This window comes from Zea mays, chromosome 1 (genome assembly GCF_902167145.1).
Source record: "Zea mays cultivar B73 chromosome 1, Zm-B73-REFERENCE-NAM-5.0, whole genome shotgun sequence".
In the NCBI taxonomy this organism is placed as follows: domain Eukaryota; kingdom Viridiplantae; phylum Streptophyta; class Magnoliopsida; order Poales; family Poaceae; genus Zea; species Zea mays.
Window position 1 is genome coordinate 44,866,655 of NC_050096.1, and position 70,360 is coordinate 44,937,014.

General features: G+C 47.0%; 4 protein-coding genes, 1 non-coding gene and 1 pseudogene across 14 annotated transcripts; 4 read left to right on the forward strand and 2 right to left on the reverse strand.

Moving 5' to 3' along the window:
- Positions 1–16,415: 16,415 nt before the first annotated feature.
- On the reverse strand, positions 16,416–16,955 carry LOC109940973 (piriformospora indica-insensitive protein 2). The gene is made up of 2 exons (XM_020541387.1): positions 16,587–16,955; positions 16,416–16,439 (listed from the first exon to the last, which is right to left on the reverse strand). Exons 1-2 carry the CDS (start codon positions 16,953–16,955, stop codon positions 16,416–16,418), a joined length of 393 nt encoding a protein of 130 aa, XP_020396976.1.
- Positions 16,956–17,833: 878 nt separating this feature from the next.
- LOC100274183 (E3 ubiquitin-protein ligase - ATP-dependent DNA helicase pseudogene) lies at positions 17,834–22,258 on the forward strand (annotated as a pseudogene). The gene is made up of 7 exons (NR_158633.1): positions 17,834–18,411; positions 18,498–18,564; positions 18,653–20,152; positions 20,297–20,374; positions 20,552–20,668; positions 21,004–21,752; positions 21,873–22,258. The product of NR_158633.1 is annotated as an E3 ubiquitin-protein ligase - ATP-dependent DNA helicase pseudogene (transcript).
- On the forward strand, positions 21,949–24,765 carry LOC100303814 (uncharacterized). Of its 2 annotated transcripts, NR_158632.1 has the most exons (6): positions 21,949–22,053; positions 22,539–22,681; positions 23,499–23,926; positions 24,000–24,255; positions 24,341–24,413; positions 24,511–24,765. NR_158632.1 is itself a non-coding variant. In NM_001365839.1 (4 exons), the coding sequence occupies exons 2-3, from the start codon at positions 22,596–22,598 to the stop codon at positions 23,920–23,922; spliced, it is 510 nt and encodes a 169-aa protein (NP_001352768.1). In that variant the 5' UTR covers positions 21,949–22,053; positions 22,539–22,595; the 3' UTR covers positions 23,923–23,926; positions 24,000–24,441. The 2 variants fall into 2 exon arrangements, 1 of the variants encoding a protein (NP_001352768.1); NM_001365839.1 differs by lacking the exon at positions 24,511–24,765 and having other exon boundaries at positions 24,000–24,441.
- Positions 24,766–26,615: 1,850 nt separating this feature from the next.
- LOC100384354 (uncharacterized) lies at positions 26,616–37,360 on the forward strand. Of its 8 annotated transcripts, none has more exons than XM_023300244.2 (10): positions 26,616–26,937; positions 27,871–30,228; positions 30,589–30,718; positions 30,800–30,885; positions 31,019–31,263; positions 31,689–31,775; positions 31,866–31,965; positions 32,140–32,690; positions 36,895–36,929; positions 37,015–37,360. In XM_023300244.2, the coding sequence occupies exons 1-10, from the start codon at positions 26,833–26,835 to the stop codon at positions 37,017–37,019; spliced, it is 3,702 nt and encodes a 1,233-aa protein (XP_023156012.1). In that variant the 5' UTR covers positions 26,616–26,832; the 3' UTR covers positions 37,020–37,360. The 8 variants fall into 8 exon arrangements, 7 of the variants coding, with proteins under 7 accessions (XP_023156012.1, XP_023156011.1, XP_023156007.1 ...); XM_023300243.2 differs by having other exon boundaries at positions 26,622–26,937; positions 27,871–30,234; XR_004849999.1 differs by having other exon boundaries at positions 26,634–26,937; positions 35,614–36,929; positions 37,015–37,342.
- Positions 33,606–33,744, forward strand: LOC111590717 (small nucleolar RNA Z247). The gene has a single exon (XR_004855758.1). It is a non-coding gene; the product is annotated as a small nucleolar RNA Z247 (small nucleolar RNA).
- Positions 37,361–42,510: 5,150 nt separating the features above from the next.
- LOC100192350 (asparagine synthetase 3) lies at positions 42,511–45,952 on the reverse strand. The gene is made up of 10 exons (NM_001137542.1): positions 45,869–45,952; positions 45,261–45,399; positions 45,050–45,148; positions 44,730–44,871; positions 44,337–44,527; positions 44,041–44,202; positions 43,837–43,917; positions 43,382–43,738; positions 43,183–43,263; positions 42,511–43,070 (listed from the first exon to the last, which is right to left on the reverse strand). The coding sequence occupies exons 1-10, from the start codon at positions 45,946–45,948 to the stop codon at positions 42,636–42,638; spliced, it is 1,767 nt and encodes a 588-aa protein (NP_001131014.1). The 5' UTR covers positions 45,949–45,952; the 3' UTR covers positions 42,511–42,635.
- Between the last annotated feature and the right edge of the window lie 24,408 nt (positions 45,953–70,360).

Here is a 70,360-nt window from a genome sequence, read left to right on the forward strand (position 1 = left end):
TCACCAAATCAGGATGAAAGAGTCCAACCAGCTCGCGACTTCTTTCATCACACCTTTTGGCATGTACTGCTATGTTACCATGCCATTTGGTTTGAGGAATGCGGGTGCGACGTACCAAAGGTGCATGAACCACGTGTTCGGCGAGCACATTGGTCGAACGGTTGAGGCTTATGTCGATGACATCATAGTCAAGACAAGGAAAGCCTCCGACCTCCTCTCCGACCTTGAAACGACATTCTGGTGTCTCAAGGCAAAAGGCGTAAAACTCAATCCCGAGAAGTGTGTCTTCGGAGTCCCCCGAGGCATGCTCTTGGGGTTCAACGTCTTCGAACGGGGCATTGAGGCCAACCCGGAGAAAATTGCGGCCATCACCAACATGGGGCCCATCAAGGACTTGAAAGGCGTACAGAGGGTCATGGGATGCCTTGCGGCTCTGAGCCGTTTCATCTCGCGCCTCGGCGAAAGAGGCCTACCTCTGTACCGCCTCTTAAGAAAGGCCGAGTGCTTCACTTGGACCCTTGAGGCCGAGGAAGCCCTCGGGAACCTAAAGGCACTCCTCACGAACGCGCCCATCTTGGTGCCCCTCGCTGCCTGAGAAGCCCTCTTGATCTACGTCGTCGCTACCACTCAGGTGGTCAGCGCCGCGATCGTGGTTGAGAGACAAGAAGAGGGGCATGCATTGCCCGTCCAGAGGCCAGTCTACTTCGTCAGTGAGGTACTGTCCGAGACCAAGATCCGCTACCCACAAATTCAGAAGCTGCTGTACGCGGTGATTCTGACGCGGCGGAAGTTGCGACACTACTTCGAGTCTCATCCGGTGACTGTGGTGTCATCCTTCCCCTTGGGGGAGATCATCCAGTGCCGAAAGGCCTCGGGTAGGATTGCAAAGTGGGCGGTGGAGATCATGGGCAAAACAATCTCGTTCGCCCCTCGGAAGGCCATCAAGTCCCAAGTCTTGGCGGATTTTGTGGCTGAATGGGTCGACACCCAGCTTCCAGCAGCTCCGATCCAACCAGAACTCTGGACCATGTTTTTTGACGGGTCGTTGATGAAAACAGGGGCAGGCGCGGGCCTGCTCTTCATCTCGCCCCTCGGGAAGCACCTCCGCTACGTGTTGCGCCTCCATTTCCAGGCGTCCAACAACGTGGCTGAGTACGAGGCTCTGGTCAACGGGTTGCGCATCGCCATCGAGCTAGGGGTCCGACACCTCGACGCTCGCGGTGACTCGTAGCTTGTCATCGACCAAGTCATGAAGAACTCCCACTGTCGCGACCCGAAGATGGAAGCCTACTGCGATGAGGTTCGGCGCCTGGAAGACAAGTTCTACGGGCTCGAGCTCAACCACATCGCCCGACGATACAACGAGACTGCGGACGAGCTGGCTAAGATAGCCTCGGGGCGGACAACCGTCCCTCCCGACGTCTTCTCTCGAGACCTACATCAACCCTCAGTCAAGACCGACGACACGCCCGAGCCCGAGAAGGCCTCGGCCCAGCCCGAGGCACCCTCGGCTCAGCCCGAGGCACCCTCGGCCCCTGAGGGTGAGGCACTATGCGTCGGGGAAGAGCGGAATGGGGTCCCGCCTAATCGAGACTGGCAGACCCCGTACCTGCAATATCTCCACCGAGGAGAGCTGCCCCTCGACTGAGCCGAAGCTCGGCGACTGGCGCGGCGCACCAAGTCGTTCGTCTTGCTGGGGGACGGGAAGGAGCTCTACCACCGCAGCCCCTCAGGCATCCTCCAGCGATGCATATCCATCGCCGAAGGTCAGGAGTTATTACAAGAGATACACTCGGGGGCTTGCGGTCATCACGTAGCGCCTCGAGCCCTTGTTGGAAACACTTTCCGACAAGGTTTCTTCTGGCCGACCGAGGTGGCCGACGCCACTAGAATTGTCCGCACCTGCCAAGGGTGTCAATTCTACGCAAGGCAGACCCACTTGCCCGCTCAGGCTCTGCAAACAATACCCATCACCTGGCCGTTTGTTGTGTGGGGTCTGGACCTCGTCGGTCCCTTGCAGAAGGCACCCGAGGGCTACACGCACCTGCTGGTCGCCATCGACAAATTCTCCAAGTGTATCGAGGTCCGACCCCTAAACAGCATCAGGTCCGAACAGGCGGTGGCATTCTTCACCAACATCATCCATCGCTTTGGGGTCCCGAACTCCATCATCACCGACAACGCCACCCAGTTCACCGACAGAAAGTTCCTAGACTTCTGCGAGGATCACCACATCCGGGTGGACTGGGCCGCCGTGGCTCACCCCATGACGAATGGGCAGGTAGAGCGTGCCAACGGCATGATTCTGCAAGGACTCAAGCCAAGGATCTAAAACGACCTCAACAAGTTCGGCAGGCGATGGATGAAGGAACTCCCCTTGGTGGTCTGGAGTCTAAGGACAACGCCGAGCCGAGCCACGGGCTTCACACCGTTCTTTCTAGTCTATGGGGCCGAGGCCATCTTGCCCACAGACTTAGAATACGGTTCCCCAAGGACGAGGGCGTACGACGACCAAAGCAATCGGACCAATCGAGAAGACTCACTGGACCAGCTGGAAGAGGCTCGGGACATGGCCTTACCACACTCGGCGTGGTATCAGCAGTCCCTGCGACGCTACCACGCCCGAGGGGTTCGGTCCCGAGACCTCCAGGTGGGCGACTTGGTGCTTCGGCTGCGACAAAACGCCAGAGGGCGGCACAAGCTCACGCCTCCCGGGGAAGGGACGTTTGTCATCGCCAAGGTTCTGAAGCCCGGGACATACAAGCTGGCCAACAGTCAAGGCGAGGTCTACAGCAACGCTTGGAACATCCGACAGCTACATCGCTTCTACCCTTAAGATGCTTTCAAGTTGTTCGTACACCTCGTTCACATACAAAGTCTAACCATCAAGGAAGGGTCAGCCTTGCCTCGGCAAAGCCCGACCCTCCCTCGGGGGCTAGAAGGGGGGAACCCCCTCTGCGTCAAAATTTTCCTCGGAAAATGTCTTTCTGCTAGAACGTCTTTCGTGCTTTTCGACTACTTCGAAAGTGGGATCCTGAAAACGACAGAGTACACGTAAGCAGCCAAGGCCGACCGAGCCGAGGGACTCCTACGCCTTCGGGATACGGATACCTCACTCATCACCTTCTGCGATAAGTAACTCATGCTCGGATAAGCGATTCCGCGGACCGAACAAGTCTTAACGCTCGAAAACTCTTCTGCCGAAACGATTTTTCGTGCCTTCTCGACTATATCGAAAGCAGAATCCTACGGACGAGTAAGAGTACACATAAGCGGCAAGGCCGACCGAGCCGAGGGACTCCTACGCCTCCGGGATACGGATACCTCACTCATCACCTTCCGTGAAAAGTAACTCTCGCTCGGACAAACAATTTTGTTACCGACAAATAAGTCCAGATATTCGAAACAAGAGGAAAAGAAACGTAGCTTTACAACGCGACGATAATATGTTTGGGCCTCGGCGGCCGAAAAAAACATATGCATACTACAGGCGAACCAATCCTGCAGGCTCAGACGTCGATGGAGGGGGGAGCAACAGCACCCTCGCGCGTCAACTCCACCTTCGGCGAAGTCCGACCGAGCCTCGGACGGCAACACGGGCGAAGGATCTCCGCCCCGAAGGACGACGTCAGCGCCACGCTCGGGCTATCGCCGCTAGGGTCTCCTCCAGGAATCCGGCCCGAGCAGACGGCTCGGCCGGCTACCCCGAAGCCTCAGCCAGCTGTCCCCCGAGGACATCAGCCCGGCTCATGGCCTCGGCAACTCGACTCCGGCGCTGGTCCCGCCAGTGGACGGCCCGGCCAGGCTCCGGCCGACGAAGTCTTCTTTTCGAGCCAACTCTGCCTCTGTCCACACTGACACCGCTGCCTCCAGCTCTGGCTCGTCGAAGAGCGGCCGAGGGTTCCTTTAACTAAGCAAGAGAAGCCTCGGGCGGCAAGGCCGACCGAGCCGAGGGACTCCTACGCCTCTGGGATACGGATACCTCACTCGTCACCTTCGCACGAGGCAACTCACACTTGGTTAAGCGGTTCAGTTAGCCGACAGGCGAGTCCTAGTGCTCGAAATGAGGAAAAAACACGGCTCCGTGCCAAAAAATACATACATGTTCAGGCCCTGACAGCCACAATGAACAGACATCGGCGCTCAAGGTGCCATTACAAACGGAACTCTGGTTCCACCCCCGCAGGTATGAACAACCTCCACACCGGAGAGCCTGCGGGGCGACAAGCTCCGGGTGACTCGCCAGCAACCTCTGCCGCAGCAGCGATGATCCCAGGACGGACGCTGCAGCTAGAAGGCTCTCGTTCGCGTCCCCACTCAAGGGACGCAAACCAGACATTAAAGCCAAAGAGCCGGAGGTCGGTCCGTGGGTAGCGCTGACGGGCTTGTTGGTGGAGAAGCTTTCTCCAGCTGCCACCATGTCAGCACCGACGGCGACGTCCACCTGTCCACCAGCGCCGCACCAGCGAGCGCCGGCCGCCCCAAAGCGCACCGGCAGGTCCTCACTCCCGTCCTCGCCACGAAAGCGAGGACAGAGGATGGAATGTTGCATCCTAGCTGGGCAGCAACAGTTTGCCTTCCCCGACATGGCTGGAGGACGCCTCCTCCGCAGAGCTGGAGGATGGTTTCCACCCCAGAAGCTGGAAGAAGAGGTGGCTAGCCGACTCGTGCGGGAGGTAGAGCTTCGACTCAACTCGCTCTCCGCCCCAGCAAGGATGACGAAGATACTTGAAGTTGAGGGCAGGGCAGAGGCCGCAGCCCGGCTTGCTTCTCCCCACCCTCAAACTGGTGGTCACCGTCTCGGGTGACCACCGGCGAGGGGATGCAGCCGGGCTGCCTGATGAAAATCCTTGAAGCCGAGCGATGGCTGAAAGGTACCAACTTCCGCGAAGTTGCATTCCTCCAACGACAACAAGACGAAAACGACACGAGTGCTCCCCATCCTGGGGCTCGGAAGGTGGAAGGACGCGATGCATGAAGGGAGTGCGAGGACATGGTTGCCTTCCAAGGGGGTCACCCTCCTTTTAAAGGCAACTCTCCCCACTTGCGTCCTCAGCTGTCGCGGACCGAGTCTTCTCCAACACGCTCCAAGGTCCTCCCCCTACGACACGGGGGCTGGGCCCCACGCGTCATGCAGGCTGGCCCAAGGCGGAAGAAGCCAAACCGCTGCGCGCGGTGCGCGTAACTGCCCAGCGGTTACAAGCGCTTCTCCACTTTCGCCCAGACCAGCGGGTGAAAGGGCGGACCGCCATGCAGGCGGCATGCAACCGCACCAAAGGGGCGCACCCTTTCGACTTTGACGCGTCCAGCGTGGAGGCCCAGGCCCGCACGTCATGTAACCGGCGCGCCGGTTACTACGTGCGAGAAACTACACCGCCACTCGCGCCAGTACCGCGCCTTCTCGACTGTGGAACCGGTGCCGCGACTCGAGGCGACCCTGCGCATGACCCGACAGTGCCAACCGAGCACATCGGTCACGGGTCGGTCAGCCGCGGGAGAAGGCGCGACGGTCGATACGGCCAGAAATGGGTCGGCAGTAATGGCGGTGGCAGGCGGGCGGAAGCAGCAGTCACGTCGTCAGCAAGCTCATGCCCCCTCTTGGGACAACGAGAGAACCCTCTCCCACGGCGTGAAGACGGCGCGTCCGTGTTCCGTTCCTCGAACGGCTCGCGCACGCACAACGGCTGCCCCGCGAACCACTCGTCCCATCGCATTAACTCTGCGGCAGGACAGGCGGCACCTTTGGCAGGCGAAGCAGGCGACGCTTCACCTCCGCCATGATGACCGCGTCAAAAAAGGTGCGCCACGTCATTCGATTTCGTATCCTCTTCCACTTCCTCTTTCTCTCTCTTGCCACAGGGACCGGGAAAGGGGATACTCCGAAAGGGATCCTTCTCCGCGAAGGAAGCGGGCCCCGAGCCCCCATACTGATCAGAGGTTCGAAGGCTGGCCCCTCGGAAGGGTTCAACAGCCGCCTCAAAGCACTCGGGCTCCGCGCCCACTACTGGTCAGAGGTTCGAAGGCTGGCCCCTCGGAAGGGTTCAACGGCCGCCTTAGGCCACTCGGGCTCCGCGCCCACTATTGATCAGGGGTTCGTAGGCTGGCCCCCGAAGGGTTCTGACAGCCGCCTCAGAGCACGCAGAGCGAGGGATGACCCTGGGTATGTTCGATACATAACCGAGGCTCGGGCTACGCTCCTGAGGTACCCTAGGACATTTCCGAGACCGACGGGAACGATTTTGTAACGGAATCCCACCAGAGGGAGCATCGAGCCCTCGGACCCCGTCAAAAGGGGACCGGGTCTGGCAAATCACCCGCAGGTACTTTTGGAGCGCGCCTCCGGGCCACTAGCCGACCCCTAACGAATGGGGCACGGGCGTCCACTCGGATTACCCGTTAACAACTCATTGGAGACACCATGTTCGGCGCCCTCCGAGGTCAACATGGCGCTTCCCCCTCCTCCTTGCGGAAAGGCGACGCAGGGGCGTATGTAAAAAGCCGAGTCTGTCCTTGACCGTCCTCTCGCTCTGTGCGGAGGCTCGGGGGCTGCTCTCGCAAACCCGGCTCCGGCTGAACCGTTGACAGCGTCAACATACCAGCCCGAGAACTTGGGACTCGACTGTGCACCCGGGCTACGGCCAGTTCGCATGAGGGAACAACCAGACCGGCCGAAGCATCACGAAACGCGCTAAGACCTCGAAGGAGTCAAATCACTCCTCCGAGGCCTCGGGGGCTACACCCGGCGGGTGCGCTCGCGCGCACCCACCAGAACGAAATGCAACCGAGAAAGGTCGGTCCCCTTGCAAAAAAGTGCGACAAAAGCCTCCCAGCGAGTATCAACACTCCCTTCGAGGCTCGGGGGCTACTGTCGGGAACCATAATTAGGGGTACCCCCAAGACTCCTAATCTCAGCTGGTAACCCCCATCAGCAAAAAGCTGCAAAGGCCTGATGGGTGCGATTAAGTCAAGGCTCAGTCCACTCAAGGGACACGATCTTGCCTCGCCCGAGCCCAGCCTCGGGCAAGGGCAGCCGACCCCAGAGGATTCACGTCTCGTCTGAGGGCCTCCTCAAGCAACGGACACACCTTCGGCTCGCCCGAGGCCCAGTCTTCGCCGAGAAGCAACCTTGGCCAGATCGCCACGCCGACCGACCATATCGCGGGAGCATTTAATGCAAGGATGGCCTGACACCTTATCCTGACGCGTGCTCTTCAGTCGACAGAGCCGAAGTGACTGCAGTCACTTCACCGCTCCACTGACCGACCTGACAAGAAGACAACGCCGCCTGCGTCGCTCCGACTGTTGTGCCACTCGACATAGTGAGGCTAACAACAGCCAAGTCCAGCCTCGGGCGCCATAAGAAGCTCCGCCTCGCCCGACCCCAGGGCTCGGCCCCCGTCTCGGCCTCGGACGATGGACTCCGCCTCGCCCGACCCTAGGGCTCGGACTCAGCCTCGGCTCCGGAAGACGACGAACTCCGCCTTGTCTGACCCTAGGGCTCGGACTCAGCCTCGGCTCCGGAAGACGACGAACTCCGCCTCGCCCGACCCCAGGGCTCGGACTCAGCCTCGGCTCCAGAAGACGACGAACTCCGCCTCGCCCGACCCCAGGGCTCGGACTCAGCCTCGGCTCCGGAAGACGACGAACTCCGCCTCGCCCGACCCAGGGCTCGGACTCGACCTCGACCTCGGAAGACAGACTCGACCTCGACCTCGGAGGAGCCTCCGCCTCGCCCGACCCAGGGCTCGGACCGACCACGTCACAGGGGGGGCCATCATTACCCTACCCCTAGCTAGCTCAGGCTACGGGGAACGAGACCGGCGTCCCATCTGGCTCACCCCGGTAAACTATTAATGATGGCGCCCCGCGTGCTCCATGACGACAGCGGCTCTCAGCCCCTTACGGAAGCAAGGAGACGTCAGCAAGGACTCGACAGCCCCGACAGCTGTCCTTCCGCAAGGCTCCAGCGCTCCTCCGACGGCCACAACATCACATGAACAGGGTGCCAAAACCTCTCCGGCTGCCACGACGGCATGTACTTAGGGCTCTAGCTCCTCTTTGCTAGACACGTTAGCACACTGCTACATCCCCCATTGTACACCTGGGCCCTCTCCTTACGCCTATAAAAGGAAGGTCCAGGGCTCTCGTACGAGAAGGTTGGCCACGCGGGAGAACGGGCCGGCGCGTAAGGCTCTCGCTCTCTCCCACGCGGACGCTTGTAACCCCCTACTGCAAGCGCACCCGACCTGGGCACAGGACAACACGAAGGTCGCGGGTTTCCCCTTTTGTCTGTCTCCTTTTCCCCCTTCGTGCTCCGTCTCGCGCCGACCCATCTGGGCTGGGACACGCAGCGACAATTTACTCGTCGGTCCAGGGACCCCCCGGGGTCGAAACGCCTACAGTAAGAGTTTGACCAGTTCTATCTAAGTTACATCCTACATTCAACATTCCTCTGGTACCACTTCTGTCACACCCAGATTTAAGGGAAAACCCGGGTGCATCTCAAAGGAGTGCTAGGATCAAGTCTCACACATATGATGACTCATGGTACAGAAATCAATGTCACATCTTTATTGTATAAGGGTTTTGTACAAAATAGCCAAATAAATACATCATATGACGACAACGATCTTCCACAACGCCATAGTTGACTAGGGGACGATGGCCTAGACCTCTCCGAAAACTCATCATATCATCCTTCATGATCCTCCAGCGGTACCTGTTCTTGACTTGGTGTGAGTTTAGCAAGAGTGATCTCACATACGTTCATCGCTCAACAAGTTGTGGAGAATAATATTCATGAGCTCACTTACGGTGGGGGCTCATGTGAAGTGTAAGGCTTACCAAGAAGAATGGTTGAGGCTGAGCATTGATTTTAAAGTTGGTCAAAAATTAATTAGTAATTACTAAGTATAAGTTGTGGAGGACATATATCCCCTGGGTCCACTGGAAGGCGAAGGTCCTCGTGTGGGGCCTCGGGCCAGTTACCCCGCAAGGCCATCCCTTCGTGGGTCAGGCAAGAGCTATTGGCAGAATGGGTCGACCTGAGAAGGCGACGGACTCGAGCCCAGGCAGTCCGTAAAATCGTGCGCTATCCAAAGAAACCGTCCGACTTTCCCGCGCATGGCGCCCTCAAATGTCGGGGCGGATTAGGGATGAGTCAGCAAGATTTTCGGGAGATCAGTTCAGTCGGTTCACTATTATTTAGGAGACATGTGATCATCATGTACGTATGGAATACCCCACGGTCATGTATATAAGGCCTAGGGGGAACCCCATCATTTTCATCCCCATCTACTTATCTCATTAGCTTTTCTCCATTCAGGAGATACCACTTGTAACCCACCACATACAGATCCACCCCAGGAAGTAGGGTATTATACCTCTCCAAGCGGGCCGAACCTACAGAAAATCGTCTGTCTCTCTCTCGTGCGTCCATCACGAACCATTGAGTTACAATCAACAACACCGTGCTACCCAAAAGCACCGCAAGGGTAACCCTGGGTGTGCGGTCGGACTCTAAACACCGACAGCTGGCGCGCCAGGTAGGGGGTGTGTCATTGATCCAAGCTAGCTCAATGGCCATTACCTCCAAGTGCAAGATCGCCCATCGCCCCGGGACTATGTTCTGCTTTGGAACCATCTCGTCCATAGCGGATGAAGAGGGAACTCTGCACCGTGTGGCAAATCCACCGGAGAAGAAGCTTTCCTCGGAAATCCCGAGGGGAGCTAGAGCAGAACAGCGGGTGGTGCCCCCACCTGCACCTCGAGGGAAGATGGCCCCTTACAAACCGAAGGTCGGGAGCTCGCTTGCCCGAAGAACTCCGTTGTCCACCTCGCCCACAAAGGAGTGGACACGGATCACTTGAAAGAAGGAAGCAAACGTCCCGAGTCAGGGGACAAGAACATGGCAAGCCATCTTCTCGATGCCTTCACCTTCAAAGGAGGACGAAAGGAAGAGCGCCATCGCACCGGCTCCTTTCTACCCCGACGTCCTCTTCATCGGGGGGACATTGGAGTCAGCACCCATCTCCGACGATGAGCCTACCATGCAAGGGGAAGAACCTCTCCAGCGTGAAGTGCGACGATGGAGGAACAGACGCCGGAACATACGGCGACATCACGAAGCGAGGGAACGGGATCCAGCGTAGCCCATGTCCTGCAACGAAGCTTTAGAAGTGGGAGAAACTCCCGACGAAGGAGTACACCGAGAAAGGCGAAACTCTCGTTGCCGTGATCGCCTACAAGCTCAGGAACAAGAATAAGAGCAAGCTGAGCAAGGTGTAAGGCTGCACCGAGAGAACCCTCTCTTCGCTCGGAACTTGTACCCTGACTTTGCTCGTGCAATGAACACGCCGAGTTAAGTCGGAGGGGTACTGGCCCAGATAGCTGACGGCCTCCCGCGAACTCCAGACGCGGAAGGCTACCCGCGGCTGCTTACTCAAGTAGCTAATCACCTTCTACCCATCGCTCATCCTCCGAATGACCTACGTCATGCCATCAACAGCCAGCGGGACGCGCAGAGCTCCATCAACGCTTCGTGCGACCGACGACACGAAAATGAGATAAGGCGCCAGGAGGAGTATGACCGGGATCATGGCGTCCCGACACGAAGTCGCACCACCCGTGCTGAGTCGGCTGCAGCCTCAACTAGTGGCCCGTTCCGGGGATGGTTGAGATGACCCACTACCAACTCCCCTCCCTGGGACCAACCTCACGAACGTCGACAGGAAGACACGTGCGGAGTCTCCACACTTACTCCGTGTCTCCGGGCCATTCAGTGGCCCCCAACTTCAAGGTCTCAAACGTCGACAAGTATGAGCCTAAGCAAGACCCGGGCGGCTGGTTGGTCGTCTACACGACTGTCGCCCGGGCCACCGGGGCGACGGAGGACGTGATGACATCATACTTGCCCATTGTCCTGGGGCAAGACGCACTTTAGTGGCTCCGACATCTACCCCGACACTACATCGACTAGATACCAACCCAATTAAATAATTGATTACAATTAATAATAAATTCCCACAATGCAATGCAAAATGACAGATTAAATTTAATTCCATAAATTAATCATGCGAGTGTCCTGAGTCGCTCTTGACCGCGAGCACGGCTGATATATTAGTTTTATAGTCTACAGAGGTTTTACCCTTTACCCACAAGTCGTGTTACCCGTTTGCCGAGGGATCAAGACTTCCTATTCATCTCTACCCAGGAGACAAGGCAGGGACCTACCATGAGGCATTTATAAAATTCCACTAGCTTCAGAAAACCCACTATGGTTTCTACGAGAACGGGCGATATAGGAATCCTTCGTCCGAAAAGCCATCGTAGTATGATCGTCCGAGAACCTCTCTATACCGGTAGCTCCTCACACCGCGGTTGCCCCTTTCGGGTAAGGCAGTCCTCCACTAGGTTTCCTAATTAGTCAGCCAAGGGCATCCCATTCGACCCTTGTGGTAGCACTGTTTTCTCAGGTTAAGCTCCATGTTCCAGTTAACACAATAATCTTGTCATGAACAATAAATAATCCAACAATAATGATAAAGCATGATCATAATTCATATACAACATTAATCCCAAAAATAGGTAGAGCAATAGCAAGACTACACAATAGTTCATTTGTTTGCAAGGTGTAGGATAGACAAAACTAGGGTAACCTATTAGGTCCCACCAAGTTAGCCTAAGCATGTCACGGTGATTATCGAGAACATTATAAGATAAAGAATAGTGATCGAGGGTACAACTTGCTTTTTTGTGCAACTCTAGATACTTCTCCAACCGCTTCAGGTTCCTCAGACCTGGCTTCTATTCGTAGCAATACATACAAATAAACAATTAATGTCTATGATAACATTACACCAAAACATGACAACAAACAATGTATGAATATTCTATACTTCGCTACGAGATCGTAAATTCGAGAACCACTAAATTTATAGTTAAAACCAGAAAGTTATGATTTTTCTGAAATCATTGGAATTATTTTATACACAAAATAATGTTTAGATTTTATTTTAACATACATTCATGCGCTGTGGATGGCGGCTACTATTCCTAAAGAGTCCAGTGTCTAAACACTAAAATTTAGGGCATGTATTTAATTTCCTTTGACTCATTTTGGATGACGGGTTATTTCCCCGGAAACCCGAGGACTCACACGAAAAATTCCTTGTCCGAAAGGGTATCCACTAATGTGAGTTGTTGGATCAACTTCCGGTGGGCCATATTAGAAATTGTCCATACCCAACCGACACGCAAGTTGAGCCGCACGATAAGAGATCTATGGCCAAGATTTTAACCAACTTCGATCTAATCCTCCCCTACTTTTCGGATCCAACGGACGTGGTTCTCCAAGCTGAATCGTTACATCCCCTCTAATCTCCACCGTCCATCACCAGATCGACGGTCAACAGAACATCTCCTTCAACTCCCTCTTCCCCCACACTCCACACATGGTGGAGCAGGGGTGCCCATGGCGGCACCATCGCCAGCGTGGAGCCCATCTATTCTCCCAAAGCACTATTCTTGAATCTATTCGGTGCCAAAGAAGAGCATAAGAAGGCGAAAACCATGGCACACTTCTTATTAGTGGATGAGGCTACGGCGCCACCCGGCCACAGCGAGGCGTGGGTTTGCTGCTGTCTGCGAACTCTGGTGAGGAATCCCAGTGTGTCTGCTCCAAATTCGAGAGTAGCAAGGCCACAAGCATGTTGCAGACGCCACTGCGATCCTCCAAGACATCTTGTCGAGCTCTAGACGATAGCGTGACTAACTCCAGGCGACAGTGCGCGCGGGGTGAAGCTGACCCGTGGGTCCCACACATCGACGCATGGGTGGGCATACGTGAGGTCACCGGCCAACCGGGCCCACATGTCAGTAGGACAATGGTTCGCGTGGGTGTGAAGTTGGGCTAGCTGTGTAGGGAGAACTAGGCCGGCGTGGGCTTCCTGGGCCGAGGTAAGTCTCTTCTCTTCTCTTTTTCTTTTATTATTTCTATTTTGAATTTCTAAATTTAAATTGCATTCTAGATCTGAGTTTAACTTTCAAGTCAAATTAGATGCACATTCAAAAAGTCTGGCATGATGCATAGTTCAATTTTATTTATTTTATTTATTATATTATTTTATTCATTAACTAAATGCTTTTCAATATGAAACTCATATACACAAACTATACTATTATAGAAAACAATTTCTAACATGTCATCTTACAATTTTAATGGATATTTATAAATATTAAATCACCCTTGTATAAAGATCTTTTATTTGGTCTCTACTAAGAGAAGGTTCCCCACCCACAAAATCTATTTAAGAATAGTTTACCAATTAAACATATGAGGATCTTTCTATTTTATCCTATGTCTTCTCAAATTCTAGTTTCAAAGTTTAATGCTAACTTCTAAACTATCAAAATTTTAATATCACTACATATTTGCTTTAGGAAAATATATTTCATAAAGAAAGGAATTCTATTTAAAAGATATTTTATCTTAAGTTTAGTTTTAGGGAGTTATGTAAATAAAAAAAAATATGATTTTGAGTTTTACAAAAGTAGAGTTTTAAAAAGAAAATGAGTTAGAAAGTAGCACAAAGAATATGCTAGAGATAGACTAATACAAAGTACAACACTTGCCTTCCCTCTCCCCCACTCGTGTGCATGGCGGCTACAGGAGCACGCCAAGCTATACAGCGCACACCGCTATCCTACACGCTAAACGACGGTAGCCTTTTCTTTCCCCACGTTCTCGTCATGTCCACTTACAACTGTGCATGTCTCGTGTTTTATGCCCATAATTAATTGCTAGCAGAGTAAAAAATGATAATGGATGAAAAGTATGGATATAAAATGATATTTTATAGTTGTAGTGGGATATAAGGGAAGAATTTAGAGGGAACTGTTGCAGAAGATGAAAAAGTAGGGGTATAATCTTAATGACGTGATACAAAAGTGAGATATAGGGGTAGGGTTAGCAACGGACCAAATTTGGGTCGGATATCGCAAATATCCGCCCACAACCATATCTGTTATTGCAACCAATATTCGCTCGTAATTATACCCACAGGTAGAAATTTATATCCATGCCCGTGCCCCATCAGATTTCGAATGGATTTCAGATATCCGTCGTATATGACAGACATAGCCCCTGTTTGTTTCGGCTTTTCGTAGCTTCTGGCCACCAAAAGCTACTGCGGACTGCCAACACTCAGCTTTTCAGTCAGATTCTATAAAATTCGTTTGGGTAAAAACCATTCAAAATCAACATAAACATATAATTGGTTGAGTCGTCGCAATAGTAGTAACCCATCACTTTATAGATCCTGAGCCCCATGGACAACTTTATCTTCCTCCACACGTAATCCTAATGATACTCAGATTCTCTACACAGCCAGATTCTCCCCATAGCTAGATTCTCGGAAAAGCTGGTTAGAGAAAAGCTGAACCAAACTGGCCCATAATCATTTTCAACAATTCAATAGCATAATTAATCAAATTTCTTTCCAATTCACCATCATACACAATTAAAAACTTAACTAGTTAGTTGCCCGTGTGTTGCGACGGTACACGAACACCACTGATAAAAACATTAGTAGTAATTAATTTTGGATCACTTCATGAGATGTGCTCTCCCGACATGAGGAAAAGGAGGAAAGACCCATTCATTTTTTATTCATCAATTAGAAAAAAGTAGAAGAAGCAACTAAACACCATACATGTTCATATATCAAACCCATATATTGTCTAATAGCTACACCTGTGGTCAACAAGATGTTATTAATCAATTACGAGACTTCCTATGGATACGTGATGTGTCAATACTAATACGCCATTCTTTTTCCTAAAAACAATGATATATGGATATGCTATTTTGTAAACATTAGTAAAGATTTGTAAATAGTTTATATTGGCTAATTATTGATAATAGTTGTCTTCGGATATTCTGCATCGTGCTCCTGACACAGTAGTCGATGGCCTGCTACAGGGGTAGGCCCTTGTACTCCATGACAGTGGCCATGTCCCACTTGAGCATGCACGACACAACGCACACGTCGCATGTGTATGTGCCGAACCTGATCAACGGTGAATCCCCAATGCGCCCAAGCATCTTGCTCATCAACCGTCTATGGACATGGTCGTCGTACACCCCAACGTCTCCGATGCATACACACTGATGGGCAACCCGTTCATCACCATGGCCGCCTTGTGTACGTTGCCGCTGTCCACGCTGTTCGCGCTACACTTGTCCATTCGCGCTGCACTTGTCCATCCTCATCGGTGGGATGAGGTAGTCGAACTGCGCGAGCGCGAAAAGTAGGAAAAAAGAACAACCATGGTTAGTTCACTGTTGAATCGATTCTTCTTTTTTTGGTAAGCATACAACTGAGATAAGAAATAAAAATATTGATGTATGAGACGGGTGAACAAGAAGAAACCATGATGATGTCGCCTGCTGGCCTCCTTAGCGAGCTTGAGCATGCTGAAGGTAGTCGAACTGCACGAGGGCAAACAGAAGGAAAAAAGAACCATGGTTAGTTCTTTGTTGGATCGATTCTTCATTTTTTGGTAAACATACAACTAAGATAAGAAATAAATGGAATAATGTATGAGACGGGTGAACAAGAACGAACCATGATTTAATAAAATAGTTAGTTGTCACTGTGTTACTACGTTTCTATATTCACAATATTTATAATATCTATCCTTTATAGAACATACACAAATATGAGCTCTTATAGTTTCAGGATCACTCAAGTCTCCCAAGTGTACACCGGAGAAGTTTGAGAAAAGTCCCGATGATGAAGGTGGAAAGAGCTCATAGATTATGCGGTACATTGACATTGGTGGGACAAACTCCATCAACGTAATCAAGCTTCCTGAAGCACAAGAAGAAAAGGAAAATTAAGTTAGTGTAGCTTTATTTTTCAATTTGTACAACCACAACCATCTTAAAAAGCCTTTCTCAATAAAACTGTGGGTGGTACCGTCTTACCAGCAATGGCGCCAAATGTAACCAGCAAGAACACATAAAGTAATGATATGTGAAGGAAGTAGCAATAGATAATATATATTTGGAAACAGCTCAGCCCCATTTGCCTAGAATGCTTCTTCTCCTTGTTCGGCAGCCTAGGATTGGAAAAGGTTGTTTGAGAAAAATATGAGTTACATGCTTACAACTTCAGACATGTGATAGCCAAACCTGAATCAACCAAAAGCATGTATGAACAAATGCAAAGAACCATCTTGATAGCGAACTTACAAACACAAAGAATAATCAACCAAAGGCATGTCTTACTGCTGCTTTATAAACTTTCTTAAATTACAGTCTTGCTACCAAAATAAGAACCATACACTGTATACAACAGGAAGCTCTAGTAAATGGCAGAATAGTAGTAGTAGTCAAAACTGACCGATTGCGCTCATTCAAACACTACTCTGGATACCTGCAGAGTAAAACAGACACTGCTAGTATAGTAGTAGCTGTCATTCTTCCCTAACCTCATAGTCAAGCCTCTCTCTGTAGATTATTCACATAACATAATATTTATCACTCAACTGGTAATCATCGGTGTGTATAACACAATATTTACCAAAATAAGAACCAACGTCGCCGGTATGGGTCCGATGAGGCCGGGATTGGACTTGAGCACGATCTGCTCGAGCGAGGACGACGACGTGAACAACACGGGCGGCAGCTCGACGGGGGCTTGGGTGGCGCCGAAGCAGCAGAAGATGGAGAGCGTCCGGAGGTGCGGCAGGCCACGCAGCGAGGTGGGGTCGAGCCTGGCCTCGGGCCTGAAGGGCGGGGTGGCGACGTCGGGGCCCAGGTGGAGGCGGGTGGCGCGGAGCACGCGCGCGTCGTCGGACACGAGCTCGCACTGCAGGCCCGACCATGATGTATTGGTGCAGGGCCATGGGTGGAGCTGCGACCACGCCGGGTCGCCGAGGAGTTCTGCCATCACCCGAAAGATGGCTACCAGCTCTGCCCCTGGCAGCTCCGGCGTCGGTGCGTCCCCTTCGGGGATTGCGGGTGACGGGGATCGCAGCTGGGAGGGTGAGGAGGGCGCGATGGGGAGCGGAGCAGAGGTAGCTGGGAGGGTGAGGAGGGTGCCATGGGGAGCGAAGCAGAGGGGGAGGATGTTGGGGTGTGTGGGGGGCAAAACCGTGCACCGTGAATGCCTATACTGTAGTCTTAAGTAGTAGTAGAGATAAAAAATTTATTATGTCGTGTGTACTATAGCTAGGGGCACTAGGGCTTGGAGGGGGCAGCCGCCAGCGCTGTGCTGTGACCTATGAGACTTGGAATGAGGCACAAGGCACAGTGCAGGAAGCCAACAAGGCTAGAAGGTGGTGACAATGTTGGGGAATTAGTAGCATTAGACGTAGGGTTTGCTCTTTGATGTGTAATATGGGCTAGGCAAAAAAAACTCTAGGTCGATTTTGGATATCCAACGGATAACCCGCGGGTGGAAGGTAATATCCTAATCCGTGCCCGCTCGACTTCAGACGGATACGAGTTTGACACATGGGTCAAAAATGTATCCATACCCAGCTCCTTCGAATCGAATATCCGAATCCACAGATTAAATTGCCGTCCTTATAATATAGAGGTAGAAATTTAGAGAAAACCATTGCATATCTCTACTACACCTTAAGGGTACAGCGAGGGCGTCCACAGCATCACCGTGCCCCCGCCGTCCCGTGTGCGTCTTCCTCCACGCATCACACATGCCACACGCGCGCCAGCAATCGCCCCCGGTATCTCGCCCGCGCCCCACCAACTCTGCCCTTGAACCCGCCTGCCACCAATCTCGTCGCCGGGTATCCCGCCCGCCACCAAACCGCGCCCCCTGTCCTCGCCCTCGACGGCGCTGCCCTTTGTGATGGTGCCCTTCCTTCCCCAGCTCCCCCAAATGCTGCCAAGTCCCCCACCAACGCCGCCCTTCCTTCCCCGGCAGCCCGCCCCCACTAGCTCCGCGCTCCGCGTGCCCCACCAGCCACGCTAGCTGCCGCCGGGATACTCACCACCTCCGCGCCCCCACCAAACCGAAAGGCGAGATCCGCCGCCAGTTCCACGCTCCGCGCGTCAAGAGCAGCCATCACAGTGATGCCGCGCGAGGGAGAGGAAGGAAGGCCGCGTGAGTCGCCGCAGGGAAAGCTGCCAGGCATCACCGTAAGGTGAGATCCGGTTGCGCGTGAGGGAGAGGAAGGAAGGCCGCGTGAGTCGCCGCCGAGAAAGCCACAGGGAAAGCCGCCAGTGTGAGTCGCCGCCGGGAAAGCCGCCAGTGTATGATGGTTCGGTCATCCAGATGTGGGTGGCGTACAACGTTGTCACTCATTTCCTCCTGCACTGTACCGACTGCAAGGCGCAAGCTCACTGGCGTGTTCGACCTCCTGAAGATTATGCTATACAAGGTATCACCTTGCACCCTAGCTCGTGGTCGTGCTCGATTAGGTTTTCACTCCATGAGCTGGCTGCTGAGTTGTTGTTTCTCCGATAGGTGTGCGCAAATGGCTCATCGGCGCTTCCCGATTGGGAGATGGAGGCCAGCATCATGGAGTTCTACGGTAAGCCACCCACTTTCTTCCTTGAATAATTGCCCATAAGTGTCGATTCTGACTGCGTTACGTAATGGCAAACATCGTTTTCCTGTAGCTGTTGCATCTTCTAAGTGGCATCACCGAGCTGGACGACAGGAAACAGAGAAAATTGTGCCTGAAAAAATTTAGGAGCAGGGATGAGCATTTATCAGAAGTGGACACAAAGAGGGAGCTTGAGTGTGGGCTCTGCATGCGGTGCTTTGAGTATTGGTAATAGCTCTTTTCTCCTAGCTTAAAATCATGCATAAAGTTTGATTTTTTGTAGGCTCCACATTTAAACAAATTTGGTCATGTTAGCTTATGGATGGCATAAAAGTACTATTTCTCATGGGTTCTGAAGCAGAATTATAGTCAAGTACTTCTCGTGTTGAAACTATGGACTGGGAAACATGACAAATTTGCTTTTAGTAAAATTACGAAGTGTTGTCTTTTTTAAAAATATTGGTGTCATGTTTTTTTAATGAAGCAGTTTCAATGTATGTGGTCGGTTTGGAGCATTTTTAGGAGACATGATATGTGGGATAGAAAAGCTGATGGAGATAACCTAAACATAGACAAACAGCCACATACCTCCAGCATGGACATTCCAGTAGTAATTGAAGAAGCTGCCAACAAATACAAAGCACCATATCTCTGCAGGACAAATCAAGATAATACACTGCTAAAATAAGTTGTATTAGACCATTAAAGTATGAGCATTTAGCTAAGAGTTGCCCTGTGTTTTTTGTTTTACCCATGATAACTGTCAGTACAAGTGTACAACAAATTTTATAGTAGTACTTTGGAGGACAAAACTGGTGCTGGTCATTTTAGATATTCGTGCCTCTCAAATACCTTAAGATGGCTTGAATTCTTATTGTTCATATACATTATCGTTTTTAGGCACACAATAATGAACCTCTACAGATTGTTTGTGGTTATCATGCTCTTCCTCAACCACCTCATGGTGGTGAACTTGTATTCCACACCCTTGAACATGTCCAACCTCTGAAATACTCCTGGCCTGGATTACCCTTGTTGGGTTTTGTAGAGGCGATTTGAACATTTAAAGTAGATACTTGACCTATCATGACTCTAGCCTGCAGTATCATTCCTCCATTTCTCTAATCTTGAAACTTAGAATATAGATCAATTTACATTTGGCGACTGCAGAAGAAGCTCAACACTCAAGACCTTTTCTTATGATATAATATTGACAACCAAGATTTTCTTCTATCTTTATTTTTTTGCTGTTTGTGAAATTCCACAGATAAGACCTGTATGCTCTGGCGTGAGTTATTTTTCTCAATCAACAGGAAGAAGTGAAGTGAGAGATTTCATTAGTTCTTGAACCAACCAAACATTTTTGAACTGTAAATACAGTAGGGCACTGTAACAAAAGTTTATTAGAACTAAAGAAACACCAATATTTTAGCTACTTTAAGGCAGGTCCATTCAAAAAGTTTTGTTTCTCACCCTGCTCAGGCTTTGTACAGTCTTTTTTTTGTTTGCTGACGCCTTCCTAGGAAAGGGGATCTTCTGCGACGATAGCGATGAAGACGAAGACAGTGACCAGGTTCGTACTGGCTCTTAGCTGTGTTCTCTCTCCCTATTCTCCTTCTATCGGATCAGTGTTTTGAAAAAAAAACTAATTTGATTATTTGACCATGTCGCGACACCACATTTTTTGTGGTGCTGGATTGCTTTCTCGGGGAACCAGGAGAGGGAGGTGAACAAGGAGATGGTTGTCTACCTTATCGATGCCTCGCCCAAAATGTTCACCCCTGCCACCACCTAGGTGAGGCACAAGTACTCTAGCCACTTAATTCGACAATCTGGGTACCATTTTTATGTCTCTTTTTATCTGGGTATGAATTGTTTATGTCTCTATTGGGAAATTAAGACCTGTGAAGTTGCATCATTAAGTTTGTTATAGATTTTTGCTACTAAATAACAACGTAAAATTTCTTTTCAGGGCAATGAAAAGCAGGAGACACATTTCCATACCATTGTTAACTGCATCACAGAGTCTCTGAAGACACAAATTATTGGTAGAACTTATGATGAAGTCGCAATATGTCTCTTTAACACTGTAAGCTCTTTCTCACATCAGTAAGCATACACCTGTCACATTTGCAGTTCTATGTTAGATGTAGATGAGTTGCAGTATTTTGCTTATTTTCTTAAAAGTGAAATAATGAGCTGACTATGCAACTGTCTTTTTGTATTAGTTATTAGTTATTGTCAATGCTAACCATTTCACTTATTAAGTGATAATTTTGCACATATATTAGTATTACTCAAGACGATATTATGAAGTACAACTGTGTAAATGTTCTTACAATAAATAAAATTTAGAAGGTGCCTGGATTTGTTTATTAGACAATAATATTTTAATAACAGTTTGATGAAAAACTACAATTCCAGATGATGCTCCAGTTCTGCAACTTCTTTCCGACAAAATGTCCACTCATATATTTACAACTCTATAAGGGTTTAGTGTGGGCGTCCACACCCCTTCACCATGCCCCCGCCTCAGCCCCCGTCAACCACGCAAGGACTCCAGCGTGAAAGTCGGGCCCGTCGCCGGCCTTGCATCGTCGCGACACACTCCGTGCCTCCCTTCCATCATCGCTCGATCGCGGTTTCGTCGCACTCCTTCCTTCGATGGCACTCCTTTCCATCCTCGATTCCTCCTGCCCCAGCACCGGCCAGCCTCATCAGGTCATTCCTCCTCGCTGTGCCCCCTCCACCGTATTCAACCACCTCTTCCTCGGCACCAAACGTAGACGCCTCCTCCGCGATGCCCTCAGACCGCCCGTCCTCGCCCAACATCTCCTTGCCGCATATGCCCGCAGCGGCTGCCTCGCATCCCGCCCGCACGCCACCTCCTTGCACCCGCGCATGGATGCCACTGCACGCCTACTATGGAAGGGGGACGCCTACTATTGAAGCTCCCATCCACGATCCCATTCCAAATCCAGCTTCAAATTTGCCCCAATCTGCAGTCAACCTTCCACCCAACATCTTCCCCTTATATATTGTTGTCTCTGCTATAAAAGACTTGACAGAGGCGAGGCCTCCAAACCACTACCACTCTCCACCGATTCACTGGAGTCGCGAGACGTTGGAGGCCCTGAGACGTTCAAGCCTCATCTGCAGTCTCCTCCAAAGAGGTGAGTCTCACTTAATGTTTGGTACCTTCTGTTTTTTGGGAATGTGGGTTCATTTTGGATGCTTCCGGGGCAGTGGTAAACACTTTGCTCTGTATATATTCTTGCATCTCTTTAATGTAGGTCCACAAATGATTTGAGAGCTGTAGGTCTACAAATGATAATGCAACAAATTCTGATTCATGCATTTCTTTACTGTGTGGAGGCCATTTAATTACGCCTATTTGATTTGAGAGCTCGAGTAGACAAGATCATGTAGGCTCTGAAATCTATCTTCTGGAGGACCAAGGCCATTAAAGTACAGGTACTCTTGCTCTGTATATATCCTACGTTTGGGTTACTTAATCGGTGATTGTGTGATCTTGTAGTTATGGTCCAAAATTGTATATGGCACAAAGATGAGTTTGTTAGTTCCTAAGTTCATATAATGTAACAGATCTATTTCTGTTAATTGGAACATTGCAAAAAATGATATTTTAGCTAATGAGGGTGCCAGCCGCCCAAGAGACCAAATCTGCATTGATTTCAAATGTACTTTGATATTCAATCCTTGTGGTCAGTAAAGCATATGTTTCAAAAGCAGGCCTTGTTATTTGCCCGACAATTCTTTTTGGTGAACACGTCCCCTTGATGTGGTGTTGAATGCCTCACTGATTAGATATTGACGTGATCTTGTTTGAATTAAGGAGAATTATTATTGATAGTTCTGAGATGTCTGTTCTGGTTTGATTTAGTACTTATTAACAATTTGGTGTCTATAGCTTTGCTAACTTGTGGGTTTTCTCTTAGGGTTCTTTCAGCAGCAATGGCCTCACTATTTCTTCTAAATTACCAAGATTCTCGGACATGTACACTCTCACGATAGCAAGTGTAGACCCACAGTTTATCGTAGCAAACAAGCCAATCCATTTCACTAAGAGCGTGACAAAGTGGTATGTGTCAAGTGATCTTCAGTTTAGCACACTAAAAATTTTTAGTCTCTAGCAGATGCATCTCTTGTGAAAATTTGAACTATAGTGTATTTAATTGTATTTTAAATATTAAATGTCTACTATCCAAAGTGCAGTCAACTCATACCCCTGTCAACTTTAGGATTTCGTGATTAGATGTTTTATGTATGATGTACCTAAAACCCATATATGGTTTCCATAGCATCTAGCTGAATTAGATGGCTAACTACTAGCCGAGGGTGTTCCAATCCTGAAGCTAATAGATAGTTATGATAAGATAAATGTCCTTACTGCTTGTCTCTTTTTTCTTACTCATATTTCTCGCCAGTAAGAATTGTTGGTATGAATATTTGGGAAATAAAGCATTATAAATACAAATTTCAAATATTATAAATAGCATAGAAAGTCTGTGATGAAGGTGTTGCAAGCGCGACATCCCCATTTGTGGGCATGTGCTTGCACAGAAAAAATGGCGAGCGGTGTTTTCGCTAGCCTCGTGTATCCATGGAGGCGCGCGGACTATGGAGTGAAGTGCGCCCGCGTGCTTGCAGCGGCGGTGGCATGACCATGCACCCGCACATAGAAGAAGCCGGTGACGAAGGCGTTGTAGTTGTTGCCTCCCCATTTGTGGACATGTACTCCACATATTACTTTTCTTTTTTGTAGCTATATACATGTATATCTGTCTTGTTGCAATGCTAAATTTTAGATTTATAAAATAGGGTATGAATCTTATGAGAATGTTTTTCTAATCTCCTGATGTGCATATCTATACTACTCCTTGCTGCCCGCCCTGAAGTCACAGAGCCCTTCTTCTTCGCTCTGCCACCCACACCGTGGCACCTCGCCGAGCTCCGCATCGAAACTGCGTTGTTGCCTTCTCCGTGCTCTGCGTTGAAGACATGCAGCGCAAGCGTCGCTGCCTCATCCCGGCCTCCTCTAGACGCAAGACGACAAGAGGATGCTGCTCGAGCTGTCCCCTTGGATCCCACGCCGAACGCCCTGTCACCTCCGTCGACAACATCAAGCTCCTGTCCCTCCCCCACCTCACTGCAATAGATTCTTCGGTTGTGGAACTTAGGGAGAGTTTTGAGTCGTGGTGGTGTATAAAGCAGTCGTCAAGCACAAGCTCCTCCAAAGTACCATCAGGATCCTACAGTAGAAGAGTTAGCCAAAACACTCGATTGTTGGCCATCAATGAATTATTATATCACGGGTTGTAAATATGTAAGTATGTGTTCATTTCGAATGTATTTATAAAGGACCCTTCTTTGCAATCCTAATGACTGATATTTTGCAGGTTCTTATGCCATGAAAATTCAACGAATGTCACGCCCTTTTCGTAATAGATCATGTTAAAAGCATGTGACTTTTATCGACTTTACACCGACTCAAGATTGGTGTAAACACATGCCATACAAGAGGTTTGCGGAAGCTATTATCATGGCCTCAAAGAAATATAAGATTGCTTACAACAAGAAACGTTCTGGATGGGCGGAGGATATCTTTAAGTGGGAACATACAATTCAGACTGGTGTTCCAATTGACTTAAGAGGGTATTTTCTTCGTACCTTCTCAGCAGTTTAATTTTTTTATGATAATCATTGTATAAAACATAGTTGGCCAAACATTATTCTATAGGTTTAATACCAGCTACCTCGTTCTACAAGTTATGACCATGTGGGGGAATGACAGACGAATGAAATTTGTTGGGGTGAGTGTAGTACGTTCGTTTTATGTTCAAAACATACATTCCAGCTACCTCGTTTTACAATATAATACGTTTTGTTCTCTTATGTCTTTGTCTGTAGAATGCAAATATTCTTCGAAGGAACTTTGTGATTGATCTGTTAAGTTATGAGGACAATTCGTGCCGATATGCCATCCCTGCAAACATACAACAGAGACTTATCGATATCGCTAAAAAGGATTAGCTGATTAGTGTACGGTTGTCGACACATTTGTCTGTAATTAAAAATTCTAAATTATCTTTTTAGAAATAATTTGTGTGATATTGATAATGAAAAACACGGATTTTGCATATTATATAGTGATGTTTGTCGTTCCGTATCAATGTTTCATACAAATCTTTTATTTCCGTCGCAACGTATAGACACATACTTATAACAATATAACACACATATGTACATAATTATCGTGTTATTATACGGTTCCGTTGTAACGCACAGACACTCACCTAGTAGTCTAAGAGGACTCAACCTCGAAATCACTTCCTCATAAGTATTGGCCTCAACCAATAACCATATGAGCTCCGCGAAGTTGTTGTATAAATGCACACTATGATCTATTTAATACGGATAGAACAAAAAATATCTACTCTAATTAATCATGTATTGCTACGTGGAGTTATGTCAAAAACAATGATAAAATTGGACTTGGAGTAGTCACCAATCATAAAAGGTTGAAACTTTTATCTAAGATTGTCCGCATCGGTTCCTTCTAAATTTATTCCTCTATACCTATATTTACGTCACGCCAAAATTTTACCCCGATTACTATAAATTATTTCCCTACACTCCACTACAGCTATAAAATATCATTTCTTTTACCTACTTATTATTTATTATTATTTTTCTTCAACTAACAATTACTTATAGGCATAAAACACGAGATCGACATGATGTTTAGCGCTCACCACATAGAACGAGGGAGAGAAAAATACCGCCGTGTAGGGCGTCCGGTGTGGCCTTCACGGTGCTCCTATTGTCGGCATGCAGGAGAGAGGGAGACAGGAGGACCATGCGCTAACTTGTTCGTTTAATTTTAATTCATACCAACTTCTACTATTTATAAAATATTTTATCTTTATAAATTATAGTTGTGGCAGTCTTAACAACTGAAACGAACTGTCAGTAACCTAAATCCTAAATGAATGCACATGCACAAACGTCCCAATGGTTCTCTCTCCTCATGCTCGAAACGTACAAAGCAACGCGAATGAGGACGATCTTGACATTTGCGGGCAATATTTTATTTCCTCTATCTCTCTCCAATTTGGATTTTTCGGGTCATCTGATCCTTCATGCAAAAGTTGCCAACGCTGAAAGGCTGAAGCCGTGCAGCAAGCACAAGCAGCGCTAGGACGGTATACACGCACAACACAAGTAGTGCGTTCCCAAAAAGTACTAGTTTATATAAACATTTCCATTTTATATAATAAATAAAAGAGACAAAAGAACACAGATTCCACGCATGTCGAACAGGAGAAGTTGTATTTTGAAATATATGATTTTAACACTAAAAAGCTACTTCTGCAAAGGTTTTATTTCACAAAAAATTATAACTAATTATATTACTCGGCTTCTCATATTCTAAGAGGGTGTTTAGTATAACTCTACCCCACCTTTGAGAAATTCTACTCCAAAATTCTAGATGGAGCAGCTCTGCTTCAGAATTTAGGTTGATTTCTCATAAGCAGTGATGTATAAATAACTCCAAACTCTATATCTAGGTTGCTTTTTTTTAGAGTTTTCGAAGCACTAAAAGAGATACTCCAAAAATTGTACAACAGCTTTGAAAACTCTATAAAGTTTACAAATATAGAGTTAGGTTGTTTGGCAGGCTCTGGTCAGCTCCGTAATATAGTTTTGCTCTAGAGCGATATTAGAGGACCTTATATGCTAGAGCTCTATTCTTGTTTTATACGGTATTTATAACCTTTTATTTTCTAAATGACGTGATCTATTTCTTAATAATATAATATGACTCAAAGGTTGTAGCTATAAATGTTTTTTATGGTCCCAAATATTGTAAATGATGTATTATTTTAATTTTTATAACTAGCACTTTTTATTAAAGATGCTTCACCCACCGTTTAAAACGAAGGAAACAACTCAAATTTGGGCGAATCAAATCCAAGATAATAAAATCGCACGACTTTACGCAGTCCATAACTAGCGCGCATAACAAACGCCACCGCCTCCCACAGCACGAAACCTTCTCTCCTCTTCTCGTTCTCCCCCTCTATAGTCCTCCGCCGCCTCCATTGCCTTCTCTTGGGCTCCTCCCCGTATCCCGGGACTACTAGTCCAACCTCCCAATTCTGCGGCACTCACCATTCGACAAGCACTGAACCCTACCCCACCCACCAGTCCCCGCAGCCGCGCTCCGCAATGGCGAGCGGGGCGGCTAGAAAGCGCCGCCGCAAGTCGTCGCCCCCTGCCGCCGCCGCGGCTGCACGGGACGGGAGGAAGCTCCTCGTCGGCGAAGTCGTCGAGGTGAGCGCCATCCGCGCCGTCGTTTGCGATGAGGTCCACCGCATTGCGGCTAAGGGCGATGGTCCGCGGGTGATGGGCAGGGTGCCTGGGTTTTCGATTTTATTGCGTTTCCAATGCTTGAGGTCACCGCCCATGATCAGGGTCGTGACCAGGCGATTCTCGGTTAACCTTGATACCGAGCATCGGCCGCTCCGCTGCCGGGGATGATCGCGAGGGCATCCAGGTGGTTATTGGTTAGGAATAACATGCTTTTGTTAATCTGCGGCGAAGTGGGTGCTTAATTACGTATTTCCATGTATTTTTTAGTTGCTCTGCGGAGTTTATATTGGGTGGTTGGTGACTTGGAGCGACCTTAACTCCCCTATGCGGAAATGCGACAATATTAGTAGAAGGTTCTGCCACATAGATGGCTATCAAGCCGCAACAGCGATGCGGCAGTGAGCCTTCTTTATTCACGTGCAGATAGTTCAGAATCTTGGCTTCTCGCTTCATCCCTCAGTGAGTTCGGGTAGTATTATTATTGACATCTAAGCAAGGTGGCTAATTTGTAATAGGTATATTTCTTTGGATTTGTGGCTGATGCCAGTTACCTCTGTGGGCTGGCAATTGATGCCTGCCAATTGGGCACCCTTGTATTAGTTAGGTAGGAATTACTTAATTGATATATCACTTTTTATTCTTTTGCGATCCAATTTGATGCATGTACCGATTGAATTTGACCTGTCTGTTAATGAAATAGTAACGTTTTACTATCCCGTTTAACACACCCCTTGTGTAATTGTGTTTCCTTCAGGATTCCAATGTGTTCATTGTTTTTATGATGATTATGGGATATGCTAACCCCTAGTTTTCTTTTTGCACTGTCACTATGTGTGCCCTCAAACTGTGGATGGAATTGCCCGAGATATTCATTGAGGTCTTTCTATTCTGTAGGTGCTGAGTTGTGATCAAGGACTACGTGGCTCCTGGCATAAGGCTATTGTTATTGGTATTCTGGAAAATGCTCGCGCAGTCAGATATACTGATTTCATTGATGAAAATGGGTCACCTCTTGTTGAGAATGTTCAAGTGTCAGATGCCATTGATGGTAAGTCAAGTATGCCTGAGGAACTCATTCGTGGCAACATTAGGCCAATGTGTCCACATCAAGCACTGCAGGTGTCTCATGCAAGCTATGGACTTTGTGTTGACGCACTCATAGAAAGTTCCTACTGGGAAGGTGTTATTGCTGATCATGCTGAAGGCTCTATGGAAAGGAAAGTCCTTTTCCCTGATGAAGGTGATGAATGCATTATAGAAGTTGATCAGCTACGTCTTACTCAAGACTGGGATGAAGCTACAGGGGAATGGAAACCACGTGGAATCTGGTCATTTCTGCAGATACTTTTGTCACATGAAGAGAGAGATGGTTTACCTGTGTCAATCAGGCAGATATGGTTTGACTTAAGATCCAAACCTTCTTTTAAGACTGATGCCAAAATGTGGATGTGTGGAACAGAAGATTTTTGGGAGAGATCACTTGCAGATGTCATTGCTGAATTGTGGTCTCTATGTGACAAGCCTACCCTAGATGGATATCAAGTGGAAGCAGTTCAGAAGGATACAGTTGAGACCACTGTCTTGGATAGGCTGGATCCATTCCAAGCATTATCAGAATACATCTCATGCTATCGGAATAATAGGAAAAATGCTCTTATCAAAAAAGAGTGGGCAAAGCAACACCTTAAATCTTCAGGATGGACCTTTCTGGATGACAGACCTAAGAACAAGTTTTACATCTCACCTGATGGTAAGCGGTTTCCATCTTTTCTAGGAGCATGCCAGGCGTGTTTGGCTGCAAAAGAAGCAAATGGTTACCAATATGATCATACAGAAAATTTGCATCTAGACAGTATGAGTCTGGTGCACAAGAATGCATGCTACAACCAGACACACATGGATCTTGCCTTGGTAAAGAACAAGTCCAATGATAAATGGATCACGAGCCCATCAAGATCTTGGGAATTGGTTCAACTGGATGCTGAATTTTCCCCACAGATAGTTTCCCTTCTTGCTAGTTATCAAGATGGCACAACTGTCCTTCAGAGGACAATTGATAGAACTCTGAGTGTGAAGCTGAAGAAGCATCTATTGGCACTGGGTTGGAGTATTAAGTTCAAAAAGGACGAAATTCAAGAAAATGGCCATCATAAACACACTACAAGATACCGGTACGAGTCACCTTATGGGAAGACTTATGTTTCTATCATTCAGGTAATATGCAGTTTGATAGTTGGAGGCGTTAAACAAGATGACAGGCCCAGCTATCGGACAGCAGCAAAAGGTGCTCATTTGACAGTGTCAACTGGCCTGGCAAGGCTCAATAAACGTAAACGAAGGGATAAAACTGATGCTCTTGAAAAATACATAGACTATATGAAAACTGATAAGCAAAATTCCAGGAGGAGGAAACTGTTGAGATCAAATGCTCAGAAGTTTCTCAAATCTGCTGGGTGGAATTTTTGGTTAAAGAAAAAGTCTAGAAACAAATTGGAGTTGAGGTATGGTGCTCCACATGGCAAGTCTTACAGCTCTTTAGTGGCAGCATGTAAAGGTTACTTGGAAAATGGATATCAGGAGGACAGTGATGCAGACATTAAAATCGCCAACCATGGTTCTGCTGATGGTTCTATGCGTCCATCAAAATTGATAGCACTCAGCGGTGGATTAAAGGATTCAAGTAAAATACAGGGTATGCCTGTTGTAGACAGATGTAGCAACATGTTTACCTTGTCTGCACATCATGGAAAATGTAGGAAAAGAAAACCATCTTCAGTTTCTTTGAACAGTGCACGAGTTCTTTGTTCACATGGACAGATCTTTCCCTGTCGGCATCACGTGAAGACAGTTTTGTCTTTGTTGGTAGAGAAAAATATTGTGGTACCAAGGGATAAGGTTACATATAAGCGAAGTGATGGACCTGGTATAAAGGAAGGTTCCATCAGCAGAGATGGAATAAAATGCATGTGTTGTAATGAATTATTCACTGTGGAGAATTTTGAGGTTCATGCTGGGAGCAGTACACCATTACCTTCGGCTCATATGTTTTTAAAGGATGGAAGGTCCCTATCACAGTGTTTAGTTGAATTCATGGGTGGAAACAAGCCCAGAGATCCACTGCATGTGCGCTTGAAGGGGAGTAGTTCTGATCTGGAAAGTGATTCGATATGCTCTGTGTGCCATGATGGTGGGGATTTATTACTTTGTGACAATTGCCCATCATCTTATCATTATGATTGTGTCGGCTTGGAGGTAGAGGTACTCCATTATCCTATGTGTGAATCTATCTACTTAGTCTCTAGTTTCAATCTGCTAGTACCTCTATTGTTGCAACTTGCAAGCTTCCAATAAGTAGCCTGGTAACATGACAGTTTTTGCTTCCATTTGCTTTAGTTATATGGTTGTTAGTTTTTGATGAATATTCTTGCTCAAGTCTCAATCCATATCATATTGGTAGTGAGAACTTATGATAAATGTTCCTTCTCTTTTTTGAGTATGATGAAGAGCATGTGCATTATATCATTCCTGTGTTTCTTCAGTTATTTCTGCACAAGTTCTTTCTATTTACACTTGCTTTAGGAAAGATATTTCAGTTGCATTCTGCTTTTGTAGGCCATTCCAGAAGGAAGCTGGTATTGTCCATCCTGCAGATGCGGTATTTGTAACTTGAGTGATTATGATCCTGATATCAGCCAATTCACTGAGAAGACCATAGTGTACTGTGATCAGTGTGAACGGGAATGTATGCTTATTTCAACAATTATCTATAAAATGTTCCAGATTTTTATTGTGATTGCTGATTTCTTTCACTTTCTTTTGGTAGATCATGTCGGTTGCACTAGAAATAGTGACCATCAGCTTATCTGCCGACCAGAAGGTTGTTGGTTTTGCAGCAGGGGATGCTCAAATGTATGATATTACTTAATAAAAAATGCTACCTTTTACCTGAAATGACTTTCGAATATAATTTGAACTCATTCTCATTATGATGTCTTTCAGACACACCAAATGATTGATTCTGGTGTCCCGTTCTATCGTGCAGGTATTTCAACATTTGCAAGAAGTCATTGGGAAACAAGTTCCAACTCCAATCGAAGGCTTATCTTGCACTATCTTGAAATTTTGTAGAGCGAACGGCAGTGACCATGGCGATTATGATGATGAGATAATGGCAGAGCATTATGGCAAGTTGTGCATTGCAGTTGATATTCTTCATGAATGCTTTGTTACTATTATCGAGCCTCGCACACAGAGTGATATTTCTGAGGATATTGTCTTCAATAGAGAGTAAGAAGTACTCCTGTACCATTTCCTCCATGCATCTGGTTTTATTTCACTTATAATGATTATTGCACTAATTACTCCTCGTGTGATAGACTGTGAATATTCTATAATAGTTGATGTTTTATTTGTATTACAAAGAATCAAAACATAGACCCCTTTTATTAAAGTTTAGATGTTTTATACTGAATTTCTCAAATAGAGGTACACTAACAGACTAACTGTAGTTTTGCAATGCTCATCAGCAAAGTTGTTCTCTTATTTTTCTGTCCCCTTTTGACCTTGCACATTCTGAAAATTTGGTGAAATACCTGTGTTTGGTTATATATATATATTCATATTATAATTTTATATATGTTTGATGTTTTGTTGCCCATTATTTATTGGTCTAGTGTAGATTGCTGAGTAGCTTCTGTATCTATGCTTCACAGATCAGAACTCAGACGACTAAATTTTAGGGGATTCTACATAATACTTCTCCAGAAAGGTGGTGAACTAGTATCTGTCGGCACTTTTAGGTAGTATAACCTTCACAACAGTTTTCCGTAGTAATTGAACTTTCATTAAGCATTTTTGATTCATGTCTATTTATTTCCTTCCCTGATTAGGATTTGCGGCCAGAAGTTTGCTGAGCTGCCTCTGATCGGTACAAGATCTCTATACCGTCGTCAAGGAATGTGTCGACTTCTAATTAATGAACTGGAAAAGGTTTGTACTTGATATATTTTAAAATTATCTGGAATGGTATTTTTGTTTAAATATCGCAACAAAAGTTTGTTTCAAAAAGAATTGTAACAAAAACGTTTCCATTTGATTCCTCAAATATTCCTTCCATTTCCATGGTGTTTGCTGAATAGTTCACTTTCTTTTTTTGCTTACCAGTTGCTTTTAGACTTGGGGGTGGAAAGACTTCTATTACCGGCAGTTCCTGAACTTTTGCAAACATGGACATGCTCATTTGGTTTCACAGTTATGTCAAATTCTGAGAGGCTTGAGTTGGCAGGGAATAGCATTCTCAGTTTCCAGGGAACCACCATGTGTCAGAAGATTTTAAATGTTGCACACAACATTTCACAAGATAGAAGTATTCCATCAATGTCCAATTCTGAGAGAATGGGGTTAGCAGAGAACATGGTGGTGAAGAAGGCATTTATTCCATTGACAGTGGAGCCAGACCATCATGTTGATTTGATTGTGGAGCCTGAGCTAGTAATGAAAATTGAGAATAACAGCAGTGAGGAGGGTATTTCTTCAATTGATCCGCTGACTAGTATGCCAGACCCTCAAGTTGGTTTGGCAGTGGGGCCAGAGATGGTACCGGTAAGTCGGGAAAACAAAGATAAAGAGGGTATTTGTTTCATTGATGCTCCAACTTGTCCGCCAGATCCTCAAGTTGATTTAACAACGGGCATTCATGAGCAATCATTTGTCAGGTATGGTTTCTTCTGTCGAGGTTAGATGGGATTGGCTTATGAGAATTCCATTCATTCTTGCTTGACTGAACTCAAAGAAACAGCATTGTCGAATTTGCAAATGCTACATAGACTTGATCAGTTGATCCCAATAGACAAATAACCAGTTATTATTGATCGAAACATAACCTGCAGATATTCTGTAAGACATTACATTCTTCTAGTTGGCGATCTTGTTTACTACTTACATTCACGAGTCAGCTATTGTAATGTGGAGTATATCTACACGTGATTGATTTGGTCTCTGATTGTATATTTAGAATTATTGTACGGCTGCTGTAGATAGAGACTCAATCAATCATTACGATTTATAGATAGAGACCAAATCAATTACGGTAGATCTTTCCTTGCAAGCCACAATAGGGGTTATTCATATCCCATATAAATACAATTACGCCTCCTACAGGAGGTAGAATGCTTACTAATCTTGGCGGTTTACTACATGTTATCGGAGCCACCTACAACAACGTATCTAGATCCATCCTACCGACACCACAAGTTGCCATGTCGACCTCTTCCTCGACAAACTCTGTCGCCGCTCCTCTTGCCGACTTCATCATCACCGAGAAGCTCTCCAAATCCAGTTACCCTCTATGGAGGGCACAAGTCATGCATGCGCTTCGTGGTGCATAGCTCGTTGGCTTCATTGATGGGACCAACATTGCCCCCGCCACTAAGATCACCGTCAAGGTCAGTGATAAAGAAGTCAAGCAGGCCAATTTAGACTAATTCTTAATGGGTAGCTATATAGCAGCAATGCTCGGCTTCCCTATGACCTCCCTATCACGAGAGGTTCTGATCCAAGGTAACCAGACAATTACTGAATACATGAGCAAGATGAGGTCTCTTGCAGATGATATGGCTTCCGCTGACAAGCCAATTAAACATGAGGAATTGGTGTCATATATCCTAGCGGGATTGGGTATTGATTTTAACCCCGTCGCGACTGTCGTGGCCACTTAGATTGAACCAATTTCAGTTGGCGAATTATTCTCGCAATTGCTGAGTTTTGAGGGCCGCATGGATCTCTTGCAAGGTGGAGCACAGGGTTCTGCCAATGTTGTCTGTCTTGGTCGTGGCGGAACTGGCGCTACTTTGTGTGGTCGTGGTGCACCACGTGAATGGTCTGGCGACCCACGCGGTCGTGGACCTTTGCTAGGAAGATGTGGACCACCTGATGGGAGGGACTACTTCAACAGCACCAACGGTAGATCGCCCTGTTAGGTATGCGGGAAGACAGCACAGGACACCTTCGACTGTTGGTACATGTGTGATGAAAGCTACACATCAAATAAGAATGAGTGCATCAACAACTACACAAGGGTACAATGTCGACATAAAGAGGGTACAATCTACGATATAGGAACACACACTCTAACACAAGAATTAACAAGATCCGTGACACGATTACAGAAGGGTATTCGTCAGCCTAAGATTAAGACGGATGGTAAAAATACAATATGGATATTTCACCTTAACTGGAGAAACCCAAGACTTAGATGAGACCATGGCAGATGAAAAGTGGAGGCATGCAATGAATGAAGAATATAAAATTGTCTAGAAAAATAGAACCTGACATCTAGTACCATCGGGAAAAGGTAAAAATATTATTGATTACAAATAAGTATATAAAACTAAGATAAAGGTTGATGGTGGCATACATAAATACAAAGCTCGTCTTGTAGCTAAAGGATTTAAACAAAGTATGAAATCGATTACGAGGACACTTTCTGTCCGGTGGTCAAGGCCATTACTATCAGAACTCTTCACATCTAGGTGTCTCAAACAACTAGATGTGAAGAATGTGTTCCTTCATGGCATTCTTGAGGTAGGCGTTTATATGAAGCAACCACTAGAGTGTGAACACAAGTCTCTCATTGTATTTGCACGTTAGATAAAGCTATTTATGGCTTAAAATGAGCACTCAGAGCATGGTACTCAAGGTTAAGCGAGAAATTACAACATCTTGGATTTATACCATCTAAAGCCGATGCATATATGTTGATGACATTATAGTCACTGGCTCTTCATAAGAAGCTGCCGCTGCCCTATTGATGATCTTTATCCTGATTTCGCATTAAAAGATTTGAGGTGGCATACACTATTTTTTTGGAATAGAAGTACACAAGTAGGGATGACAATTTAACCCGCAAACCCAAAACCCGACGGGTACCTGACCCGGTTGGTGCGGGTATGTGTGAAGATTTTGACCCGCGGGTGCAACCCGCACCTGACCCGAAGTTTCGTGGGTGTGAGTTTCTATTTCAACCGCGGGTGACCCGCACATGACTCGAAATTGGGTTCATTCTTTATTTTGCGCAAAAAATGATTAAGATACAATATTAATTATTTTGGATAAATAACTAGGCTAATGATTCATGAAATATTTTGTTGCTGCTCAATGTGAGAAGACTTAAAATACATAGATATAACTCAATTATTGGGGGTACTTAATTGATTATAGCTTAATTATTATTTAAAAGTGTACACTATGTAAAACACGCGGGTGACCTGAAACCCACCCGAAACCCGACGGGTTCGGGTGCAGGTTTGGAATTCCACCCGCGGGTGTGATCGCGGGCGGGTTTATATAGACTTCACGAGTGCGATCGCGGGCGGGTTTTTACTCCACCCGACCCGAACCCGACTCATTGCTATCCCTATACACATGGCACGTGATGGAATATATATCTCACAAGGTAATATGCCTCTGATATATTGCATTATCAGTTAATAAGGTGGGTGAGTTTCTACATGCACCTATTGATATTCACTGGTATGTGATAAAACTAACCATTTGATATTTCAACCTCACACAAGTGTTGGACTTAGAATAAGACAGTCCTCTTCCATGACAATTAGCATGTTTTCTGATGTTGACTAGGTTGCCAGTCTTGATGATAAGTCTACCGGGGAGTTTTTGCTATTTTTCTAGGAGACAATCTTATGTCCTGCCCTGGCGCGCTAGAAAGCAAGCCACAGTGCCAAGATCAAGTACAAAGGTTTGATGATAAGTCATTGGGGGTTTTTTACTATTTTTCTAGGAGACAATCTTGTGTCCTGTCCTGGCGTGCTAGAAAGCAAGCTACAGTGCCAAGATCAAGTACAAAGGCTGAATATAAAGCTTTGGCAAATATAACTACTAACATTATGGGGATCCAATCCTTATTAAAAAAAGCTAAGTATTTATGCACCCCTTGCACTAAATTATAGTGTGATAATATTGGTGCTATTTATTTAACAGCTAACCAGTGTTTCATGCCCATACCGAAAAAGATCAGAAGAATTTCGGTACAATCTTAACCTATCCAAGTTATGATTGAAGGAGAGTATTAGAATCTTAAATATATTTACACATGATTGATCTAGTCTCTGATTGTATATTTAGAATTGTTATACAATCTCTATAGATAGTGAACAAATCAATTACGGTGTATATGATGGAAGGAGTGGCGACCTAGGAGTAGGGCTTGAAAATAAGCTCGAGGCTCGCGAGCCGGCTTGAGCTCGAAGCGGCTTGGCTCGGAGTGACTCGCGAGCCGAGCCATCCTTTTGGGCTCGTTGCTGTAGCGAGCTGGCTCGCGAGCTGTGCCAAATTACTTAATATGTAGAATAATGATGGATATTGGATAATTTTATAGATAGTCAGTTTGTTCCTATAAGTTGCATGCACCAACCAATTCAACCTAAAAGGTTAAGCTGATGGAAGGAGGTGGACAATTCACTTATATTATATTCTAACAGTATAGATAGAGAGACCAAATCAATTACGACGGATCTTACCTTGTACGCCACGATAGTGGCTATTTCTATCCTATATAAATACAATTACACAGCCTCTTATAGGAGGTAGAACACTTTCTAATCTTGGTGATTTTCTACATCAGCATCTTGTTTGTATTCCCTTCATTCCAAATTCTAAGTCGTTTTGACTTTTCTCGATACATAACTCTTTGACTATACATATGTAGATATAGTATATAACTAGAAGCATAGTAAAAGCCATGTATCTAGAAAAGGTAGAACTACTTACAATTTTGAATGAAGGGAGTAACAATTAGTGATTTCTCTAGTAACTTAATCAATAATAATCATTTACTACAATTTTGAACGTATTTTGCATTTACTTGGTACTGATTGTGTTCCATTTCTAGTGCTGGTGCAGATCAGTGCAACGAGAATTGCACTTTGAATATAACAGTATGTATATGCTCTGGTTAACTTCCTGATTATTTTTATGGTAGCTGATTGTGTTGCTTATGATAACGCTCCCTACATTTTGCAGCCTAACACAGCTTCAGGATTGGAATACAAGTTCTCAGGAAAATGCTATGAGCGGGTAAAAAAGGGCGCTCGCCCAAGGAATGTCTGGCTTAGAATCTCGACCAAATAATAACCAAAGGTAGATCTAGTAGAGCTACGGATGAAGGATGCTTAACTTTCATGCAATAAGCTTTCAGCCATCGCCTTGGCATTGTCCAAGTTCAAGTCGAAACTAACCTAACCTGGTTACGGAAGCGTGTGATTGTGTATTTCCCACGGTGTAAATTAAGGACTATCCAACTGATAACATACTGTCCAGCTACGAGGAAAATAAGATTATGTTGGAGCAATTTCTGGTGATGGTTTTACCCTGATGTGTCATATTATTATCAGTTCTGTCGCCATACTGTTCATTGGCTCCTTTGTTCATGGTGAATCTTCTGAGTTTACTTTCGATGAGCTCTATCCTGGTGTTCCTTTGTCGCTCTCATGCGCGTCGTCTTTTGTATTCCATATCTCTTTGGCACTTTGCAACCCGTTTACTTTGTTGTACTTCTTTCTGCACAAAGAAGCCATAAGTACTGTGGTGGCTTGCAACTTGTGATGGATGGTTTGTTCCACCTCCATTGGATTGTAGTTTATGTCATCGCTCTTCGGTATCTCCATTTCTATGTCAATAACTTCACAAATATTTGGATGAAGTGAGTATAAATGACTTTTTATTTTATGACTCTATGAATAATCTTCACCATCAAAATGTGGTGGTTTACCAAGTGGTATTTCTATTTCTATATCAATAACTTCACACATATTTGGATGAAGTGAGTATAAATGACTTTATTTTATGACTCCATGAATAATCTTCACCATCAAAATGTGGTGGTTTACCAAGTGGAATGGAAAGTAAACGAGTTCTATTGTGAGGAATGTAAGAGTAATTAAAAGACGTTTTAGATTAGTTTTGTTTAACGTCTTTTGATGATGGCGATGCTTGGAGGTGGATCCTTTGTTGCTTGAGGAGGAGGATGATGTCAAAGTGTCGTTCTCATAGTAGATGACCTTCTTGATCCTTTTCTTTTTGCCATCCTTTCTCTTGTGGGAATTGGAGTGTGTGGATTCTTCAATCCCCTCTCCTGAGGGCACCTTGTTCTTGTTCTTGTCCTTGTCTTCCAATGGTGCCTTCTCGTTCTTGTAGGATTCTTCTCTGACATCATTTCGAGTTGTTAGACTAAAAAAAAGTGCCGGTCTCTGATACCCATTGATAGTCACCTTAGGGCTAATTTGGTGACTAGGGATCCCTAGGGGATCCATGGGGGAGGAATCCCCTCGCAATTCAATTTTGAATAGCAAGAGGATTTCTTCCCCTCGGGATCCCCGGTCACCAAATCAGCCCTTAGAGGGGATGAATAGGTGACACCTGAAAATTAAATACTTAAAAAACTTGATCTCGATTAAATATTGGAACGAGAGATAATGTAAACCAAGTCATGGAAAATAGTTCTCTTTCACTTGTTGCTCTTATAAGTGTCAAATAAGATTGGAGAGCAACACAAGTGAGTTAGAATGAAATCGAGGCAAGAGAACTGGGGGGGGGGAGAGAGAGAGAAACAAATTGCAACAGAAAGTAATGAACTCAAGAAGACACGATTTGTTTACCGAGGTTCAGCTCTGAAGAATCTACGTCCCCGTTGAGGTGTCCCACATGACTTAGATATCTCTCGACCTTCTCAAGTGATCCACCGATCAACATGAGTGTAACTCGGAGAGAACTGATCAAGCCAAGGATGGAGGCAATAAGAGCTTCGAGGTATCGAGTGCACGAGAGAAGGTCAAAGAGGCCAAGAAACTCAAAGCTAGGGGTGATGAAGAAGACTTGCAAAATCAAGGTTGATCGAGTTGAGAAGAGACATGGTGCATCGAGGATCATGACTTAAGAACGTGACTTATAACCAATGAGGTAATACTATGGTTATGTGGTGTAAGTCACAAGGCTCAAGATGAAGCTCAAGAAGTGAATAAGGTCACTAGAAGTAGTGTCAAAGCCAGAACCTGTATGCAGCCTAAAAGAGCCAAGTTCACTTTGACCTTTAGTTTGGGTTGTTCCTGGATATGTTCTATGTGACCTTTGCAGGGTGTTGGAGCTCATATATGTCAATCTAGATTAAGTCAAGTTGACTTGATGGTTTAGAGTCTAACATCGACCTCAAATCGGCCAAAATGGGTAAAACGATGAAAAATGTTAAGTATGTAAGGTTTGAATGTTCAACTATGTTGCATATACCTTTTACTACATGTTTGGTACTTTGGTTTTCTCTTTAACTCTTTTTGTAGAGAAAGTACCATTTTGAGTTCTGTTTGAGGAGAAACAGAAAAATTGGGAGAAGAATGGGAAATATGTAACTTTCTAGGACTAAGTCAATTGGATTATACTCTAGATGTGTTTCTCTAAGTCTTAGGGAAATCCTCCCTAAAGTTGAAGTCAAATGGAGTAAAGAAGTTTGGCTAAGTTTGGCTAAACATGGGCCAGTATGTGCCTGACCAAACAGTCGCCCGAGATGCCCTCGGGCAAGTCAGAAATGCGCTGGTCGTCCGGGGTTGGCCTCTGGCGAGCCGTGACTACGTCTCCCGCCCGAGGTTGGCCTCAGGCGAGTCGTGACTTAGGCCCCTCGTGCCTTGGTAAGGTTGGGAGCGTGTTTTCTTATGACCCCTTCTTATTCAAGCGTCTAGACACTTTAGGGTTATGATCTGGGTACCCCTAATTATGGTACTCGACAACTGGACATTCTGGTGCACACGCAGACAAGGAAGGTTGATTGCTTCCCAAATGATGAACTAACGGCTCCTAGGCCCCTTGGAACTGTAAAAGGGACCCCTAGACGTCGCCAACACGTGTACAAGTGCAACCAATAAGTCCATACATCAAGTGATCATATTCTTTCTCTCCATCTCTTGTGTATCTCTCTAGTTTGTGTAGAGGTGCAATTATAAGCCTTTAGAGAGGGGAAGTGATGCTGAGAGCAAGAGCAAGATCTTAAGCATTGTTACTCTGGCAGAGTGCTGTAAAGAAGACTGTAAGCAGACGCGACACCGTTGTAAGCGTCATAAACATAGTAGAAGGCTCTATCTATCTCATTGACAGATCTGAGCAAATGGAGAAAGGAGTTGAAATAGACTCCAAGCCAAGGTGGGCTAACTCCAACGAGGACTAGGCAAACATTTCAGGCTTGGCCGAACCTCGAGATAAATCCTTGGCTCTGTGCTCTGCTCTATGCTGCGTTCTGTCTCTTTGTCTTTATTGCTTTTATACTTGCACTTCAATACTTATCTGTGGTATAAGTTGTCTTTGAAGTGTAGGGTATTTTGAGATAGAAACTTCATTTCCGCTACGATCTATCTTTCATTTCTCTACGATCTAGTCTTCAAATAGAGTAAGAAACTCCAGTTTTAAAGTGGTATTTTTTATTCACCTATTCACCGTCCCTATAGGCAACATCTAGTTCCTGTTCTCGGACAAAGATAACTTTCAATTGGTATTGGAGCTAGGCTCTCCATCATGAGCTTAGCCGTTTGGAGATGATGATGTCGTCATAAGAGGTAACTCTAGAACTTCTTTTAGGCGATGGTTCTAATTATAAATCTTGGTCTGTCTTTATTTATAATGCTTTCATGTATATTAATCCGGCCTGATTTGAGACAGATTTTTAGTAGAAGTATTTTTCCCTTCGATATTAGAAAAAATCCTTATAAGGTTGAACTAAGATGTTTATCTCTCAATCACCATGCTTGCAACATCTTAGTTGATTCTCTTTCTAGAAGATGATTGTAAACTGAACTAATCTCCTCAATCTACTTCTGGTTCTCGCCCTCCTCTTCTTCTCCACGCAATCCGGACGCCGGGTTGCTAACAATGGGCCAACTGGGTGGACGCCAACGTCGATCCCAATGCCACAAGGGTCTTCTTCATATCGTTCTCCACCACGCACATGAGGCAGCTATGCAGCTCTCCGGTAAGTGGATGATTGGAATAATAGTACTGCCGTCTCCTGAAGTCCTGATACAACTAGCCACCATGCATATGCATGGCTTGTGAGAAACACTTTCAGGATCGAGAACAGGATTCGGGAGGGCGGCATGCGGTGCTACAACGAGATGTGGCCCGTCACGCGGAAGGGGTACTGATGCAGCGGCGCGGACCGGCGGATGATGGAGATGGTGTCCGACGTGCTGGGTCGATTACGGGTGCCCGTCACGCTGCTCAACGCCAAGCAGCTCACGGAGCACCACTCGACACCTACGTCTCCGTGTACACTGAGACCGGCGGCGAGCAGCTCACCGACGACGCGCAGAGGGCCGACCCGCTGACGTACACGGACTGCATCCACTCGTGAGCGGCCGACTTGCTGGACACATGGAACCAGATCCTCTACACGCAACTGTTAAAATCAATAGGATCTCTATGAGTGGATCAGTGGGGTAATCTGAGCCCTGACTCACTTCTTATCGCAACTGAATTGACTTTCTTGTCTTAGGACATTCCTCTCCTTATTAATATATAAAATAGAACTCCTGCCTAATCGCTTCAAAAAAAGTGAGAATCTATGTTCTATTGAGTAATTTTGTGTTCCTAATTTTTAGAACAAAACAATATTAGATTGTTACCATCAGTAGGAAGCGCATGCGTGTTGGAGGATGCAGATCTGGTCACCATAAGGTTCATCGATGAAAACTGCGCTAGGGCACCGATGGTCGGCGCAGCGAGGTTGGCGACGACGAAGAACAGCGGGTCTTCCTATCACTGGCTGCGCGCCTTCTTTCAGATTGGTGTTAGGGTTTGTGGGTGGGAGAACGACTACAACGAACTGTGTCATCTGAGCTGCCAGCCCTACCCTTTTATTCATAACATAGTGTGACAGGGATCCACCAAACCTGTAGGGTTGGAGGCCCCGATCAGGATGCGATCAAAAGACCAAAAGATGACCGTTGGGACCCATATATCTTAATGGAGATCAATAAATCTTTTTTTCGATTTTATTACCAAAGGATTTAATCCCCTCTAATCCTCTTTAATCTCCTCCTAATCGAAGGTTCAGCTTGCGCGAACAGGTACACGGAAATCCAGATAATAATTGTAGATTAATCCGTATGGCAGTTCAATTCAGAGGTCGCGTTCAAATATCACTCGGCCGGAAAATGCCTGAGCTGTACTGCTTGTCGGAGCGCGTCACGCCTGCTCGCACGAATACACGGACATATATACTTTTTCTGTAAATCAGATATGATCCAGACATAGAGACATGGACGTACGTATATAATGTTTTTCTTCTTTCTTCTAAATCTAAGAACGTACAGATATGATCCAGACATACAGACACGGACATGCCTTTTTTTTTTCTTCTAAATCTAAAAACGTACAGATATGATCGAGACACACAGACACGTACGCTGGCGGCAGTACAACACGTAACAATAGCACGTGCTGCCGCACCGGGATATGGCCGGTGGGCACGCACGACACACACACACACCTACCAGTCGTTCTTATCCTCCAGTTTATTGGCGCTGATCGGCTGTGCTCGCACAGTGCATGCTGCAGGCTGCAGCCCGGTAGAAGCTAGCAGGGAGGTGCGCGAGCACGTACTCTCGTCAGACCGCGATCGCGACTGCGACGTCCTTGCCGTTGACCGTGCCGTTCGCGGCGCCGTGGCCGCCGCCGTTGGCCACCGCCGGCTTACCGCCGGTGTGGTCGGTGGCGGCGGAGTCGTGGGAGGAGATGAAGCGGCCGGAGGGGTCGTTGGAGGCCTTCCACTGCTCCACCCACTCGATGGCCGCGGGCGTGCTGCAGGCGATGCTCGGGCCCCACGGCACCGTCTCCCTCGCCGAGTCCTGAGGGAAGAGCCTCTCGAATATCATCCGGTAGTAGTAGGCCTCCTTGTTGACGGGCGTGTTGTAGGGGAACATCTGGGCGGCGTTGTTCATCATCTCATCCGTCACCTGCTGTTCAGTGAAGGATTTGAGGCCATCGATCCAGTTGTAGCCAACGCCGTCACTGAACTGTTCTTTCTGCCTGTAGAGAATATGCTGCGGATGGTAAAGGTGTCAGTTTTCAGGGCTTGCAATGCAAACTTAACACACGGAGGTAATTAAATTAAACCAGGCTTCTCTGAATTAAGATCGATGTTGCTGTTTTAACCTTGGGCAGGTAAGGGTGCTCGTCGTCGTCGAACGCCTTCCTCATGACCCACTTCTCGATGCGGCCCAGGTTCTTGTCGTACTGTGCGTGTGTGCGCCAGCAGATCAAAGCAAGAAGAAGAGAAGACATCGTCATCAATCATCATAAAACAACAGAGCACAGAGCTATAAGCACAGTCGCTGAGACCCCTGATTTGTACCATTTTCCATTCGGGGTCCATGCCCATCGCGACGTTGATGAACTCCTTGTCGAGGAACGGCACGCGGACCTCCAGGCCCCACGCCGACGTGGCCTTGTTGGCGCGCAGGCAGTCGTACTGGTGCAGGGCCTTCACCTTGCGGCAGGTCTCCCTGTGGAACTCCTCCTTGTTGGGGGCGAAGTGGAAGTAGAGGTAGCCGCCCAGGAGCTCGTCGGAGCCCTCCCCGGACAGCACCATCTTCACGCCCAGCGACTTGATCTTGCGAGCCATCAGGAACATGGGCGTGCTGGCCCGGATCGTCGTCACGTCGTACGTCTCGTCGTGGTAGATCACCTCCTCGATCGCGTCGATGCCGTCCTATGGTATGGATGGTCGACCGATTTTTATATTATTTGCCACTCGTCAGCGTACGTCACGACCAAGTTCACCCCCAGAAAAGCGTGCGAATGATTTACCTGTACGGTGAAGTGGAACTCGTGATGGATGGTTCCAAGGTAGTCAGCGACCTCTCGTGCGGCCTTCAGGTCAGGAGAGCCCTGAAACGTACGACGTGCCGGTCGGCGGGAGGTAAGAAAACGTCAGCGTCCCGCGATTTCGAGTGCCCCCCCCCCCCCCCCCCCCCCCCAAAAAAAAATAAAATACAAAAAAAAACATAAAACCTCGAGGCCGACGACAAAGGAGTGGAGCTCGGTGCCGAACTTCTCGGCGGCCTCGGTCTCGACGAGGTGGCGCTTGGTGACGGAGGCGACGAGCGAGGAGTCGAGGCCGCCGGAGAGGAGGACCCCGAACGGGACGTCAGTCATGAGCCTCTTGATGACCGCCTGTGCATGAAGCGCACGCGGGCACATGGCCAGGTCAGTGTCAGTAACGGCCGCCGGCCGGCACGCACCACCGACCCAACAAGTTAAGGAGGCACGCAAAGCTACTAGCTGCCGTGTGCGAGCTAGGTGGTCACCTTCTCGAAGGCCTCTCTGAGGACGAGCGGCTGGTACGGCATCCGGGGCACCTGCTCCTGGAACCAGTGCGGGGTGTACCACCGCCGGAACCCGCCGCCGGCGCTGGAGTAGAGGTGGCCCGGCGGGAAGATCTCGAAGCGCACGCAGTCCTCGTTCAGCGCCTTCATCTCGGACGCGATCCAGACGGAACCTGCATGCAGTGAAGGAAGGAGAGGCGAAAATCGATCGGTCAGCTAGCGTGTGTCGATCTCCCACGCTTTATTATATTGTCTTAATCTGATCGGCCGCACATGCATTCGTTCGTTTGTCTGCAGAAACGTGAACGCGCGCATTTGTAGAAGCTAGCTCTAGTATAGAGAGAGATGGGCCGGCCGGGACCCGGGAGCGCCTACCGTCACTGCCCCAGCCGATGTAGAGCGGGTTGACGCCGATGGCGTCGCGCGCCGCCACGTAGGTCCTGTCGCGGGTGTCGTAGAGCACGAACGCGAACACCCCGTCCAGCATGTCCACGAAGTTCTCGCCGTACTTCTCGTACTAGATCAGACAAGAGAGAAGAGGGTTGGAATCATCAACTACTAGCTAGCAGTCGTGCAGCGTTTGTTCTCTTCATGTGCATGTAGTGTTGGAGTGGAGAACATGGCGAGAAGGCGAAATTTGGTTGTCAGCTAGCTGGAGTACCGAAACGATCAGCATATACAGGTAGCAGGCTCACCAGGGGGATGATGACCTCGCAGTCACTGCCCGTGCTGAAGTTGTGTGTGCCGGTGAACTGCTTCCGGACGTTCTTGTGGTTGTAGATCTCTCCATTGGCCTGGAACACAGAAGCAGCAAGCAGCGCATGGTGAGGACAGTACAGCATAGTGCCGCCGTCAAAACAAGACGGTTGGATTTCATCTGTACTGTTTGCGTTCATGTATTCTTACCACCACCACGACGGTGCGGTCCTCGTTGAACAGCGGCTGGTCGCCGGACAGCGGGGAGACGACGGCGAGCCGCTGCTGCGCCAGGAAGTTGCCCTCGTGCTGGTAGAGGCCCGACCAGTCGGGGCCCCTGTGCTTCAACCTGCGCACGGCACGTGGATCGTCAGGCAGGTCCTCCGCCAGTCAAAACTCAAACGACTAATAACCAACTAACCGGAGCAACGCTATTGTAATCAGTACCACAAAAAAAAAAAAAACACACGCGGGGGGTTACTAGCAGCGAGAACGACGACGAAGGTTCCCATGCTATGCTAGCTCCTTTATTTTCAGAACGGCCCACCCTAGCAGAGCTAGTCTCTACCGTTCGATTCTTTATGATTCCTATGAGAAGAGCCTCCTGGGACCCCGGTGAAGAGGCAAAATAAAACGACACCAACCAACCAGTGAACCAGCCCTTGGTTCCCACTTCCCAGGAATCAAAGATCCCTCGGCGCGCGGCCCGACGGAGGACGAACTGACACTAGTAAAATGCTAGCTAGTCTAGACTCTGCTAGGGTGTTGGGTAGTGGACTGGAGGAAACTAAGTGCAATGGATGGACGGGTGCTCTTGCCTTCTGGAGCAGGCGAGGATGCGAGCCCTCTTTGCCTGAGACCAGTCGGAGCAACCGAGCACGGCTAAGATGCCACACATGATGCCGGCGCGGCGGAGCAGGAGCAGCAACCGAGCAGTTTTTTTTTTTTTTTTGGGAGGGAGACGAGACGTGCTGGGATGCGGGAACCAGGCGAGAATGGCTGCCTTTTTATAGGCGGGGCGCGCGGCTCCGGGACCTCGCGTCTGCGACCCGGCGGGAGCGCTCCCTGGACACGCGGCGGGTGTCGCTTCGCCGAGCTCCGTGCGCGGGAGGAGCTTATCCGTTCGGGATGCTGCGCCGGCCGAGTCAGCGTGGGCCCCGACCCCGCGTCAGCCATGGTGCTAGCCATCGGATCTAGGTTCCAAGGCTAGATGAGTGTCCCGGGGTAAAGGTCCTCTATAGATCGGCTGGTGGGCCAAGGCTGGCTGACGGGCCCCGCAGGATTCACCAATGGCCGGCCGTGCCCTTTAATTTGCCGCGAGATGCGATGATGCACATTACCATTCGTGGAGTGTGTTTTTTGTCGCGTGCGATGATGTAAACAACGCTGCTGAGCACCTCGCATATGATTAATGTATGCGGAGATGTAAGTTTAGATGGTAGGTAAGATTCGATGGATCCGCCTTCTAGTTTTAAAATCATCACAATGATATTACGTTTTCTTGCGGGGGAGGAAATTTCAACGACGATAATTGGCTTCCGGCTAAGCAAGATACTCCATGGGCGGCCCTTAGAGCATCTCCATTAATTCCCTTAAAAAACTACATAAACTCAGATTTAGTAAATTGCTAAATACATATTGGGAATAAAATCAACCTTACTCTCCAACAACACCAAATTTTTAATATTTTTAAATTATGCTAACTTCACTTTTCTAGTTACTACTTGTAACTTTAAATTTGGTTTCATTTATACGATAAAGTTCAATAATCACCGGTTTTCTTTTTATTAATATTTTCATTCTGTATGAATTACATTGGTTGTTTTCCTCAAATCATTTTCAGACTTGTTAAACGAGGATGTCAAATTTATCATTTCAACAACCCCAATCATTTAAAGCGCATCACTTGTACATGGGAACAACCACTGTGGGTGCCTCGCTCAGAGAGTGTTGCTGCGGAAGATGCAAATGGGGCTAGTACGATGGATGGGAGTAGGGGCACAACCACTGTGGGTGCCTCGCTCGACACGAGCAACATTCTTTATGACACTAGCAAATTATGTCCGCGCCATCGATCATTGAGCACACATGACCCGATATGTTTTAGTGCCAGTAACATTATAGGTGTCAATTGACAATACTGTTTTGTTGTTTTGTTAGTGACACATTATAAACTTAGTTGTATTGTAGACTCATAGATCAACAAACAAGGTCATGACAAGTGGCAATGAAACTTAGAGATATATTAGTTAAACTTAGAGTTTCATATGTCATTGTTGTACTGATTAGTGAACTTGAGCAATGATAGTCATTAACTAATGTGCCAGTGAATCATATTCTTCGTTTTTTTGTTGTAGGCGCATTGATTAAATCAAGTTTGGGCTTGTCTTTTAGACGCCATTAGATAGATGCAAGTCTGTGCCGATGAGTTGAGGAGGTTGAGCAACCGCAATCATGTGCCTGAGTATCTAGACTATGTGCACAAGAATATCCCGGTTAATGCCATGAGTGTTGTTACTAAAATTGAAAAAGGTCTTGACATTGTGAGCACGGATCTGGAGCAAGTTCTTATTGGTTCGCAACCTCTACTTGAGGATTATGAAGCCATTGGCTTGTACGATGATTTCCAATTCGATGGTGATGTTGATGTTGGCTCCCGGGACTAGGATGTGGTCAATGATCGCCGTCTGTCACATATGAACGAGCATATCTGAGATTTGTGTATGTGAGACGTATCTAAGACTTGTGTATCAATGTAATTTGCTTGGTTGAACTAGCCATTTGTATGGTGTTGTGGTCTATGACATTAGTGTGTTGAACTTGTATGGTGTTGTGCTCTATGTCATTTGTTTCAAATTATGGCAACTAAGTGGACCATGTTTTATAACATTATGGTACTTGTGTGAAAACTATGGTCTATGCCATTTACACAATGTGATAACCATCGCATTATGACATCCATTTCATTTACACATGCATTACAAAAGATTTCCACCCTATGTAAAGCTCTCAGCGAGAAAACGACCGATTCATAGGAGTTCCTTTCTCAGCGCCACATCCTATGGCGCCAAGCTAGGTGCCACATGAGTGCCCCATCAGGCTTCACTATTTAGCGAGGCACGTACCTCGACACCATAGGATGTGGCACCGAGAAGTGTTACCTCGACGCCATAGGATGTGGCACCGAGTAGTGTTACCTCGACGCCATATCCTGTGGCACCGAGCAAAGGGTCCAAAATGGAATTAAGTCGTCCAGGGGTCTAAACATAATTTTTTTTGGAAAAAGGGCCAAAATACAAAAAAATCGGTTCTAGTGCATTGCATCAAGTTATTGATTCTCGAGGCACTAGGAGATCATCAAGTGAGCGTCGTCGAATTGTTACTCTTGGAGGTTGCCGCCTCTTAGATGGCTTAGTGAAGGATTCTCCGTCGAGCTCTCCAACAAAGTTTGTGGAGAAGTTGCGATGTTGATTATGAAAGTCTCACACTTGCCTCACGAGAGCGATGAAAAGTGACATTAGTGGAATCGAGGTTCAAGCAATTCATTGACCATCCAGCTCAAGAGATCAAGTGGAGTCTTGATAGAGGAGCGTGTGAGTGCATTGAATCCACCTCAATGTGGATTAGAGGTGATCGGCAAATCACCGTGACCATGGTAAAAAAATCTGGTGTCTTGTGTCTTCATTACTTTATTTCATCTTTATTACTTGTGCTCTATTTGTGCTATCTCTCATTTCTAGCTATATAGATCACTTGTCACCCTAGGTTGCAAACTGAGTTTAGATCAACATAGGCTAGATAATTTGATTATCTTGTTGTACAAATTAAATTTGGCAAGTGTTTATGATTTTAGTTAAAACCATCTATTTACCTCTTCTAGCCAGTGTCCTTGATCCTACATGTGGTATAAGAGCCAGGAACTCCTTTGTTTGTGGATTTAATCATCTCGGAGTAGGAAAATATGGCTAACGAAAGCAATGTGCATATGGTGAAGCCACAACACTTTGATGGAAATACCTATGATTATTGGAAAATAAGAATGACAATTCATCTTAGGGCAATGGGTGGAAAGATATGGAGAAATATGAGAGATGGATTTGTAGTGCTCAAGCAAGATGAGCCAACCACAAGTGCCGACGAAAACATTATTGTAAATGACCAATCAATGAATATTTTGTTTGATAATTTGGATATGAATGAGTTCAATTAGATTAAGAATATCATAACTTCTTATGATATTTGGACTAATCTAATGGAGATTCATGAGTGCACTACCATTGTTAGAAGTACAAAAATTTATGTTGCTGGTATGCTGCAATCCCTAGAGGAATATGTTCAATAGATTATCACCTTTTGACCAACCTTTATCCACTGTTCCTAGGATGGAACTCAATGGTTACCAATGACTCTATACATTTTATGTATCCATTTCTCGAGGTGCTTGGAGAACACAATTGGAGGATTTGTTATCCAATTGAAAAACAATTACTACATTAGCTCAACACGGGACTGTAAATACTCAGACTAACACCAAGCTAGAGAGTAATTAAAGCACAATATTTATATACATTCCAATCGACCTAGCAATCTGATGGCTAACAGTCAGAACCGAGTACCACTCACTACTGAATAAGAAAATCACTCAATGTAACACCGTATTGTTGTCACACCCGGATTTAAGGATGAATCTAGATGCATCTCACATGTGTGACATGATCACGTTTCACACATGGCGACTCCATGTATAGAAAACAATGTCACATCTTTATCACTTAATACAAATTTTGTACAAAATTACTTAAAACACCATATGACGATGATGATCCTCCACAACCATAGTTGACTGTGAGACGGTGGCCTAGACCTCTCCGAACTCATCTTCATGATCGTCGTCTTGATGGTACCTGTTCTTGACCTGGTGTGATTACGAAAGGGAAATGTGCGTTTAGGCCATTTCTAAGTATTTTGGTGATTAACTGCCTAACACACCACTGTGATCTAACACTTTTTATATGCTTGAGCAGAGGTATTTAGAAAGCAAATTGAAGCAATCAAGTCCACAAGTTTGTGGAAAATAAGAAAAGCACTTTTGGGCCTTGAGTTTGGGCATGTTGTAAACCATTATGGAACAAAGTGATAAACGCATGTTTCTAGCACTTAGTAAATTGATTTAGTTGCTAACTACATTCATCTAAGTGTTAAGGAAGTTCTCAAGTAGAGCCAAAAAGGAGTTAAGAAGTTTGGCTCAAAAGTGGGCAAAGTTGGGCTAGACTGGGCACCACCAGACAATCCAGTGTGCACCAGACATGTCGGGTGCTAGCCTGGTTGGTTGGCCCAAGCTAGTTGCCCTCAGGAAAATGTCGAGGCTCACTGGCTAAAAATCATTGGATAGTCCGGTGTGCACCGGACATGTCCGGTGCGCCAAGCAAGCAACAACTCTTAGCCCACCCCAACGGTCGGCCGCGCGATCAGCGCCAGCCACGTCAGCGAGACAATGTCGGGAGGATCACCAGACATGTCCGGTGTGCCACCGGACAGTCTGGTTCCCACCTAAATAGGAAGGGAGCCAATCAGACGATTCGATGGCCGTTGCACAGGAGCTGTCCGGTGCGCCACTGGACAGTCCGATGCACCCGTAGACTGAAGGCATTCAGGGCCTTACAAATGGGACTTCAATGGCTCCTATTCCTCTTGGGGCTATAAAAGGGACCCCTAGGCACATGGAGAAGTATACCAAGCATACTTTGAGCGCACTACAACTGCGAGACTCTGCGACCATGCCTACGTAGTGTTTGAGTGAGATTTGAGCGCATTTTCTGATATGTTACTATGTCGCTTTGTTGTTGCACTCTCTTCTTTGCATCTGTGTGTGTTGTTGTTGCGTTGTGCTCTTGTGTGTGTATTCTACTACCTCCCTTACTCCGATTTTGATTGTGATCACTTGTGTAAGACGTGAGGGACTCTAACTTGTGAAGATTCCTCACAACCAAAATATTGTGAGATATAAGGAAGAATTGTGGTACTCAAATTTGATCTTTGGATCACTTGAGAGGGGTTGAGTGCAATCCTCATCCATTAGGACGCCACAATGTGGAGTAGGAAAGCATATTACGCTTGACTGAACCACGAGATAAAATTTGTCGTGTCTCTTGTGCTTTTAACTTTATTACAATTTTTATGTCTTCCGCATTCCAATTCTTCACTTGTGATATTTCTCTAATTCTAAACTAAATCTTGATAGAGAAATCAAGTGAAAGGAACTTCTCTCTTCCTCTCTACTCTCAAACTTGGTTTTAATTCACTCTAACTCATATTTTAGACTAAGTTTGTGTTGTTTGAGTTAAGTTTTGTAGGATCGCCTATTCACCCCACCTCTATGTGCTTTCAATTGGTATCAGAGTCGTTCTATTCATCAAGGGAATAACCGCCCGAAGAGATGGATCCTAAAGGCAAGGGGAAGGTGACCAACAAGAAGGAGAAGGAGATCCTCTCCGGCGACAAGGAAGGAGAGTCCGTCGACTCTGGGTCCGACATGAACAAGAAGGATAAGAAGAAGAAGTGTATCAAGAAGATCATCTACTACGATAGCGACACTTCTTCATCTTCACCTAAGGAGGACGACGACAACAACTCCAAGAAAGATGGTCAAACTAAATTACTCTAAGATGTCTTTTAGTTACTCTTGCATTCCTTATGGTTCAAATGCTCATTTACTATCCATTCCGCTTAGCAAGCCTCCTCACTTTGATGGAAAGACTATTTATGGTGGAGTCATAAGATGCGTAGTCAATTATTTTCACTCCACCTAGTAGAAAATGGAATGCATTATGATAACAATGATGATGCTATTCATATTCATGAGCAAATTCATAGAAATGTCCAAGCTACTACTATGCTTTTAGCATCTCTATGCATGGATGAATATAACAAGGTCAGTGGCTTGGACAATGCCAAGGAGATATGGGACACCCTCAAGATCGCTTATGAGGAGAAGGACATCACAATGATCACTAAAATGGAGTTGGTGGAAGGCGAGTTGGGGAGGTTTGCCATGAAGAGGGGTGAAGAGCCAGCCGACACATACAATAGGCTCAAGACCCTGGTGAACAAGATCCGAAGCTATAGAAGCATAAGATGGACGGATCATGATGTTGTGCACCTAATGCTAAGGTCATTTACTATAATTGATCCTAATCTTGTAAATCTTATTCGTGAGAGCCCTAGGTACACCAAAATGTCGCCCGAAGAAATTCTTGGTAAATTTGTGAGCGGACATATGATGGTAAAGGAAGCAAGGTATGTCGATGACATCGCCGACGGACCTCTTCATAACAGAGGTGAGCTAGAGACTAATAGTCTAGAACTCTCACTAGAACCAAAAGGGAAGAGACGGGCAAAGGTGGTCAAAGTGCTCAGTAGATATGTGAGCTTATAATCTTCATCTCAGGGTCAATCAATCCAATGAATACAAAAAGGGCATAAGATATTGTATATCTTGTGGCTCAAACCTCGAGAGGCGTAGCTAGGATTTTTCTTGGAGGGAGGAGGATGGGGGCAAACCGATATATAACTATAGTTATAATATCACTAAATAAAACTAGTCATAACAAATGATATATGTATACACTAAGGCCTTGTTCGTTTACGCCATCTCAAACCACATGGGACATCTCGGCCGGGGTACAATCTTTGTTCATAGAGAAACACATGCTCGTGATTTTATCTTGACATTTCCTTACCACACGGCCCGAGAAATAACCCACAAGTCTAACAACATGGAAGAAATCCCCGTCTCACAAAGCCAGCAGCACACGAGATGACACAAATATATAATGATGTTGTGGCAGCGAGTTAAACCCACAAGGGGATTGAGTGATAACGAGTGTATGGATATCCCATGTGGTTTGAGATGGAGTAAACGAACAAGGCATACATAATAAATTTTAGCTTATTATAAACTAACCCCTTTTATTTTCACCACATATATAAAAAAATTCTTTGTAGTTAGGGGGCACGACCCTCTAGCCCCCTTGCCTACATCACTGCAAACTTCTATAAATCACTCACGTGTTAGGCCCCCTTTGGTAGGGCTCCTTCAATAGCTCCTTCAATGGCTTCTTGAAAAAATCTATCAAAGGAGATGCTCTTTGATGGGTTTTTTCTAGAGAAGAGTGAGGAGCTCCTTAAACAAACAGCAGCAGTCGGGAGCCAGAAAAAGGAGCTTCTATCGGCTCTGTTCCTATATTTTTCTCTTCGTCGATGCTGCATCGTAGGAGAAGCTACAAAAGAAATTATATTTCTAACCAAACTGGGTGCTCTTTCTAGAGCTCTTCCTAAAAATAAAGCGGAAGTTGTTTTCTTAGAGGAGCCATAGCCGGAGATGAAACTCCCTACCAAATGGACCTTAGTAACTAGGCTACACCTTAGGCTGTCTCCAGCAACGTCCTCTATATTCATCATTTATATCTGTCCTTTACAGTCTTCTCTAAAAGATTTCATCCTCTATATCTCATTCCTCTCCAACAACGTCCTTTAAATTACGTCATCTATACTCAAATACCTATATTAGAGACATTTTTATTTTTATTTTTTATACATACGTATTTGTCATACTTTCAAATGTATTGTGCATATTTTAGTTTTGCTAAACCGGTTATTTAAAGTATTCAAATGGATAGATGACCGTTTAGAGAAAATCTATATATACAGAATCCAGCAACGTACTTCAAATTTAAAAGACGTTGCTGGAGAGCATAGAGACCCGTTATTTAGGGTATAGGACTCCTTGCTCACCATGTGCACTCTCGGTCAGCATCGAAGGCAACTTCGTCTCGCTCGTTCCTCGCCAGCCCATGCATTGTCCTGATCTGCTGAGGACAAGGGCATGGACGGTTGCGCTGGAAGGAGGAGCTGGCCAAGTCGAGAAACTTACACGTAAATATGGCTATTATGCATGAGAGTGAGTTACATTTTAGGGCCTGGGGGTGTCAGTCTGTCACGTAAAGAAATGCACCGTGTAATACTGTACTGTAGTACTACTGCAAGAACAAGGGGAGACAGCAGAAAACATCCATGCCGAAATGGCCAAAGCGTATGGTTTATTTCAAGGCGTGCAAGATTTACATACTCCCTCCGTTTCTTTTTATTAGTCGCTGGATAGTGCAAAATTGCACTATCCAGCGACTAATAAAAAGAAACGGAGGGAGTATATCCTACGTGCATGTAGTATACCCTGTTTCCGGTGAAAGAGATGTGTGGTTGCTACTGTGTTATATTACCTGCTGGGTTTTGGTTCGATCGACACGATTGGATTTATTAAAAAACAGTAAAATACATCAGCGGTCTTTCGAACTTGGTACACTGTATCATTTAAGTTCTTGAACTAAAACATAAAATGAGTTTTTTTTTTCTAACTTAGTCGGCTCATGTAAAACCATTCAAATCCGGGTTGCTCAAACCGGATGTCGATGTAGTGTACTACATTGGAGTCACTTGGATCCCGAATTCGGTATGTCGTGTCACTTGGTTCTCTGAACTTGATATGTTGTGTCACTTAGGTCTCCGAACTTTGTTAATGTGTTCTAACGTAACAAGCCATATTGACATCCAGTTTGAGCAAATCCAGTTTTGGATATGTCAACTAAGTTAGTACTCGTTTTGCTAGGTTTTCGAGTTTAGGAACTCAAGTAACACAACATGCCAAATTCAACCGTTACTTTATTTTTACTCTATTAGAAGTCTATGAGTTTATCTCTTTTTGGGGGAGAGAAAATATTTCTCTGTTTTTTTCGATAAATCTTTCTTTTATTTTGGCGGAGAACCAAATGAGAAGTACAATAAACTAGCATTCTAGTTATTCCCAAACAAAATAAGCGAGAATACAATACACGTGTGTATCCCTCACTTATTAATTCCCTTAGCTACTAAAATCCGATTTTATCCTCATGATTAAGGGCTGAACTCTCATTTCTCTTATAAAAGAGACAAATTTTAAATCAAGTATATTTATTTAGTAAACATTTTTTTCCTCCGAATGCCTTGTATTCCAGAATAAATTTTAAATGCTAGAATACTTTATAGTTACAGGTTGGTAGATGAACTTTAGTTCTTCCCTTGAAAGAAAAGGTATGAGAGATCTCTGCCAATCGACTAAGGAAAAAAAAAGCGGGATTACTGAAACCAGCAAATCACTAGAGGTTTATGCAAAGACGACACGACAAACAACACCCAACTATAGAAAGATAAAACAACAAACAACTGAACAAGAACAAAGAGGAAACACAAGCTAATAATTAACACAACAACAAAGCATGCTAGCTAGCTCAGCTTAGTTCTTTGCTAGCTAGTGACACATTTTAGAAAGGAACTAATTATGATATTTAGACGTTAAGATGTCTTACGTAGTATCGTCCTCGTTGGCTTTACCAGAAAAGGTTGTTTTCTTAACAAAACGGAATATAGAGTTTCTCACCTGATCATGAATGTTATCATCGATTTTAGCCGGTTGCTGCTGTAGGAGTTTGGAGGTATGCATGGCTACACCCAAAATTTCATTGGGATGTATGACTGGAGATACATCGAAACGACGAACCAACGCCCTCCCTCCTCCATCCACGATGCGCGGCGGAACGTCACGGCTTCGGATTCAGAGAGTGTACGTTTCTCCCAATGAAACAGCTCGGTTGAAGATAGTAACTGATAAATTAAATAAATAAGTTAGTAGCGTCAGCATCTGAGGAATTTTGAGTGGTTAAGCATCTTTCGTTTTCGTGCCAAAAGCGCTTATGAATTGCCAGGACAAACATTTAAGCACCGTTGTTATTAGCGTATACTAGCTAGCTAATGATGAATAGATGGCGCCCTAGCTCGTCGGTTGGTGTTTAATTTAAGCAGCCAAATCTGAGCAGACAAAAGGACGAAAAATGGCGAGACCATCCTACCCATCCTTTGCATTGGAGCCCTTGCTAGCTCAACGCATGCCGTGAATGTGCAATGATCGATGGTCCATTCCATCCATATTGGCAGAGAATAATTGAGATCCCCGTTCCTGTTTGTCATGAATATATATACACCCACTCCACAGTATACTCTCTTAAGCCCTTAATAATAATTGAGAAGGTGAATATAGTAAGTAGATTACTTTGAGGTACTAAGAAAAAGGTGAAGGACAAGTAATGCCTTGGCAGCCGAGGACCCAACTAAAATTGAAGAAGTAATTTACTTGCATTTAGTAGAGACACTAATCAACTTACAATTATCAATGTAGAAGATCAAACCAAATGTTCAAAAGGTACATGCTCAAGATGGACAATTTAAGTGATGAAGACCCTCAACAATATCATGATCAAAGTTGCAATCAAGTTAAAACTGAAGAAAATCTCAACAAGGAAGGCCAAACTTGATATTTAGTTGAGTTGAGTGTGCCACACTATCAAGAGGAATGTTTTACTAGACTTCTGAGACAAGTAATAATGCTCAAGAAGTTTAAGTGATGAATACACTCAACAATATCATGCTCATGTGTCAATCAAGTTAAAATTGAATAAAAACTTTATAAAACGATCAAGATTAATATTTAGTGGAGTTGAGATAAGTTTACCACACTATCGAAAGAGATGATTCACTAGAGTTTTGAGACAAGTGATAGTGCTAAAGAAAAATCTAAGAGTGGAAAGGAAGAAATAGTGAGAGAAAAACATCACTCGGCTCTCTCTCAAAACCTTGCTAGGCCTAGAAGGTAAGTGAGTCAGGCTAGCTTCATGACTAGGTCGGGTTGGTGGGGCGTCTAGGACACCTTTCCAATGACTACCTAGGGTTTAAAAACCTAGCTTGGTCATGTTTACCAAGTTAACACTAATGATTAGTTTGTGCTTCTACTCCCTTTTTTGGGGTTGCTAATTCACTCCACTCCAACCCACGACCAAAATAGCCCTTGAGCTTTGCTCTCTCTTTTTGAGTGAGTTGATTAAAGAATATAAATCTTGATTGTGTAGTGATCCCAAGTTTTGTGAGCTTGGTTTTGTGTAAGTACAATCAAGCCCTAATTGTGGGTTTTGATGATAATGACTGTGCAATTAGAGAACTTATGTGATTCATTGAGTTGACTAGCTAGTTAAATGAAAAGGAGGATAATGCATAATATGGTAGAGCCTCTAGTTACTAAAAGACATGTCCATTGACGACTCAAGGATCTTTAAAACCATTTTATACTTTGAATTTAAGTATAGGAAAAATCACACTATCAAGGGGATACAATGCACAAGCTTAAATGTGCAACCATGTGCTAAAAACATTCCACCACAATATCCTAAAAGCATAGCCATAGTAGCAAGCCACTTAGTTTTTCTACCCTTGGTTATTTTGGCTTGAGTTGCACTATCACTCTCGGAGCAGCACTACCATGACTTGAATATGAACATTGCTTGGAAAGGGGGTGTATATACCACTTTTCTTGCCCCCTCAACGGTGACGTTTTGACCAAACTCCTTAGTGCTCAACCAAAAATCTCTTTCTCTCTCTCACTCACTCCATTGTAGCACCTCAAGCTTCTCTCAACACTTCACCTTGATTCCTTGAGAGATTGAGCTTCCAAACTATGAAAAGGAACTCTTCAATCTGTTCCTCAACTCTAGGATCACTTGGTTTGCATTCAAGTTGGTGGTTGTGTTTGTTACTCTTGGAGCCTTGCTCTTAGCTAGCTAGAGTGTCATCATTGGAGCTCGCCATCTTGTTTTGCACCCCTAGAAGTTTGTAATCACCCTCTTCCATTAAGTAAGAATCGCTCATATCAATAGCTTGTTCTCTTGACTTGAGAACAAGGATAGGGGTTCAAAAACCCAAGCCTTTGTTGCTTCATCAACAACGTGGAGGTAGTCTAGCCTTTACGGCAAGCTAACCCATAGATAAATCCTTATGTTTCTTATGCTCTTGCTTTGTGTTGTTTTTACTTGCTTATGAGGTGATATTAGGGTTTGGTCCTGATCTATTAGTTTGTGCTTCTACGTCAAATTCAAGTGGTGTAACACCCTAAAATCCTATTTTGGGGATTTAGAAAAAATCTCTAAAGATTCAATTAAAGTATTCCTTAATAAAGATTATACATTAGAAATTATTTTCTCTTACAATAAATAAGTGATAAATATTGATTTTTTGTAATGTGGTTTTAATTGGACTATATATTCAAAATGGTATTTCTTTCAAATAAAAACTTTTTGAGTGTGCACTACATATTTGAAGCATTTGCTTAAATGGATAAAAATAATTAATATAAAAATATGCTTTGCATTCATGCTACATTTTGTTTGTTGCATTTAGATCAAATTTTAATTTTGAGCCATCTTTAAATTTGAAATTTAAAAGGATAAAATAGAAAAAGAAAACTGAAAACAATAATAATAATAGTAGCAGTAGAGTGTAGAAACCCTTATGTAATCGTAAATGTGTTCTTATTATAAAACTCTTGACTATGCTGTAAAATTTCTATTTACTTAGTGCATAAATTATGATCTATCTAAAGCATGGCTCTCTGTCTCCTTAGATCACAAGGCGACATCTATAGGTAGGCACTACCACTCAGAAGCTAGCTTCATTTGTAGGTAGCTGCCACCAGAATTAAGGATGGTCGGCTCTGTCACCTATAGTGCACTAATTAATTAGAAATAAAATTTGAGCTAGTGTAATGTATTTATGTATGATTGTCTTGCTTGTTTGTACGTGATGTCCCTAAGCAGAGTCGATTCAAATTAGGATATCACAACAATGCATTTAAGAAAATCCTCCTTCCAACTCGTGTGTAACAACCAAAATTATAATTTCAAATTTAAATAAAAAATCTCCAAAGATTGAATTAAATTGGAGGAATTTTATATGGATAATACATTTAAAAGAAAATTTTCTTAAAATAAATGTTTTGTTTGTGCATTACGTGTCGGAGCATTATTTTTGCCTATGTAAATTCAAATTTGAATGTGCATTTAAACTCTTTTTGGAAATTCAAAAAAGTTTTTTTTCTTCTATTTTTCACTAGTTCACGAGCTAATTTCCTGACCCTGGTCGTTAGAACCGTCTTCCCCGAGTTTGGTCAGGACTTTGTTCCTTGTCCATACAGGCACCAAGTTCTAGCGAGAATCGTCATGACTGACGCGTAGGACCCACTCGTCAAAAGTCGTCTCCTGTCTAGTATCACTAGACTTAGTCGTTGTTGGAGGGAAAATACCCCACCGGGTGGTTGAATGCACCCAGCCTAATCCTAAGATGAGGAGATGAGGACGGGAGGCTTTGAGGTTTGCCTGATTGGAAGGTGTTGGGGGCCTTCGTCTTTCGAAGGTCCTCAAAAACATAATTTAACAATGTTTCTGGAGTGTGATACATGAACAGGTACCTTCGGACTCGGATCAGAACCACAGTGTGAGAAGCACAAAGAATACGAAGGTTGACGCAGAGCCGGAGCTATGCGCAAGGGAGCTTCGGCATGATAGGAGAAAAGGGAACCAACTTAAAAGGGAAAAGGCTATTTAGACCTCGATGGATCACTATAGAGTCATTAGCAAATGTAAAGGGCATGGGTGTAATTTTACATGGGCTGCGTCCCGTGCCTATAAATAGATGAATAGTGCTCCCGTACTGTTCACGCTGACTTGGCATTTGCTTTTGCATCACGCTCGTACCTTTGCTATCTATCAAGTCAAAGGTATCAAATGTAATTCGATATTGTTCTTATGTTGGTTTGCATTTATATAATGAGAAATATATGTATGATGATGCGGTTGTTGTTCACATTATTCCTTATGCTTTACATATTGTCGGGGACCATAATTAGGGGTACCCCCAAGACTCCTAATCTCAGCTGGTAACCCCCATCAGCACAAAGCTGCAAAGGCCTGATGGGCGCAATTCAGGTCAAGGCTCCGTCCACTCAAGGGACACGATCTCGCCTCGCTCGAGCCCAGCCTCGGGCAAAGATAGCCGACCCAGGAGGATTCACGTCTCGCCCGAGGGTCTCCTCAAGCAACGGACACACCTTCGACTCGCCCGAGGCCCAGCTCGGGCAAGATTCGCGGAGAAGCAGCCTTGGCCAGACCGCCACGCCAACCGACCGTATCGCAGGAGCATTCAATGCAAGGATCGTCTGACACCTTATCCTGACGCACGCTCCTCAGTCGGCAGGGCCGAAGTGACCGCAGTCACTTCGCCGCTCCACTGACCGACCTGACAGGAAAACAGCGCCTCCTGCCATGCTCCGACTGTTGTGCCACCCGCCAGGGTGAGGCTGACAACAGCCAAGTCTAGCCTCGGGTGCCATAGGAGGCTCCGCCTCGCTCGACCCTAGGGCTCGGAGTCAACCTCGACTCCGGAAGACGGTCTCCGCCTCGCCCGACCCCAGGGCTCGGACTCAACCTCGACTCCAGAAGACGGTCTCTGCCTCGCCCGACCCCAGGGCTCGGACTCAACCTCGACTCCGGAAGACGGTCTCCGCCTCGCCCGACCCCAGGGCTCGGACTCAACCTCGACTCCGGAAGACGGTCTCCGCCTCGCCCGACCCCAGGGCTCGGACTCAACCTCGACTTCGGAAGACGGTCTCCGCCTCGCCCGACCCCAGGGCTCGGACTCAGCCTCGACCTCGGAGGAGTCACCGCCTCGCCCGACCTCGGGCTCGGACCGACCACGTCACAAGGGGGGGCCATCATTACCCTACCCCTAGCTAGCTCAGGCTACGGGGAACAAGACCGGCGTCCCATCTGGCTTGCCCCGGTAAAACAAGTAATGATGGCACCCCGCGTGCTCTATGATGACGGTGGTTCTCAGCCCCTCACGGAAGCAAGGAGACGTCAGCAAGGATCCGACAGCCCCGACAGCTGTGCTTCCACAGGGCTGAAGCACTCCTCCGACGGCCACGACATCACATGAACAGGGCAGCAACACCTCTCCAACAGCCACGTCGGCATGTACACAGGGCTCTAGCTCCTCCCCGCTAGACACATTAGCACATTGCTACGCTCCCCGTTGTACACCTGGACCCTCTCCTTACATCTATAAAAGGAAGGTCCAGGGCCCTCATACGAAAAGGTGGCCGCACGGGAGGACGGGCTGACGCACAAGGCTCTCTCTCTCTCTCTCTCTCTCGCGAACGCTTGTAACCCCCTACTGCAAGCGCATCCGCCCTGGGCGCAGGACAACACGAGGTCGCGGTTCCCCTTACTGTTTTCCCCCTTGTGTTCCATCTCGCGCTGACCCATCTGGGCTGGGACACGCAGCGACAATTTACTCGTCGGTCCAGGGACCCCCCGGGGGTCGAAACGCCGATAATTGGCGCGCTAGGTAGGGGCCTGCTACGTGTTGACGAACAGCTTCCCGTCAAGCTCCAGATGGGTAGTCTCCAACGACCTCTCCAGCTCGGGACGAAGCTCCGTTTCGGGAGTCTTGAGTTCATGTCCCTCGACGGCAGCTACGACATGATACTCCTTCCTCCGCCGCGCGACAACGACAATGGCGGCCGTCAGCCCGCCCGCCGGCGGCGGAATTGACGACGCCTTCCCCGCGTGGCAGAAGAGCAACATCCGGGTCTGTCCCGTCACCTTCCACGCCGACGGAGGAGGAGGCGGGGCAGGCATGGCCAAGCAGGAGGCGACACCTCGTCGGCTGTCGAGCGAGTCGAAGGCGCCGGCGCCCCAACGGGGGATACTTCGGGCGTTGACCTCGCGTCTGAGACGAAGACGAGCGTCGTTTCCCCGCAACACGCCAACCCCAAGCAGACGGATGACGCCAACACGCTCGTGAAGGACTTACTGGGCGTTAGCCTCGTACCTAAAATGACGGTGCAGTCCGTCCCCGATGCGGCTTCGTCACCATCTGTCGATCAAGAGGTACCGTCCGTTTTTCATCCTGTGCCTTTTAGATTCAGCTTCGACCCACCAAGTGACCCTGCTTCGGTGGATGCTTTCATAAAGGCATATCTGAACCTTCTGGGGTATCATATGTGGTCAACCTGGGACCGGCTGACGGCCGTCTCGACCTACGGGCCCCCGGGTTCCGAGGAAGATGACGAGCCCGACTCTGGTTGGGATTTCTCCGAGCTCGATAACCCCAGTGCCATGCGGGACTTCATGACCGCATGTGACTACTGCCTCTCCGATTGCTCCGATAGTAGCCACAGCCTCAGCAACGAGGACTGTGGCCCAAGTCGCGAATGTTTCCACGTCGATCTAGGGGGTCTCGACGAAGGCGACCATCTTGGTATGCCGGAGGACGGCGATCCCCCTAGGCCTGTGCCTCGTGTTGACATCCTTCGGGAGCTAGCTGTGGTCCCAGTCCCTGCAGGGGGTCACGACGCACAGCTCGAGCAAATCCGCGAGATGCAGGCAAGGCTCGACGAGGAAGCAGGACAACTTGTGCAGCTTTGGCAAAATATCGGGCAGGAGTGGGCAGGCCGAGCACCGGCCAGAGAAGCGCGTCATGTGGCCCAGGACGTCCAGCGCCGCATCGCCGACGATGCCAGGGCAAGGCTGCCCCCAGCTTCCAGTGGGGTCGGCCAGAACCTGGCTGCAGCAGCAATACTACTCCGAGTGATGCCGGAACCATCCACCACCGAGGGGCGGCGTATCCAGGGAGTGCTCAAGAATCTCCTGGAGGATGTCGCGGTCCGACGGGCCGAAAGCTCTGCCTCCCGAAGGCAAGGGTACCCCCCGGAGCATCGCGCCGTGACTTCCCGATTCATGCAGGAAGCCTCGATCCACACCGGGCGCACGCGGGACACAGCGCCTGCGGCCTCGGGACGCCTCGGCAACAAGCACCACCGCCGCGACCGTAGAGCCCACCTCGACGATAAGGTGCGCCGAGGCTACCACCCTAGGCGTGGGGGACGCTACGACAGCGGGGAGGATCGGAGCCCCTCACCCGAACCACCCGGTCCGCAAGCTTTCAGCCGGGCCATACGACGGGCGCCGTTCCCGACCCGGTTCTGAACCCCGACTACCATCACCAAGTACTCGGGGGAGACAAGGCCGAAACTGTGGCTCGCGGACTACCGGCTGGCCTGCCAGCTGGGTGGAATGGACGATGACAACCTCATCATCCGCAACCTCCCTCTGTTCCTCTCCGACGCCGCCCGAGCCTGGCTGGAGCATCTTCCCCCTGCGCAGATCTCCAACTGGGACGACCTGGTCAAAGCTTTCGCCGACAACTTCCAGGGCACATACGTGTGCCCTAGGAACTCCTGGGATCTCCGAAGCTGCCGCCAGCAGCCGGGAGAATCCCTCCGGGACTACATCCGGCGATTTTCGAAGCAGCGCACCGAGCTGCCCAACATCACCGACTCAGATGTCATCGGCGCGTTCCTCGCCGGCACCACTTGCCGCGACCTGGTGAGCAAGCTGGGTCGCAAGACCCCCACCAGGGCAAGCGAGCTGATGGACATCGCCAACAAGTTCGCCTCCGGCCAGGAGGCGGTCGAGGCCATCTTCCGAAAGGACAAGCAGCCTCAGGGGCGCCAGCCGGAAGAAGTCCCCGAGGCGTCCGCTCAGCACGGCACCAAGAAGAAGGGCAAGAAGAAGTCGCAAGCGAAACGCGACACCGCCGACGCGGACCTTGTCGCCGCCGCCGAGCACAGGAACCCTCGGAAGCCTCCTGGAGGCGCCAACCTGTTCGACAAGATGCTTAAGGAGTCGTGCTCCTATCATCAGGGTCCCGTCAAGCACACCCTTGAGGAGTGCGTCTTGCTTCGGCGCTACTTCCACAAGGCCGGGCCACCGGCGGAAGGAGGCAGAGCCCCCGACAACGACAAGAAGGAGGGTCACATGGCAGAGGAGTTCCCCGAGGTCCACGATTGCTTCATGATCTACGGTGGACAAGTGGCGAACGCCTCGGCTCGGCACCGCAAGCAAGAGCGCCGGGAGGTCTGCTCGGTGAAGGTGGCGGCGCCAGTCTACCTAGACTGGTCCGACAAGCCCATCACCTTCGACCAAGGCAACCACCCCGACCACGTGCCGAGCCCGGGGAAGTACCCGCTCGTTGTCGATCCCGTCATTGGCAACGTCAGGCTTACCAAGGTCCTCATGGATGGAGGCAGCAGCCTCAACATCATCTACGCCGAGACCCTCGGGCTCCTGTAGATCGATCTATCCACAATCCGGGCCGGCGCGGCGCCCTTTCACGGGATCATCCCCGGGAAGCGCGTCCAACCCCTTGGGCAACTCGATCTGCCTGTCTGCTTCGGGACTCCCTCCAACTTCCGAAAGGAAACCCTCACGTTCGAGGTGGTTGGATTCTGAGGAACCTACCACGCAGTGCTGGGGAGACCATGCTACGCCAAGTTCATGGCCGTCCCCAACTACACCTACCTCAAGCTCAAGATGTCGGGCCCCAACGGGGTCATCACCGTCGGCTCCACATACCGACACGCGTACGAACGCGGCGTGGAGTGCGTGGAGTACGCCGAGGCCCTCGCCGAATCCGAGGCCCTCATCGCCGACCTGGAGAGCCTTTCCAAGGAGGCGCCAGATGTGAAGCGCCACACCAGTAACTTCGAGCCAGCAGAGGCAGTTAAGTTCGTCCCTCTCGACCCCAGCAACGACGCCTCCAAGCAAGTCCGGATCGGCTCCGAGCTCGACCCCAAATAGGAAGCAGTGCTCGTCGACTTTCTCCACGCAAACGCCGAGGTTTTTGCATGGAGTCCCTCGGACATGCCTGACATACTGAGGGATGTCGCCGAGCACTCGCTGGATATCCGAGCTGGAGCCCGACCCGTGAAGCAACCTCTGCGCTGATTCGACGAAGAAAAGCGCAGAGCCATGGGCGAGGAGATCCACAAGCTGATGGCTGCAGGGTTCATCAAAGAGGTATTCCATCCCGAATGGCTAGCCAACCCTGTGCTTGTGAAAAAGAAAGGTGGGAAATGGCGGATGTGTGTAGACTACACTGGTCTAAACAAAGCATGTCCGAAGGTTCCCTACCCTCTGCCTCGCATCGATCAAATCATGGATTCCACTGCTGGGTGCGAAACCCAGTCATTCCTTGATGCCTACTCAGGGTATCACCAAATCAGGATGAAAGAGTCCGACCAGCTCGTGACTTCTTTCATCACGCCCTTTGGCATGTACTGCTATATTACTATGCCATTCGGTTTGAGGAATGCAGGCGCGACATACCAAAGGTGCATGAACCACGTGTTCGAACAACACATTGGCCGAACGGTCGAGGCTTACGTCGATGACATCATAGTCAAGACGAGGAAAGCCTCCGACCTCCTCTCTGACCTTGAAACGACATTCAAGTGTCTCAAGGCGAAAGGCGTAAAACTCAATCCCGAGAAGTGTGTCTTCAGAGTCCCCCGAGGCATGCTCCTGGGGTTCATCGTCTCCGAGCGGGGCATCGAGGCCAACCCGGAGAAAATCGCGGCCATCACCAACATGGGCCCCATCAAGGACTTGAAAGGAGTACAGAGGGTCATGGGATGCCTTGCGGCTCTGAGCCGTTTCATCTCGCGCCTCGGCGAAAGAGGCCTACCTCTATACCGCCTCTTAAGGAAGACCAAACGCTTCACTTGGACCCCTGAGGCCGAGGAAGCCCTCGGGAACCTAAAAGCGCTCCTCACAAGCGCGCCCATCTTGGTGCCCCCCGCTGCCGGAGAAGCCCTCTTGATCTATGTCGCCGCTACCACTCAGGTGGTCAGCGCCGCGATCGTGGTCGAGAGACGAGAAGAAGGGCACGCATTGCCCGTCTAGAGGCCGGTCTACTTCATCAGTGAAGTACTGTCCGAGACCAAGATCCGCTACCCGCAAATCCAGAAGCTACTGTATGCGGTAATTCTGGCGTGGCAAAAGTTGCGACACTACTTCGAGTCTCATCCGGTAACTGTGGTGTCATCCTTCCCCCTGGGGGAGATCATCCAGTGCCGAGAGGCCTCGGGTAGGATTGCAAAGTGGGCGGTGGAGATCATGGGCGAGACAATCTCGTTCGCCCCTCGGAAGTGAGAGCACCTAGAGGGGGGGTGAATAGGTGATCCTGTGAAACTTAAACTTATAGCCACAAAAACTTGTTAAGTGTTAGCACAATAATCGCCAAATGGCTAGAGAGAAGGTCTTGCACAATACGATAATCACAAAGAATTCAACACAGAGAAGACACAGTGATTTATCCCGTGGTTCGGCCAAGTACAAAACTTGCCTACTCCACGTTGTGGCGTCCCAATGGACGAGAGTTGCACTCAACTCCTCTCAAGTGATCCAATGATCAACTTGAATACCACAGTGTTATGCTTTTCTTTTCTTATCCCGTTCGCGAGGAATCTCCACAACTTGGAGCCTCTCGCCCTTACACTTTTGATGTTCACAAAGAATCACGGAGTAAGGAAGGGAAGCAACACACACAAATCCACAGCAAAATGCGCACACACACGGCCAAGAATCGAGCTCAAAAGACTATCTCAAAGTTCTCACTAGAACGGAGCTCGAATCACTGAGAATGACAAACGAATGCGCAAAGACTGAGTGTGGATGATCAAGAATGCTCTAAGGTTGCTTGGTGTTCTCCTCCATGCGCCTAGGGGTCCCTTTTATAGCCCCAAGGCAGCTAGGAGCCGTTGAGAGAAAATCTGGAAAGCCATTCTTGCCTTCTGTCATCGGGCGCACCGGACAGTCCGGTGCACACCGGACACTGTCCGGTGCCTGATTTCCTTCCTAAAATGGCACAGCCGACCGTTGCAGATCTGGGAGCCGTTGGCGCACCGGACATGTCCGGTGCACACCGGACAGTCCGGTGCCCCCTTCTAGCCGTTGGCTTGGCCACGTGTCGCGCGCAGATTCCGCGGCCGACCGTTGGCCCGGCCGACCGTTGGCTCACCGGACAGTCCGGTGCACACCGGACAGTCCGGTGAATTTTAGTCGTACGTCGTCGGTGAATTCCCGAGAGCGGCCACTTCGCTCGAGCCAGCCTGGCGCACCGGACACTGTCCGGTGCACCACCGGACAGTCCGGTGCCCCAGACCGAAACAGCCTCTTGGCTGTACACAGCCAACTCTTCTCTTTTCTTCTTCTTTCTGTTTCTGATACTTAGACAAGTATATTAGTACACAAAACCAATGTACTAAGACTTAGAAACATACCTTTGCTCTTGATTTGCACTTTGTCCATTCATGGGCATAGATTTACATTTAAGCACTTGTGTTGGCACTCAATCACCAAAATACTTAGAAATGGCCCAAGGGCACATTTCCCTTTCAATCTCCCCCTTTTTGGTGATTTATGCCAACACAACATAAAGCAACTAGAACAAGTGCAATATCACTTCAAATAAAAACTCAAATTTATTTTGATTCAATTTGGCATATATGGATCATCCTTTGCCACCACTTGGTTTGTTTTTGCAAATCAAACTCAAAATCCTATCTCTAAGTCAAATCCACTTGTAGAGACATAAAGAGAGGTTTTCCAAAGAAAATTGATTCAAGATTCCAAAAACTCCCCCTTTTTTTCATAATCAACACTTCTCCCCACAAGAGGCCAACTTTTGACAAAAGAGACAATGCAAGAGTTTTGACAAACCAAAAGCTCTATTCTACTGTTTTTTTCAAAGTTTCTCAAGTGGTAGCTGATCCATTTATTGCTTTGGCCTTTATTTTCTCCCCCTTTGGCATCAAGCACCAAAACGGGATCAATCTTGGCCCTTTAACCCCATTGCCTCACCAAAATCTTCAATTAAGAGCAAATAGGCAATAAGAGTTTAAAGATGAACTTGGAATAAGTTACCCTCTCATCGGAGTGTAGTGGAAGTCTTTCACGGTCCAAGTCCACCTTTCCCTTTCAAACCTCCTTTGAGATTAAAACAATCAAACTCAAACAAACGGTTAGTCTCAAAGGGTCAAGTTGTAACACATCTCCCCCTAAATATGTGCATTACTGGCACAAGGACTTGTGAGGTCCGGGGAGTGCTTGTACAACTTGAGCACCATAATAAGCAACACAATGCAGAATGAACATGATTAAAGGCATAAACATATGTATGCTATAAATCAATCCAGGTTCCGCGAATCTAAGACATTTAGCTCACTACGCAACCTGCAAAAGGTCTTCTCATCTAGAGGCTTAGTGAAGATATCGGCTAGCTGGTTCTCGGTGCTAACATGAAACACTTCGATATCTCCCTTTTGCTGGTGGTCTCTCAAAAAGTGATGCCGGATGTCAATGTGCTTTGTGCGGCTGTGTTCAACAGGATTTTCCGCCATGCGGATAGCACTCTCATTGTCACATAGGAGTGGGACTTTGCTCAGATTGTAGCCAAAGTCCCGAAGGGTTTGCCTCATCCAAAGTATCTGCGCGCAACACTGTCCTGCGGCAACATACTCGGCCTCAGCGGTGGATAGGGCAACGGAGGTTTGTTTCTTAGAGTTCCACGACACCAGGGACCTTCCTAAGAATTGGCACGTCCCTGATGTACTCTTCCTATCGACCTTACATCCAACATAGTCGGAATCTGAGTATCCAACCAAGTCAAAGGTAGACCCCTTTGGATACCAGAGCCCGAAGCAGGGCGTAGCAACCAAATATCTAAGAATTCGCTTCACCGCCACTAAGTGACACTCCTTAGGATCGGATTGAAATCTAGCACACATGCATACGCTAAGCATAATATACGGTCTACTAGCACATAAATAAAGTAGAGACCCTATCATTGACCGGTATGCTTTTTGATCAACGGACTTACCTCCTTTGTTGAGGTCGGTGTGTCCGTCGGTCCCCATCGGAGTCTTTGCGGGCTTGGCGTCCTTCATCCCAAACCGCTGTAGCAGATCTTGCGTGTACTTCGTTTGGGAGATGAAGGTGCCGTCTTTGAGTTGCTTCACTTGGAACCCAAGGAAGTAGTTCAACTCGCCCATCATCGACATCTCGAATTTCTGCGTCATCACCCTGCTAAACTCTTCACAAGACTTTTGGTTAGTAGAACCAAATATTATGTCATCGACATAAATTTGGCACACAAACAAATCACCATCACATGTCTTAGTAAAAAGAGTTGGATCGGCTTTCCCAACCTTGAAAGCATTAACAATTAGAAAGTCTCTAAGGCATTCATACCATGCTCTTGGGGCTTGCTTAAGTCCATAGAGCGCCTTAGAGAGCTTACACACGTGGTCGGGGTACCGTTCATCCTCGAAGCCAGGGGGTTGCTCCACGTACACCTCCTCCTTGATTGGCCCGTTGAGGAAAGCGCTCTTCACATCCATTTGGAACAACCTGAAAGAATGGTGAGCGGCATATGCTAGCAAGATACGAATTGATTCTAGCCTAGCCACAGGAGCAAACGTCTCCTCAAAGTCCAAACCTGCGACTTGGGCATAACCTTTTGCCACAAGTCGAGCCTTGTTCCTCGTCACCACCCCGTGCTCGTCCTGTTTGTTGCGGAATACCCACTTGGTTCCCACAACGTTTTGCTTGGGACGAGGCACCAGTGTCCAAACTTCATTGCGCTTGAAGTTGTTGAGTTCCTCCTGCATGGCTAACACCCAGTCCGGATCTAGCAAGGCCTCTTCTACCCTGAAAGGCTCAATAGAGGAGACAAAGGAGTAATGCTCACAAAAATTAACTAATCGAGATCGAGTAGTTACTCCCTTGCTAATATCACCCAGAATTTGGTCGACGGGATGATCCCTTTGAATCATCGCTCGAACTTGGGTTGGAGGTGCCGGTTGTGCTTCTTCCTCCATCACATGATCATCTTGTGCTCCCCCTTGATCACACTCCTCTTGATGAACCTGTTCATCGTTTTGAGTTGGGGAATGCATCATTGTTGAGGAAGAAGGTTGATCTTGCTCCAATTGTTCCTGTGGTCGCACATCACCAATCGCCATGGTGCGCATAGCGGCCGTTGGAACGTCTTCTTCATCTACATCATCAAGATCAACAACTTGCTCTCTTGGAGAGCCATTAGTCTCATCAAATACAACGTCGCTAGAGACTTCAACCAAACCCGATGATTTGTTGAAGACTCTATACGCCTTTGTATTTGAGTCATAACCTAACAAAAACCCTTCTACAGCTTTGGGAGCAAACTTAGAATTTCTACCCTTCTTTACTAGAATGTAGCACTTGCTCCCAAATACACGAAAGTAAGATACATTGGGTTTGTTACCGGTTAGTAGCTCATATGAAGTCTTCTTGAGGAGGCGATGAAGGTAGACCCTGTTGATGGCGTGGCATGCCGTGTTCACGGCTTCCGACCAAAAACGCTCGGGGGTCTTGAATTCTCCAAGCATCGTCCTCGCCATATCGATTAGCGTCCTGTTCTTCCTCTCTACCACACCATTTTGCTGTGGTGTGTAG

What these genes read in the sequence shown, in the direction of transcription:
- LOC100384354 (NM_001353417.1), top strand. Translation starts at nt 26,833, where the DNA reads ATGGCGAGCGGGGCGGCTAGAAAGCGCCGCCGCAAGTCGTCGCCCCCT. An exon ending in GTATCTGTCGGCACTTTTAG is followed by an intron (nt 31,776 to 31,865) that starts GTAGTATAACCT and finishes TTCCCTGATTAG; the next exon opens with GATTTGCGGCCAGAAGTTTG. An exon ending in ATTGCACTTTGAATATAACA is followed by an intron (nt 36,930 to 37,014) that starts GTATGTATATGC and finishes TACATTTTGCAG; the next exon opens with CCTAACACAGCTTCAGGATT.
- LOC100192350 (NM_001137542.1), bottom strand. Translation starts at nt 45,948, where the DNA reads ATGTGTGGCATCTTAGCCGTGCTCGGTTGCTCCGACTGGTCTCAGGCA. An exon ending in TCAGAGAGGCCTTCGAGAAG is followed by an intron (nt 44,203 to 44,336) that starts GTGACCACCTAG and finishes CTTCATGCACAG; the next exon opens with GCGGTCATCAAGAGGCTCAT. An exon ending in TGGACCCCGAATGGAAAATG is followed by an intron (nt 43,264 to 43,381) that starts GTACAAATCAGG and finishes ACACACGCACAG; the next exon opens with TACGACAAGAACCTGGGCCG.
- LOC109940973 (XM_020541387.1), bottom strand. Translation starts at nt 16,955, where the DNA reads ATGGCAGAACTCCTCGGCGACCCGGCGTGGTCGCAGCTCCACCCATGG. An exon ending in CGACGTTGGTTCTTATTTTG is followed by an intron (nt 16,440 to 16,586) that starts GTAAATATTGTG and finishes TTTACTCTGCAG; the next exon opens with GTATCCAGAGTAGTGTTTGA.
- LOC100303814 (NM_001365839.1), top strand. Translation starts at nt 22,596, where the DNA reads ATGTACACTCTCACGATAGCAAGTGTAGACCCACAGTTTATCGTAGCA. An exon ending in ACTAAGAGCGTGACAAAGTG is followed by an intron (nt 22,682 to 23,498) that starts GTATGTGTCAAG and finishes CCCGCCCTGAAG; the next exon opens with TCACAGAGCCCTTCTTCTTC.